This window comes from Vicia villosa, linkage group LG4 (assembly GCF_029867415.1).
Source record: "Vicia villosa cultivar HV-30 ecotype Madison, WI linkage group LG4, Vvil1.0, whole genome shotgun sequence".
Taxonomy (NCBI): domain Eukaryota; kingdom Viridiplantae; phylum Streptophyta; class Magnoliopsida; order Fabales; family Fabaceae; genus Vicia; species Vicia villosa.
The window spans coordinates 118,281,952-118,354,040 of record NC_081183.1 but is presented as its reverse complement, the minus strand read 5'-3'; the positions used below and the strand labels follow the sequence as shown (position 1 = coordinate 118,354,040).

General features: G+C 36.1%; 3 protein-coding genes and 1 non-coding gene across 4 annotated transcripts; 3 read left to right on the top strand and 1 right to left on the bottom strand.

Moving 5' to 3' along the window:
• Positions 1–37,681: 37,681 nt before the first annotated feature.
• On the bottom strand, positions 37,682–37,788 carry LOC131600784 (small nucleolar RNA R71). The gene has a single exon (XR_009283392.1). It is a non-coding gene; the product is annotated as a small nucleolar RNA R71 (small nucleolar RNA).
• Positions 37,789–47,124: 9,336 nt separating this feature from the next.
• On the top strand, positions 47,125–47,787 carry LOC131599541 (defensin-like protein 183). The gene is made up of 2 exons (XM_058871858.1): positions 47,125–47,264; positions 47,408–47,787. Exons 1-2 carry the CDS (start codon positions 47,198–47,200, stop codon positions 47,743–47,745), a joined length of 405 nt encoding a protein of 134 aa, XP_058727841.1. The 5' UTR covers positions 47,125–47,197; the 3' UTR covers positions 47,746–47,787.
• Positions 47,788–59,697: 11,910 nt separating this feature from the next.
• Positions 59,698–61,624, top strand: LOC131597734 (uncharacterized). Its single transcript, XM_058870410.1, has 3 exons — positions 59,698–59,703; positions 60,052–60,107; positions 60,190–61,624. Exons 1-3 carry the CDS (start codon positions 59,698–59,700, stop codon positions 61,622–61,624), a joined length of 1,497 nt encoding a protein of 498 aa, XP_058726393.1.
• Positions 61,625–61,739: 115 nt separating this feature from the next.
• Positions 61,740–62,708, top strand: LOC131599540 (uncharacterized). Its single transcript, XM_058871857.1, has 2 exons — positions 61,740–62,098; positions 62,181–62,708. Exons 1-2 carry the CDS (start codon positions 61,862–61,864, stop codon positions 62,619–62,621), a joined length of 678 nt encoding a protein of 225 aa, XP_058727840.1. The 5' UTR covers positions 61,740–61,861; the 3' UTR covers positions 62,622–62,708.
• Positions 62,709–72,089: the final 9,381 nt, after the last annotated feature.

Here is a 72,089-nt window from a genome sequence, read left to right as displayed (position 1 = left end):
TTGAAAGCTTGTAAAGCCTAACCTGGATGGAGTGGAGGCCTTTGAAGAAGTATGTACAGAGCCTCAACAGTATTTTTGTTGTTTTGTTGATAACAGTTGAATATATATGATAAACAGTTAATGGTTTTTGAAAACAGAAGAAGTGAAGATGGACAAAGGTCACATAGGTATCTGAAGAGTTTCACCGGGAATAATGCCCTTCAAATACCAGAAGAATGTTTTGAAAACAGAAAGAAGATTTTGAAAATACAGTTTTGAAAAACAAGCTAAGAAGAGAAGGTTTTTGGGACTTACACTCTATTAGAGGCCCAGTACTTTACAGTACTGGTTATAAAAACAGTTGGAAAATGATTTAGAATGATACAAGGTTTTGTTGTTTGAAAACCCTAATCATTTGACTTATTCGGAGATTGAAAACAGTTTTGAAAATTGACAAAAGTCAATTAAGGTAAAGATGAAGATCTATGCCTAATTAAAACCTAAACAAATAGGGTTTTATCATAAACCTTATTTACAAAATGATTAGGTTAAAACAAAGTGAATATATATTTAAAGTTTTTTAAGAAAAAAAACACTTAAAACATACTATTTTAAACCTAATAAAATATATGAAATAAATAATATTTTTATGATTTTTTTTTATTGTTCACAAAATAGATATATTAAATGACAAGTGTGTGAAAAATGAAGTGAAAATAAATTAATTTGATAGTTTAAATAATTGGTTAAAGTTGTGAAGAAATTAAATGGGAAAAAGTGGTAAAAAATAGGGTTTTGTCACCAACCAGGTTTGAACCCACGCCCCTTGTATTACCAGCCCAAAACAACACCACTGAGCCAACGCGCGCTTGGTGTCATATGCATGGTTCCATTGCAATTCATATATTACTCAAATGCATAGAAGTGAAAAAAAGAAATAAAATCAAAAAGGTCTGGGGCGAGGGGGATTCGAACCCCAGACCTTGGGCACGCGCAACACACACACACTCTTTACCACTAGGCTATCACGTTTTAGTCGTTAATGAAACAGGTATCAATCAAAATAAAATAAACTTAGACCTGAGTTTGAAAATTGCGCGCCACCACCATCTTCGTCTTCAACCTCAAGCTCTCAAATTTCAAATTTATGAACTTGCTCATTTCTCAACCATTTGCAAAGATGCAAAGACCAAACTTGCTCTAAATTCACTCACGATTCTAAATATGTAACTATCATAAATTTATATCAACTATATCTAACTAATTTACCAGAAATCGTGAAGAACCCTAAAACTTAAAAATCAAATTAAATGGCTATGCTGAAAGATAAATGAATGATGATAGAGGGTTTTCAATCCTCTGATGATGCTGAACAAGATAGAATCGAGCTATTTCTTAAAGAATGCTTAAATTAAAGAGGTGGAGTTCAGAAACTTACCTCTGAAAATGGAGGTCGTGAGGATGATAGAGAGCAACTGGGCTTGTATGAATGATCCCAAAAGCTTCCTTGTGACTCAGTGATGCTAACTGAATGCTTTTAGTAACCTCAATCTTCCTGAATTACTCTATGGACCTCCCTCGATTTCAGCTTCAAGTGAACATGGAGGGTGATGATTCTTGAGTTACAGATGAGCTGCAGCCATCTGAACAGCTTCACTACCTCCTAAGGAACGTGCCTGGATGCTTGGCTTGATTGGAAACCTTCTGAATTGCACTATGGACCTCCAACTGCAACTGCTCCAAAGTGAGAGCAACAATGGTGTTCCTCCACTTACAGAAGTGATCCAAGTGCTTGGATCACCTCAAATGACCTCCCTTGAGATGTTAGAATGCTTACTTTCCAAAGATAAGCTCTGGTTTGAAGAAATCGATTCTTCTTGCCAAAGAACATTGAAAAACAATAAGCATGAGAAGAGAAAGAGAAAGCAAGGAATATGGTTGCTTTGGTGTGTTTTTCTACTGAAGTATGCTCTCCTATTTATAGGCAAATGACTCAGTACTGATTGAGAGAGTGAGCTTGCTTAGTGAAGCAAGTTTGGTTTCTTAGCCATGAAGAAATTTCAAAGAATATCCTAGTGTGATCATTGCATTTTCGAGCCAACTCCCCTATCCATTGATTCTATCTGATCTTAGGGGACATTTCAGATGCAAAGTGAGCTCTAATTGGTTGGTGAGAAGATTCCTTGGGTGATTCATCAATTTGCCATAAATTCCTAAATGTAATCATTACATAATCACATGTTCTTGTTTTTAGAATCTTCTTCAATTATCATGGCATGGTGAAAATGAATGCATGGCATGTTTTAAGATGTGTTATGGGTCGTGTAGCATCCATATATGAGGTCATGTGCACAAAATTTCAAAGTTCAAAAATGAGGCATGACCTATAATTTCACTTCATGAGGCCAACTTTGAACAAGCATAACTCTTAGCTCAAAATGAATTTGGAGAAGGTTGAAAACAATTTGGAAAGCCCTAAACATCTACTTCAAATCATTAGTTTGGAGTTTCTTCAAAATCCTTTGGCAAATTTGTGAAAAATGAGGCCAAAGTTGGAAGAAAACTAGGTTAAAACACTTAGAAAAATTTCTAAGTGTTTATGACCTAAAACTCCAAAACTTCTAAAACTCTTAAATGATTGATCTTTTGAAAAAAGTTCCTTTGTAAGATGTTGTTTTATTTTGCAAGATCTACAACTTTCATGTTGGAAGTTTTTTGAGTTGTGTAGGTGAAATTTTGAGTTCTCACCATGCCTTAAAAAACCCTAATTCCCGACTTTTTGCTCCTTGATGAATTTCTTTGAATTTCTTTGGTCAAATGACTTTACCATCCATATATTGATGATATTGATCCTTGAAAGTCATTTTTTGACCAAAGATCTCAAAATTCAATGGTGATCCTATACAGTTGACTTTTTCCAGATAAGGTGAGATTTTCGACTTTTGTGTAGAATCAAGATCTTTTCCTCAAATGAATGATGTAAATGGATTATATTGAGGTAGTAGAGATTCTTGAATCATGTCTTGAGTTTTGGATTCATGCCCTGATTAAAAGTCAACTATCCTGGTGAATTAGGTCAAAAACCCTAATTGTCGACCAGATGAAAATAATGACTGTAGACTTTGAAATGAGGTGTGATGTCCAGTGGATCTTGTCATATGAGTTATTTGAAGATGATTGATGTCTTTGAATGATCCCCTAGGGCTTTTTATGGTTTCCCAAAGGTGATCCCTGATTTTAGTCCTTGATAAGGCTCCAAACCCTGGTCTGTTGATATGAGTAATTCTGTACTTAGATGACTGGGTGTCTAATCAATCATAGGTGAAATAATGAAGCTCTTGAGTCTCATGATTGTGTTAGAGACTAATCCTCCTATTGATTGATCCTTTGCCTGAGTTTTCCTGTCTTTGAGCACCCTCGATTAAATGCCAGATGAAGAAGTGACTGCTCTGGGTACTTACTCTGACTTGATGAAAATCCTGAAGATATGTCATCTCAGGGGGGGTCAAAAATTAGGGTATGACAGATGCCCCTATTTAAGTTTCTTTTATATGGAGGGAGAGAGATTGATATCTCGATCTCTCCTGCGTAAAAGAGACTTAAATATCGAGGAATGCCCGAATTTTGGGCGCTCCTGAGATGTTGTAATTGACATAATCTTTGCATGACTTTGATCCTGTTGTCGCACTCGGCGGGGATGAGGAGACAAACTTCTGCAAAAATACTTGATGTGGATTCTGGCGAATGGATGGCAGTGTAAATTGCGCAATCCATCTTCTTTAACTAAGTGTTGATACTTAGAAAAAGGTAAACAACCTCCCCCTTGTTTCGGATGTCCATATCTCGAAACTGGTCTTAGTTGTATTTGGACAATATCTCAGATAAAGAGAAATTCTCCAAAGATTTGTTTCCTCATCAAACTTCTCATCAGCACTTGGAGATGAGATACCATTTGATGGTAATAAAGAAACTTCAAAGATTTGTTTCCTCATCAAACTTCTTACCAGCACTTAGAGGTAAGATACCATTTGACGGTAAATAAAGAAACTTCAAGGGTTGTTTCCTCATCAAACTTCTCACCAGCACTTGGAGATGAGATACCATTTGATGGTAGCAAAGAAACTTCAAAGGTTTGTTTCCTCATCAAACTTCTCATTAGCACTTGGAGATGAGATACCATTTGACGGTAAATAAAGAAACTTCAAGGGTTGTTTCCTCATCAAACTTCTCATCAGCACTTGGAGATGAGATACCATTTGACGGTAATAAAGAAACTTCACCATCTTCCCTTTTGACTTGGCATCTTTGAAAGATTGTCATATGGGCCCGCGCTCTTTTGAGGGGCTAATGACTTTGTTTGAAGGCGGACGAACTGTTTTCGGGGTGAAAACTGCCATTCGTCGACTGGTGCCTGGGGAATCAACAAACTGTTTTCCTAAGAGGAAAACTACCATTTATCGACTCTGTGGGGAACTAAGCATCCCAGAAACAGACAAACCGTTTGAAGAAACTGCCGTTTGTCGATCTCTTGAGTATTTAACAAACAAACTGTCTTTCCTTGGGGAACGACTACCATTTATTGACTCCGCTGGGGATCATGAACTATCTTCTGGACGAAGACTACCATTCACTGATTCTGCTGGGGGGAATCATTTGTCAATCTTGCTGGGAGATTCTGAATTACTTTCAAAAAGGGGCATTTCCGGATCTTGCTGGGAAAATACCAAATTTGTAGGGAATTCCAAAATGCGAAGCAGACTGTCTTATCTGAAGAAGACTGTCGAGTGTCGCTCTACAGGAGAATCTCGGCTGAGGATTTCCAAAAGTGAACAAACTATCTCTTTGAGGGAGACTACCATCTATTGACTTGCTTGGGGAGATCCTTGTGTATGAACTGTTGTCTCGAAGGAAAAAGTTTCTCCGGAACTTGCAGGGGAAACTCGAGTTCATGCCTCAATGACTTAGGCATTCACAGGATCGAAGCCTGATTCGACTATGCAATTATGATGTAATGTATGCATGAATATTATGACAATGATAAAATGTAAAGTGAATGTGAATGGAATTGTCGCGGATGTAAAATCCTATAATACGACTGAAATTCTTGTGGATCAGAAGATGTCCTCTTCTTGGAGTTCGAACTCTGTTGGGAATATCTGGTTATCAGTTGTCCGCTGTCCGAAGTAAGTAATATGAATTGAAGTAAAGATTCGTCATCGGGAGATGTTCGCAAAGCGACCTCATGGGGAAATCTTGGTTCCCGGAGTCTCAACCGTTCTCGGAGCAATTGTTTGCATTCTTCCTATTGTTTGTAAACCTTAGAAAGAAATTTCACCTTTATTTTTGCAAGTAAATTCATTTTTATTTTATGAAAACATTTGTTTCAAGAAATTGACTGTTTAAACTTAAAACGCATTCCAAGAAACTGAATAAGACTAGATTGCAAAGGAAAAGCACAAGGCTCAAATTATTATATATGGAATGGTAATCAGCCAAATGCTTGATTCCATGGAGTATTTACAAAGTTGGAAATTGGTAATTTTCGGGAAAAGGGCTACGATGAAACGTGACGACCGTTATCTTTCCCTTCCACTCCGAGTTGCGCTGTATTCGTGCTTCGTAGAAGATGACCTACTGCTGATGAATACTCCGCTATGGATTTTTGGATGATCAAGTTTGTCCTGAACACAGTTACTTGCCATATATCCCTAACTTTTGCGTAAACTACCCCTTTCGGGTTTTAAGTTTACCGGGATTGATTATTTATTTTTTTTGTCTCTAACTTTTGCCTGAAATCGCCCTTTCGAGTTTTCGATTCACCGAGACGCTCTTTTTTGCCTAAGTCGCTCTTTGCGAGTTTTCAACTTAGCGAGCTGTTCTTTTAATTATTTAGGCGAAGTATTTCTTGACTGCGTCGACGTTCACAGGACGAGTGAATTCTTCTCCATCCATATTCGTGAGTATTAAGGCTCCTCAAGGTACCCATAAGCGTTGACAGCTCCGTCAAAGATTAAGCCCCACTGGGATCCTATCTCAGGTCCTTCATCCGGTAGTGGCTCGTCACAATCTTTCATCTTGAGGTACATGACGTCCTCGTCCGAAAAGTCAAAACTGGTTGATTCATGACTATTGAGTGGGTGGTGAGCCAGGTGCTCAGCTAGAATGCTTCCTTTCATGGCTTTCTGTGCGTGATACTCAATGTCGTATTCTGATAACAACATCTGCCAACGGGCAATTCTCCCGGTTAAGGCAGGCTTCTCAAAGATGTACTTGATTGGATCCATATGAGATATCAAACAAGTAGTATGTCGAATAATGTACTGGCGGAGACGCTTGGCAGCCCAGGCCAAAGCACAACACGTCTTCTCGAGCATGGAATAGCGGGATTCACAGTCAGTGAATTTCTTGCTCAGGTAGTAGATGGCATGCTCTTTTCTCTTTGTCTCGTCTTGCTGTCCAAGGACACAACCCATGGAGTCTTCTAAGATGGTTAAGTACATTATCAAAGGTCTTCCTTCCACTGGAGGAGACAAGATGGGTGGTTCGAGCAAATATTCCTTAATGCTGTCGAACGCTTGAAGTTTGAAAATAGGAGCGCAAGTTGCAGTCATGAGATATATGAATCTCGAGATGTAATTCAGACGTCCAAGAAATCCTCTAACTTGTTTCTCGGTTCTGGGTGAAGGCATTTCTTGAATTGCCTTGACTTTGTCTGGATCTACTTCAATTCCTCGTTTGCTGACAATGAAACCAAGGAGTTTTCCTGAATAGACACCAAAGGTGCACTTGTTGGGGTTCAGGCGAAGCTGAAACTTCCGTAAGCGTTGAAATAACTTTGTCAGATTCTGTATGTGATCTTCTTCATTTTCTGATTTGGCAATCATGTCGTCCACATAGACTTCCACTTCCTTATGCATCATGTCGTGGAAAAGCGTAGTCATGGCCCTTTGATAAGTTGCCCCTACGTTCTTTAGTCCAAAAGGCATAACACGGTAGCAGAACGTGCCCCAGGGGGTGATGAAAGCTGTTTTTTCCATGTCTTCAGGTGCCATTTTGATTTGGTTGTATCCTGAAAATCCGTCCATGAATGAGAAAACTTTGGATTTTGCTGTACTGTCTACCAACATATCAATATGTGGTAAAGGAAAATCATCCTTAGGGCTAGCCTTGTTCAGATCTCTGTAGTCGACGCACATGCGGACTTTTCCGTCTTTCTTAGGAACGGGAACAATGTTAGCTAACCACTGAGGGTATTCTGAAGTGACGAGGAAACCTGCATTGATCTGCTTTTGAACTTCCTCTTTGATTTTCATGGCCATCTCCGGATGAGTTCTTCTTAATTTTTGCTTGACCGGAGGGCATTCTGCTTTTAATGGCAAGTGATGCTCCACTATACTGGTATCCAACCCTGGCATATCTTGATAAGACCAAGGGAAGACATCTGAGAATTCTCTGAGCAGTTGTATCAAACTTTCTCTGATCTCTGAACTGAGCGAAGCTCCAATCTTAACCTCTTTTCTGTTTCCATCGGAACCAAGGTTAATGATCTCTAGAGGCTCATTGTATGGCTGAATGGCCTCTTCCTTTTGTTGAAGTAACCGTGAAATTTCCTTTGATATTTCTTCGTCTTCTTCTTCCTCTGCCTCGAATACAGGAAACTCAAAGCTTGAAGAAGTCATACGGTCGCACGTTTCAACGGGGTATTTTATGATTAATCTGCATATGTGTGATAAGTTTTATTTAGACAACGAGGGAAGACTCGGTGTATGCAGTTAATGGAATATTTGATGTTTTTTAAGGGTGTTTTTTAGGATTACCAATTTCCGAAAAAAGAAAAGGGAAAACTAAACGAAGGAACAGAATGACATTTTTATTTATTGACAGTCATTTCTTGAAACAAAGACCCTATAAAACAAAACTCTATTGCTTTGGGCGAAGCAAAGAGGGACATTTTCCTAAGAAATAGTAAAATGCAAAGCCCTATGAAACATCTCTTCACCCTGGGCTATGGTGAGAGGACAAAATAACGGTGAAAGTTCCTACTTAGGAGTGCGAACAACAGTTGAAACTTCAACAGCTGTCCAGTAGTGGCGAACCCCATTGTGCACTAAGTAATCTGGAACCTTAGGCTTAAGCTGGCCTGTGGTAGGTCTTGATTTACCAACCACTGTCTTTGCAACACTCAGACGATCTTCTTCTACTTCAGCAGACTGAGCGGCGTGAGCATACCCATTTCCGAGTGGAGTATGTCGGTTTTTCTTTTGAGGAAACTTCCAATCTTCTGAATGGAGAGACTCGTTGTCGGAGACACTTTCGAGATCGTCCTCTTCTGTATTTTGGTCTTGCTCTTCTCCCAAGATGGCATTGACTAGATATGTGAACTCTAGATCCGTAGCCTCAGAAGGTGACTTGGGGATATAATCCTCAATGATGATTTCACCAGTAGATGATGATGAATAGCAAGGGTTATACATCTCTTTTGGCTGAGAGAGGTACTCAAAATCAATGTTCCATCCAGTTGGAACAATATCTTCAAGAGAGATTCTTAAACTTTCAGGAGCGGAGTATTTCACCATGTAGTCGAATTTTCCGCTTGGTTCTCCTAATGTATCCCAAGTTTCTTCGGGGATAGGAGGAACTTCTTCTGATGAACCATGACTTCTGGTGGTGAAGCTGTTAGTAACTTCATCCCTGCTTGGTTGAGTCTTACTTTCAGATCCCTTAGTCGGATAACAGCAAGGTGAATCAGACTCTGGTAGGGAGATGTATCCTGCTTTGTTAAGATAGGATAACCATTCCTCTTCATCGGTGTTTTCCGTACCGATGGTATTGACTGTTTGTTGAACAGGTTGAAAAAAACCTCCACTGCAGAAAGTTTCTTGAATTGGGAGAACTACCTCAATCCCTGGGATAGCTTTTGATGATGTCGGAAAAAATCCAATTCCTGTTCTGTTCTTGTTGTTGGTAGGAATATTAATGTGCCCCCAACCACTGGTAGTACCATCCTTTACAACTTGGATTGCATCTTTGTATGAAGAGATAGACGCTGCTTTCTCCTTTCCTTTTTTCTTATCCAAGGAAAGTGCTTGGAATTTAGTTCCAACAACTTCTTTTGGTTCTATGTCGGAGAATGATGACAGGTTGCTGACGATCAGAGCTCGTTCTCCACATACGGTTACCAATTTGTCATTTCTTATGAACTTCAGTTTCTGATGAAGTGTTGAAGTAATTGCCCCAGCCTCATGAATCCATGGGCGACCTAGCAAACAACTGTATTGTGCTGGAATGTCCATAACCTGGAAAGTGATTTTGAACGTCTGAGGTCCAATAGTTATGGGAAGATCTACTTCTTCGAAAACTGACTTTCTTGATCCATCAAATGCTTTGACGATGACATGACTTTTTCTTAGAGGGTAATCTTCGAAAGATAATCTTGATAATGTTGATTTAGGCATGACGTTGAGAGAGGATCCATTGTCTATTAGGACTCCTGTGAGTGTATTACCCATGCAGCCAACTGAGATGTGAAGTGGAAGATTGTGGTCCACTCCTTCTTCAGGAAGATCTTCGTCACAGAAACTTAGGTTAGTTCCGGCGGAGATGTTGGCAACGATGTTGTCGAATTGGCTTATTGTAATGCCAGGTTCTACGAAAGCTTGTTCCAAAACTTTCTGTAGAGCTTCCCTATGAGCTTCAGAACTCAATAGCAGGGAAAGAACAGAAATCCTAGATGGAGTATGTAGTAATTGGTCTACAATGTTGTATTCACTCCTCTGGATTAACTTCAAGATCTCATCATTTTCTTTCGCTTGAACAGCATTGGTCGGATGATTGTCTTGCCTATGTGGTACTTCCTCCGAAGGTTTCTCCACATTTTCTGTTGTTCTGTTGAAGACTCGTCCACTTCTGGTGACTCGACTAACATCAGCAATGTTGACAACAGACAGTAATGGTGTTTCCTTACCATTTTCAATGTACGTAGCATTGTACTTGTATGGTATAGCCTTGCTGGACTCATACGGTACAGGACCTGGTAAGTAGATGACTAATGGAGCAATTGCTGTCTTCCTGCTATCATACTTAACTTGCATAGGTTCAACTTGATTAATTTGAGGAGATACGGTAAAGACTTCATCATCTTCTCTGTTGGCAAGAACAGTAATGGTATTGTCATCCATCAGCTTTTGAATGTCGTTGCGAACACGCAAACATCCTCGTGAATTTCTTCGACAGATTTCGCATCTACTGTAAGCGTGGAAATCTGTTCCAAAGTAGGCAAGTCCATTTAAAGTTTTGTGGAACCTGACTACCGATCCTTCAAGATCTTCAACTTTGTAGATTTTGTATTCTCCTGGACATCCTTGAACCATGTTGATGTCATGCTCATTTCTGACTCGGATATGTTGAATCCATCCCAAGTCCATTTGTTCTTGTAATGCAGCTTGAACTATGGCACATCCTTGAGTATTCCTTGGACAAATTTCACATGTGAAGTAGTTGTGAGGTGGTACATGACCGTATCCAGCTTGTTTAGCGTGCATCCTGACAAGATTTTCCCCTATCTGACGAATGTCGTAGATTTGAATGACATTGGGGTGTTGATCTACCAGATTTACTGAAGCTTCTTTATGCTGCGGCAAAGGATTCGCTTGGACGTTTGGATTAGTATCTTTGAAGGATAGCATTCCGCTTTTCACTAATCGTTGGACGTCAATCTTGAAAGGGAAACAATTCTCAATATTGTGACCTGGTGCCCCCTGATGATAGGGACAAGATTGGTCAGCCTTATACCATGGTGAGGAACTGTTTGTAGGATTTGGAGGACTCCTTGTCTGAATGAGTCCTTTTGTCAGTAATGTTGGAAACAATTCCGCATACGGCATTGGTACGGGGTCAAAGGCAGGATACCTTGGAGCCCGATTGTTGTAATTTGGAGGTCGAACCTGCTGCTGAGGTTGCTGCGACCTTTGTTGAATTTGTTGTTGCGAAACCCGAGGTTGATAAGCTGGCGCTGAGTTAACAACCGGAGTTATTGTTGCAACTTGAGGTTGGAATTTCTTCTTGATTTTATGCAAGACATTGCTGACATCTTGATCCTTTTTCTTCTGGAAAGAACTTCCATACTTCCTTGGACCAACAGAAGATTCTGGTTCTTTGTTCAAGCGTCCTTCTCGAACTGCTTCTTCTAAACGCACACCCATGTTTACCATCTCGGTAAAGTCACTTGGTGCACTTGCAACCATTCGTCCGTAGTAAAATGGACTTAAAGTTTTGAGATAGATTTTTGTCATTTCTTTCTCTTCAAGTGGTGGACAAATTTGAGCAGCAACTTCACGCCATCTCTGAGCGTATTCCTTGAAGCTTTCTCTATCCTTTTGAGTCATGGCCCGGAGTTGATCTCTGTCGGGAGCCATATCCAGATTGTACTTATACTGTTTGACGAAGGCCTCTCCGAGGTCTCGAAAAGTACGAATCTCTGAACTGTCCAAGTTCATGTACCATTTGAGTGCAGCACCAGTCAGGCTGTCTTGAAAATAATGAATGAGCAATTGTTGATTATCAGTCTGAGTTGACATTCTTCGAGCGTACATCACAAGATGACTTTGTGGGCATGAATTCCCTTTATACTTCTCGAATTCTGGTACTTTGAATTTGTGAGGAATCTTAACATTTGGAACCAGACAGAGGTCTGCAGCATTCTTTCCAAATAGATCTTGTCCTCGGAGAGTCTTGAGTTCCTTCTGCATTTGCAGAAACTGTTCTTGGAACTCGTCCAATCTTTCATACACGCCAGCATCCTCACTTGGGGCGTGATGATATACTTGTCCGCCCTGCGGGGGAAAAGTATGCATAATCGGTCGTGGAGAAGCCATGACAGCAGATCTTGGAATCTCAGCATTCTGTTGTGTGAAACCCATTGCCGTTGCTCTTGGAACTTCAATTTCCAGAGGTTTGTAACCCTCCGGTGGACGCATATCCATGGTGACTTTTGGAGCTTCAGAAGCTGGAGGTATGTACCCTTCTGGAGTAAAGTTATACGGCATGCCCCAAGGTCGATCAGGCGGCATGGTATACTGAGGAACACGAGTAGAAACAATCTCGGAAACCACAGTCCTTTGTGGTTCTTCTGGCGTTGATCGATTCTGCGCAACTACCAGGGCTTCTACCATACTATTGAGTCTTTCAACAGTACCTTTGAGAGTATTAATCTCTTCTCTGAGTTCTTCATTCTCTTGCTCAAAGTCTTCCATTCTTTTCTTGCGACTTGAACGAGTGTTGTATGGATGAGACAGCTTGAAAGTCTTGGTTCACCTCCTTCTCCTCCTCTCTTTCTGGAGAAAGGAAAGTAACTCTTAGATCCGCGACAATTCTCGTGTCAGTGCGTACGACTAAAGCGATGTATGATATGCAATTAAGTTATTATTTTTCAAGGAAACACCATAATTCCGTTATGAAACATCAAACTTTTATTAATTAAGCGAAAACGCCGTTTTTACACACTTTGAAAAGGGAAATACAGAGAAACTGAGAGAAAGGACTCTAAAACTTTGATGATGAGCCGACTTCACGTTCTAACATTTTCTTCTGTTTCTTGAGCTGAGCGTTCTCTGACGTGAGCTGATCGATGATCCAGGAAGCAGGAGGGATATGATGAGAAAGTGATGATTGTGTCACTTGTCGATCGAGTACTTCAAGTAACTCATCCTTCCTTCTTAGGATGTTCTGAATCTCAACATTTTCCATGTTGACAATTCGATACTTGTTCCTCCAAGCATTCCTTTCATGGCATACCTTGTTTAATGCCGCTTGTAGTTTTTCAACATCGGTGGAGAAAAGGTAAATTGGTTCCCTTAGGGGAATAGGTTCTTGATGCTGATATGGCATCCTGAGCTTGAATGCTCTGACGCGTACCCATTGAAGGTAAGGATCCAGGGAGATGCAAAGATGTTTTCCTAACAATCTTCTCCTTTTGCTGTGAACAAGACGCCAGGCTTGGACAATTTCCTTCTTCAGCATGTTGCCATGATCGTCGATGTTCTTGAAGAACAGACCCTCCAATTGAATGTTACTTGGTATATTTTTCATGGGATAGCCGTATTGACGACGGGCTAAAGCTGGATTGTAACTGATCCCTCCCTTAGTTCCAATAAGGGGTATGTTGGGAAAACTTCCGCAACTGAAGATGATTTTGGTTTCGTCGTTGTCAGGACTACACCACTCAATGTCTGTATGAGTGAGAGACATGATTTTCAGTGACCAGTAAAGGCCATCCCTCATGTTCCAGAAAGTGCTAGACTTTGGCAGGTGCAAAACGAACCATTCGTATAACAACGGTACGCAGCATGTGATTAATCCTCCTCGCTGTAGGTTTCTTGAATGCACAGAGTGATAAGCATCCGCACGCAAGGTTGGAACTGGATTTCCAATTAAGAAGATCTTAATTGCATTGATGTCGACGAAATCGTTAATGTTAGGAAACAAAAACAATCCGTAGATAAGCAAAGCCAAGACTTCCTCAAATGCGCTCATATCTTGGATGCTGACGAAGTACCGAGCTTGATCAAACAGGAATTTGGAGGGCAATCCTTGAATTCCTCCTCTACTCACCATATGAGTTCTGATGTCGACTACGTTCAAAGGAGTAGTTGCAGCAATGATAATGTCGTCAGGATTCTTTTCCAAACCGGAGTACGGATCTTGCGCGTACACGGGTATTCCAATCAGACGAGAGTACTCCTCTAACGTAGGCACGAGCTGATAATCTGGAAAGGTGAAGCAGTGATACGTTGGATCGTAAAACTGTACCAAGGTGGGAAGGATCCCATCCACCATGTTGGTATTGAGCAAAGGCAGAAGTTTTCCATACTTCTCCTTGAAAGCCTGGGGGTTGACCACCAGTTTTCCGAGCTTTCCCAGTTCCTCGACCTGGGGAATCTTGAAGGTGTATTTCCTAGCTCTCTTTCTCCCATAATCCATGTTATAGATCCTTAAGTCCTTTCTCCGTTTCTCTCTTTCTATGAAGTTCAAAACGTTCGTTATTTAGTTTCCTTGAAAAACGACTCGAAAAAGACTCTTTTTGTTTTTAGTTGTTTATTAATGAATGATGCATGAATGCATGAATGCACACACAAGAGTTTTAAACAAACATGGCGTTGAAGGGTATAGTGGTCATGAAGTCCAAACGCAATCCCCGCCCCAATGGTAAACTAAGGTTAAGGATTTTTGTACCTGTAGAACGGGTTCTAGGGGTCTCAGAGTTTTTGCTCAACCTTAAAGATACGTTGATTGGTATCTATAAGAGAGTTTTCTCCGAGTGTAGTATCTGCGTGACAATTACTTCCGTAATCACCGCTCTACGTCCTAAAAAAGGCTTTAAGTGGGGTTAATGTGTTTATAGGTCCTCCTGGTACAAATCAGTCTCGGAATGCAGTGGCGCAGTTAATCACAACCAGCCAGGCAAATCCCAAGAGTAGACTTGGAAACCAAGATTAGAGGGCCTTCACCGGGAAGACATCCTCCATCCTATCTTATGTTGCACTCAAATCCGGGTATAGGATTTCTCACCACAAGGGGGAATCAAGCCCTTTCCCGATACAGAATAAACAAAGTAAACAAATATATATGCAACAATCACATGATATGACACAGAGGTTAGGCATGACCTCTCTTGTTTGAGGGGGAATTTGGCATCCCTAATTCCTCATTGGGGCTGGACCAGCAACAGGTCAACCATTGGTTTGGATGAAAAACCAAGGGTTTTAACACTTACATCCCCAGCAGAGTCGCCAATTTTCTGTGGTGTTCGTTTTCTTTACCTCCCCGTTTCACTTGGGAGGACGGCACGCTAAACCCTTCACGCGAAATTTGGAAGGAGGATGCGCCCGTGGTGGGATGAATTTTGTTTCAGTTCTTCCTACGATATCACACGAACTTTCTTATTGGTCCTACGAGTAGGAAAGGGAAAAAAAGATCTCAACTAAACCCTAGGAGTTTGCTAAGTGTGGGGATTTCACCTAGACTAGATATTCTGGAGTCCGGGGGGTCGGTTATACATAGGGAAGTGTTTAAACACCCTACATATCTGTAGTACTCTACAGGAACCTTCTCTGTGTCATTGTGATTGTGTTTGCTGCTAATGATTGGGAAAGTTTCTCCTTTGTGTTAGGAGAGAGAATTGAATTGATTAAAGAAAGACAGACAGATAGACAGACTGACTATTTTTGGTATTTTATTAGCTCGCTGAGATTCCTTGTGAACCTCATGCCTACATATCCCTAGTGGAAGTCAGAGCTTAATGTAGTTCGGGGAACTAACTAGGGAAATTACTTATTTTTGGTGCCTTGCTTAAAGCTCAAGGTTGAAGCTTTGAATTAAATCTCTGTTTACAGTAAAGAGACATGAAATCATTTTTACAGAGAGGTATTAGTACTATTCTACCACAAACATTTAAAGGAGTGACAGAATAACTGAATTCATTTCATTCAAGAGGGGGACCTTACTTGTGTATGTGCAAGTATACCAGTCAAATGCCTCTTAAATGAAATAAAGATGCTCATCCAAATTAGGGAAAGTTACCACATGTCTGGGTTTTACTGCCAGCTCATGCCTTTCAAAATCCTAAATGGGAGACTTGATTAAAATTGAAATTGAAATGTTTGTTTGAATGTGGTAGAGTAGTAAAAATATCTCTCTATAGAGATAAGCTATGTCTATCTACTGTATAAAAGATTTGACTTTAGCTGGCTTGAATGAGGCCCAAGCTTGAAGCTTTTTGATTGATTTTATTGACTTATTGAAATGATAACTCTACTGGGGAGAATTTAAACTAAGGAGTTTTTGGTGTTCTGTACAAAGCCCAGAATTGAGGCTGACTCTAATTGGAGAGTGTTTATTTGATGGATTTTTATTTGATGTTCTGTACAAAGCCCAGAATTGAGGCTGACTCTAATTAGGGAGACTCTATTTGTGTGCCTTGTACAAAGCCCAAGGTTGTGGCTAACTGCTGAGGATAACTGAATTTATGAATGACTCTATTTTGTGTGCCTTGTACCAAGCCCAAGGTTGTGGCTGACTTTAGCTAGGGAAAACACTATTTTCTGCCTTGTACAAAGCCCAAGGTTGTGGCAGACTCTTTGACAAGGGAGTTTCATTGTTTGGTGCCTTGTATGAAGCCCAAGGTTGAGGCTAACTGTTTTTGTTGGTTTTGACTTTATTGAGGAGATTTTATTCATTGAAAGACTGTTTTTCTTTGGAAGCTAACCCTTTCCAGGGATTTTGACTCAGCTGGAGAAAGTATTTGGTAAAAGACTGACTTTATCATGTTTTTGGAGGCTGACCCTTTCCAGGGGTTTTGACTCTTTTGGGGAAATTATCTCCTAGGAGATATGAATCTTTATTTATTTATTAATTGACTTTGGAGGCTAACCCTTTCCAGGGATTTTTATTAACATGAAGGAATGTGTGGAAGCTAACCCTTTCCAGGGAATTTTATTGAAATGATGGCTTGATTTGGAGGCTAACCCTTTCCAGGGATTTTATTCTTTTGGTAAATGGCAGAAAGATTATCTGGTGGAGACTTCTTGTTTAAAGCCCAAGATGAAGGCTGACTCATGCTGAGGAGAAAATAAACATAGATCCTAGACTCTGCTAAGGAAGATTGATGAAGATAAGGGTGACAGAGACTGTCCATGTCTCTCATTCCAAATGGTGTACTCAATGCAAAATTGAGACAAACTTGGCTTGTTAAAAGTCTGGTTTAAATTGGAAGAAAACTCACCAGGGTAGGCTAAAAGGTGACTAAAGACCTGTTCCTATGTTTATAAGAAACCTGATGGGTCCTTGTATACAAGCTCAAGAGGAAGCTGGAAATGCTTTTAAGAAGCCTGTGGGTCCTTGTACAAAGCCCAAGAGGAGGCTAATCGAGGGTCCTTGTTATAGCACAAGAGAAAGCTATGTAGTTTTGAACTTATTTTGGCTCTAAGCAAATGGGTAAGAGGTTTCACCGGGAATAATTCCTCTTTGGGTGGATGTGTCCTATTATTTGGATTCTAAGGTTTTTACCAAGATGTTTCACCGGGAATAATTCATCTTGGGGGTTTGAACTACAGATCTCTAATTAGGAAAGAGCCTTCACCGGGAAGACATTCTCAATCCTAGGTCATATTCCTATAATATATATATAGTTTAACTGTCCTAAGGTTTATACTCAAACGCAGTTCTAAACTAATATATATGCACAGTTTATATTTGACAGTAATTTAAATAAAGACTGTAAATTGAAAGCTTGTAAAGCCTAACCTGGATGGAGTGGAGGCCTTTGAAGAAGTATGTACAGAGCCTCAACAGTATTTTTGTTGTTTTGTTGATAACAGTTGAATATATATGATAAACAGTTAATGGTTTTTGAAAACAGAAGAAGTGAAGATGGACAAAGGTCACATAGGTATCTGAAGAGTTTCACCGGGAATAATGCCCTTCAAATACCAGAAGAATGTTTTGAAAACAGAAAGAAGATTTTGAAAATACAGTTTTGAAAAACAAGCTAAGAAGAGAAGGTTTTTGGGACTTACACTCTATTAGAGGCCCAGTACTTTACAGTACTGGTTATAAAAACAGTTGGAAAATGATTTAGAATGATACAAGGTTTTGTTGTTTGAAAACCCTAATCATTTGACTTATTCGGAGATTGAAAACAGTTTTGAAAATTGACAAAAGTCAATTAAGGTAAAGATGAAGATCTATGCCTAATTAAAACCTAAACAAATAGGGTTTTATCATAAACCTTATTTACAAAATGATTAGGTTAAAACAAAGTGAATATATATTTAAAGTTTTTTAAGAAAAAAAACACTTAAAACATACTATTTTAAACCTAATAAAATATATGAAATAAATAATATTTTTATGATTTTTTTTTATTGTTCACAAAATAGATATATTAAATGACAAGTGTGTGAAAAATGAAGTGAAAATAAATTAATTTGATAGGTTAAATAATTGGTTAAAAATGTGAAGAAATTAAATGGGAAAAAGTGGTAAAAAATAGGGTTTTGTCACCAACCAGGTTTGAACCCACGCCCCTTGTATTACCAGCCCAAAACAACACCACTGAGCCAACGCGCGCTTGGTGTCATATGCATGGTTCCATTGCAATTCATATATTACTCAAATGCATAGAAGTGAAAAAAAGAAATAAAATCAAAAAGGTCTGGGGCGAGGGGGATTCGAACCCCAGACCTTGGGCACGCGCAACACACACACACTCTTTACCACTAGGCTATCACGTTTTAGTCGTTAATGAAACAGGTATCAATCAAAATAAAATAAACTTAGACCTGAGTTTGAAAATTGCGCGCCACCACCATCTTCGTCTTCAACCTCAAGCTCTCAAATTTCAAATTTATGAACTTGCTCATTTCTCAACCATTTGCAAAGATGCAAAGACCAAACTTGCTCTAAATTCACTCACGATTCTAAATATGTAACTATCATAAATTTATATCAACTATATCTAACTAATTTACCAGAAATCGTGAAGAACCCTAAAACTTAAAAATCAAATTAAATGGCTATGCTGAAAGATAAATGAATGATGATAGAGGGTTTTCAATCCTCTGATGATGCTGAACAAGATAGAATCGAGCTATTTCTTAAAGAATGCTTAAATTAAAGAGGTGGAGTTCAGAAACTTACCTCTGAAAATGGAGGTCGTGAGGATGATAGAGAGCAACTGGGCTTGTATGAATGATCCCAAAAGCTTCCTTGTGACTCAGTGATGCTAACTGAATGCTTTTAGTAACCTCAATCTTCCTGAATTACTCTATGGACCTCCCTCGATTTCAGCTTCAAGTGAACATGGAGGGTGATGATTCTTGAGTTACAGATGAGCTGCAGCCATCTGAACAGCTTCACTACCTCCTAAGGAACGTGCCTGGATGCTTGGCTTGATTGGAAACCTTCTGAATTGCACTATGGACCTCCAACTGCAACTGCTCCAAAGTGAGAGCAACAATGGTGTTCCTCCACTTACAGAAGTGATCCAGGTGCTTGGATCACCTCAAATGACCTCCCTTGAGATGTTAGAATGCTTACTTTCCAAAGATAAGCTCTGGTTTGAAGAAATCGATTCTTCTTGCCAAAGAACTTTGAAAAACAATAAGCATGAGAAGAGAAAGAGAAAGCAAGGAATATGGTTGCTTTGGTGTGTTTTTCTACTGAAGTATGCTCTCCTATTTATAGGCAAATGACTCAGTACTGATTAAGAGAGTGAGCTTGCTTAGTGAAGCAAGTTTGGTTTCTTAGCCATGAAGAAATTTCAAAGAATATCAAAGTGTGATCATTGCATTTTCGAGCCAACTCCCCTATCCACTGATTCTATCTGATATTAGGGGACATTTCAGATGCAAAGTGAGCTCTAATTGGTTGGTGAGAAGATTCCTTGGGTGATTCATCAATTTGCCATAAATTCCTAAATGTAATCATTACATAATCACATGTTCTTGTTTTTAGAATCTTCTTCAATTATCATGGCATGGTGAAAATGAATGCATGGCATGTTTTCAGATGTGTTATGGGTCGTGTAGCATCCATATATGAGGTCATGTGCACAAAATTTCAAAGTTCAAAAATGAGGCATGACCTATAATTTCACTTCATGAGGCCAACTTTGAACAAGCATAACTCTTAGCTCAAAATGAATTTGGAGAAGGTTGAACACAATTTGGAAAGCCCTAAACATCTACTTCAAATCATTAGTTTGGAGTTTCTTCAAAATCCTTTGGCAAATTTGTGAAAAATGAGGCCAAAGTTGGAAGAAAACTAGGTTAAAACACTTAGAAAAATTTCTAAGTGTTTATGACCTAAAACTCCAAAACTTCTAAAACTCTTAAATGATTGATCTTTTGAAAAAAGTTCCTTTGTAAGATGTTGTTTTATTTTGCAAGATCTACAACTTTCATGTTGGAAGTTTTTTGAGTTGTGTAGGTGAAATTTTGAGTTCTCACCATGCCTTAAAAAACCCTAATTCCCGACTTTTTGCTCCTTGATGAATTTCTTTGAATTTCTTTGGTCAAATGACTTTACCATCCATATATTGATGATATTGATCCTTGAAAGTCATTTTTTGACCAAAGATCTCAAAAGTCAATGGTGATCCTATACAGTTGACTTTTTCCAGATAAGGTGAGATTTTCGACTTTTGTGTAGAATCAAGATCTTTTCCTCAAATGAATGATGTAAATGGATTATATTGAGGTAGTAGAGATTCTTGAATCATGTCTTGAGTTTTGGATTCATGCCCTGATTAAAAGTCAACTATCCTGGTGAATTAGGTCAAAAACCCTAATTGTCGACCAGATGAAAATAATGACTGTAGACTTTGAAATGAGGTGTGATGTCCAGTGGATCTTGTCATATGAGTTATTTGAAGATGATTGATGTCTTTGAATGATCCCCTAGGGCTTTTTATGGTTTCCCAAAGGTGATCCCTGATTTTAGTCCTTGATAAGGCTCCAAACCCTGGTCTGTTGATATGAGTAATTCTGTACTTAGATGACTGGGTGTCTAATCAATCATAGGTGAAATAATGAAGCTCTTGAGTCTCATGATTGTGTTAGAGACTAATCCTCCTATTGATTGATCCTTTGCCTGAGTTTTCCTGTCTTTGAGCACCCTCGATTAAATGCCAGATGAAGAAGTGACTGCATTGGGTACTTACTCTGACTTGATGAAAATCCTGAAGATATGTCATCTCAGGGGGGGTCAAAAATTAGGGTATGACACACGTGAAACCTTCTGACTTTGGCTCGCGCCTCGCCAATCCGTGCCGAGCCGCAATGGCTTCGTAAAAGAGGAAAATTGTTATAAATAGAAGCCCTAATCCTCATAAGTGAGAGATCTTTGGTGAGCAAAATTGAGATAGCAATCTTATTCCAGAGCAAACAACAACTTCCGACGGAGAATTCAACATCAATTGAAGACATTCCCTTGATGAAGATGAATCCTTCCATGAAACTTTGTGTGTTCTTCATGGCTATGGAGATCTAAACCCCATTGTGTTGAGTTTAAGGTAGTAGTTAACCTATGAAGATGCAATTACTTTGATTAATTCCTGTGAACAATTGTTTAAGTTTTATTATTAATAAAGAACCTTGCTTTTATTTTATATCATTGTTAAACTATCAATCGAGAGATAGGGTTTATACTTTTGCCCTAGGTTCTTATATTGACTTGTTGATTAATACTCAGAGATGCGATTTTGAAGAAGTTTTCATAAATCATCGTGGTTAATTCCCTTTATCTTTATAGTTATTCTGAGAGATCGAATATCATACTGGTAGAGGTGGTTCTAGATTGATCATTAGACATAGTATCAGTTTTGAGGATGAATGAAGATAATAAATTAGATAATGTTCACTTGTGGATTAATTGATTATTGCATATGAATAGGTTGATGAACCCTAGAACTCAACATATTCATTCACCATTGTTATTCGTCTTTAAGCTTTTAGTTATTCAATTATTATTCAGTTATTTGCAATTGAAGATCAAGACAATCAAACTCAATACTTTTCACTAACTCATTATAAATTAACTATAGAACGGCAGTAATATTAACTCAATCTTTGTGGATACGATATTAGAAAATATTTACCCAAAATACTTTCAACAGTTTGCAAGCATCGGCGGTAAAGCGATACGATATGCCACTTCTCCCACTCTTTCAGAAAGTTGGAATGGTCCAATAAAACGCGGAGTCAACTTCTTTGACTTCAATGCCAGACCAATACCCGTCATAGGAGTAACTCTCATAAACACATGATCTCCCTCTTGAAACTCAAGTGTTTTCCTCCTCTTGTCATGATAACTCTTCTGACGACTCTGAGAAGCTTTCATCTTCTCTTGAATCATCTTAATCTTCTCCATAGTCTGTTGTATAATTTCTGGTCCAATCACAGCACTCTCACCAGATTCGTACCAACACAATGGCGTCCTACATCTCCTACCAAACAAAGCCTCAAACAGAGCCATACCAATACTCGAATGATAACTGTTGTTGTAGGTAAACTCAATCAAAGGCAGATAACTATACCAAGTACCTCTTTTTTCCAACACACAAGCACGCAACAAATCCTCTAACGACTGAATCGTCCTCTCAATCTGTCCATCTGTCTGCGGAAGATAAGCAGAACTCAATCTCAGCTTAGTACCCAAAGCTTTCTGCAAACCTTCCCAGAACTTAGACGTAAACCTCGGATCTCTATTTGACACGATACTTGAAGGAATACCATGCAGACTAACTATCTTCTCAATATATAGCTGAGCCAGCTTCTCCATCGGTTAATCCATTCTTACTAGTATAAAATGTGCAGACTTCGTCAACCTGTCCACCACGACCCAGATAGCTTCACAATTCTTGACAGTTCTCGGCAAACCAGAAACAAAATCCATTGATATGCTATCCCACTTCCACTCAGGAATAAACATCGGTTGCATAAACCCAGATGGTTTTTGATGCTCAATTTTTGACTTCTGACACGTCAAACAAGAATATACAAACTCAACAATTTCTTTCTTCATTCCAGGCCACCAAAACAACTTTTTCAAATCATGATACATCTTGGTAGCACCAGGATGAATACTTAAACCACTATGGTGTCCTTCTTCCAAAATACGCTTCCGGAGTTCAATAATATTAGGAACACAAACTTGGTCACCAAACCTTAGTATACCATTCTCGTCAACTTTGAATTCCCCACTCTTGCCTTGATTGATCAAAGTCAACTTTTCAATCAATTCAACATCAGCTTTCTGGCCCTCTCTGATCTCCTCAAGAATGCCACTAATCAGCTTTAGCATACCCAATTTAACACTAGTAGGAGTACCTTCACACACCAAACTCAAGTCTCTAAATTGTTCAATCAAATCCAATTCCTTCACCATTAGCATAGACATATGTAAAGTTTTCCTACTCAATGCATCAGCAACAACGTTTGCCTTACCCGGATGGTAATTCAAACCAAAATCATAATCTTTAAGGAATTCTAACCACCTTCTCTGCCTCATATTCAGCTCTTTCTGATCAAAGAGATACTTCAGACTCTTATGATCACTGAACACTTCAAATCTCGAACCATACAAATAATGCCGCCACAACTTCAAAATAAAAACCACCGCTGCCAACTCTAAATCATGAGTCAAATAATTCCTTTCATGCACTTTGAGTTGTCTCGACGCATAAGCGACCACTTGTTGATTCTGCATCAATACGCCACCTAAACCCATCAACGAAGCATCACAATAAACCACAAACGATTTTGTCGAATTCGGAAAAATCAAGATAGGAGCACTAGTCAACCTCTTCTTCAGCTCTTGGAATCCTTCTTCACACTTTGCATCCCAAATAAAAGCTTGTCCCTTCCTGGTTAATTTAGTTAACGGCAATGCTAACTTCGAAAATCCTTCAATGAACTTTCTGCAGTAACCTGCTAGACCAAGAAAACTACGAATTTCTAACACTGACTTTGGAGCTTCCCATTGAGATACAGCTTCTATCTTTGTAGGATCGACCGCAATACCACTCCTAGAAATCACATGACCAAGAAAACTGACTTCCTCTAACCAGAATTCACACTTCGACAGTTTGGCAAAAAGTTGCTTCTCTTTTAACAGCTCTAACACAGTCCTGAGATGTTCCGCATGTTCTTCCTCATTCTTAGAATATATCATAATATTATCTATAAACACCACCACGAACTTATCGAGATAAGGATGAAAGATCCTATTCATATATTCCATAAAAACACCAGGTGCATTAGTAACTCCAAACGGCATTACAGGATACTCGTAATGTCCATACCTTGTTCCAAAAGCAGTCTTCTGAATATCGTCATCTTTCACACGAATTTGGTAATACCCAGACCTCATATCAATCTTACTAAACACACGCGCTCCAACCAACTAATCCATCAAATCATCATTCCTCAACAATGGATATCGATTCTTGATAGTAACTTTGTTCAATTGTCTGTAATCCACACACAGCCTCATCGAACCCTCTTTCTTCTTCACTAACAATACAGGCGCACCCCACGGAGAAACACTAGAACGAATGAATTTCTTCTCAAGCAATTCTTCCAACAGCTTCTTCAGTTCAGCCAACTCAGACGGCGACATACGATACGGTGCCATCGACACTAGACTAGTTCTCGGAACCAAATCAATAGAAAACCCCACTTCTCTTTCCGGTGGTAATTCATTCACATCCTCCGGAAAAACTTCTGGAAACTCACATACCACTGGTAGCTCGCTACTCGCCACTTTTTCCTTTAAATTTATCAATGCGAACAACATAAACACTGTTGCACCATCCCCGATAGCTTCATTCACCTGTCTAGCTGTCATTTCCAGATTATCATAACTAACCTCTGAAGGAATGAAAAACACATAGAAAGGGGGGGTTTGAATAAGTGTATCTTGAAAAACTCTTAAGATAAAAACAATTTGCACAATGATTTTTATCCTGGTTCGTTGTTAACGAAACTACTCCAGTCCACCCGTTAGAGTGATTTACGTCACTTGAGGATTTAATCCACTAATCAACCTTGATTATAATGGTTTTCCACTTAGATACCTTCTAAGTCTTCTAGAGTATACTGATCACAACTTGATCACTCTAGGAACATAATGCTTAGATACCTTCTAAGACTTCCTAGAGAATCCGATCACAACTTGATCTTCTCTTGTTACCTTTACAAGTTAATGTAAAAAATTTCTTATAAGAGTATTACAATGCTTCTTAATAAGCTATAATCACAATTGTGATAATTCTCTTAAGTTCTAATCTTAAATCTCACTAAGATATTACAGTGAAGTGAGGTTGAAGATGAAGTTTGAGAGCTTTTGAATTTGACAGCGTTTTTGTATTTTGTGCAAAGAGTTTGTGTGTAGCTTCTCATCAGAACTTCTATTTATAGGCGTTTTGAGAAGATGACCGTTGGGAGCATTTAATGCGCTGCGTGATCCGTACAGCGTTGCATTTAATGTTTCACTCTTTTGTCAACTACCTCGAGCCTTGCTTTTCCTGCTTTTACCGACTTTGCCTTTAATAGCTTCTAACGTTCCTTTTGTCAGTCAGCGTAGCCTGTCATCTTGTACTTGCTTCTGATCAGATCTTTGTAGATACAACGTTTGAATATCAGAGTCTTTCAGCTTGGTGCAGAGCATCTTCTTTTCTTCTGACCTTGAAGTGCTTCTAGCGTGATACCATAAGAACATCAGTGCTTCTGCTTCTGATATCAAGTTCTTCTGATGCTTCATAGACCATGTTCTGATTCTGCTTGACCATCTTCTGATGTCTTGCCAGTCCATGTTCTCATGTTGCATACTTGAACCTTCTAAGTCAGTGCTTCTTGCGCTGAATTGTGCATACTCTTTATATATTTCCTGAAATGGAAAATGCATAGGATTAGAGTACCACATTGTCTTATACAAAATTCATATATAATGTTATCATCAAAACTAAGAATATTGATCAGAACAATTCTTGTTCTAACAATCTCCCCCTTTTTGATGATGACAAAAACATATATAATTGATATGAATTTGCAATCAGAATATCAGATGACCAAAGACAATTACACAGTTATAGCATAAGCATATAAACATAGTGTGTGAATATGTCTCCCCCTGAGCTTAACAATCTCCCCCTGAAATATATACCAGAAGAACTTTAAATAAAAGACTTCCCTGAGTATTTTCCATTTCAGTCGAGACGTTCACATTTGCCTAGAACTTCAGAACATTCAGATCTTCTGCTTCTTGCTTCCATAGGACAGCTTCAGAGCTTTGAATTTCTCCTTGAATCCTAGCATTCTTGATTATATTAGAACATTCTTGAATGTATTAGAGCATCATCAGAGCATATTTACATCCTGAAATGTTTCAAAACAAACTAGACACAACCAGTCAGAGCATGTATGAATCAGAACATAAGATAGATAAGAATGTGTTAGAGTGTACTCTGCCACGAGAATATCATAACATTCTTTCTTCTTGCTTCTTATCTTGAAGCTTCACAACACTAAGATTGCTTCAATTTCCAAAAGCATGTTTCTTTACAGAATTGCTTTTCCCCATGTATTTGCTTCTAATGTTGAGCTTTTTCAGAATATCTTCAATCCTGCAAAAATTCTCAAAGACATAGAACTTGCAAATAATGTTAGGAATGTTGAGACTTAATCCCAGCAACTAATATAGTAAACCAAATCAATTATCCCGTTTCTCCCCCTTTTGTCATAACATCAAAAAGCATAAAAGATTCAGATGAAAAACAAATATGTGAGAAGATAGAATTTCATTGATTCATCAAAAGATATATCAGAAGATACAACAAAAAGAAGAAAGAAGCAGATGCAAGAAACAAGAAACAACTAAGACCAAAAGACTACGACTAGCCTAGCTTAGAAACTATCTTGGCTAGAAGGCTTTGAATCTCAGAAGTGCTTTCTGTCTGCGTCTTCATGAATGATCTAAACTCATTGTGAGTTTCTTCATGCTTGTCCAAACGAGAAGCAAGATCAGCTTGATTCTGTTGAAGGGCCTTCATAGCGTTCATCAGAACTGAAGGTTCACCAGAAGAAGCTTCACAGCCATCACTCAGAGGCGTAGCATGCTCAACAGCAGCATCAATCATTCGAGCATCAACTTGAATTTCATCATCAGCTTCTAACATAGAAGCATCTTCATCATACACCGGAGCAGGGATGTCAGAATCTCCATTCTCAAGAGCTTGAAGAATCTCAACCAGATTCTTTGGAGGAGTAGGAGCAGCAACTTCTGATGGATATTCAACTTCAGGAATAACCATATTAGGAGCCTTCTCAGAAGGATTCTCCCTTAGCCAGTTGAACAACCACTGGAAATCTCCAGTAAGAACAGGATACTGAGGCTTCCACTAAACCATTGTGAGGCAAGGTTCATCTTCCAACTCATCTACAAACTTCTTCTCTTCAATAGATCTCCAATCTCTGATAGGATGATAGTACCTACCATCATCAACTTCCAGAAGATAACCAGAAGAACTAGATGCTTCAGCCACACATCTTCTCTAGATGTTCATAGCATCAAACTGAAACTCCCTCCGGAAGAGTCTCCATAATCTCCGAGTAGCAGCTTGATCTAGCTTGGAGTCATAAGCAGCTCTCAGGGTTTCCATCCTTTTTCTGAACGAAAGCTTAAACAACTCAAAGTCGACATCAATAGGTGGTTCAGGAGGATTGAAGGTGAATCTGTAGTCAGGGTACAGAAGGAAGTAGGGGTAGGATTTTCTTGAGAACAAGGCAGGGGGTGAAGAAGGTGGAGAATCTGTGGAGGAGGTGGAAGTGGATGGAGTATCAAAAGGATTGGGGGAACAGATATTTAGAGGTAGAGGGTTCAGAATTTGGTCAGAAGGAGGTGGTTGGAAACTGTTTGAAATGGTGAGGGAATTTTGGGGTTCAGAAGGAGGAGGCTTAACCTGAGATGAACATGCAGCAGCTTATGCACGTATAGCTTTCCTGATACGCTCAAGACGGAATTCAGGAGTTTGTACCTTGAGAGGATCATAAGGAAGCTTCTGCTTCTTAGCTTGTTTAGCTTCTTCTTCTGAAGCTTTTATCTTCAGTCTCTTTTCTTTCTTCTTTTGTTCTTTCTTCTTTAACTCATCTAGAGATGGAAGAGTTCTACCTCTGATCCATGCAGGATCAACAGAAGATTGAGCTTTGACACATGCCTTCAAGTACCGCTTGACAGACTTGTGAAGCTCTTCTTTGAACACCTGAGAGAAGCTCTCAACAGGGATTCTTCTAGTCAGAATATCTGGAAATATTCTTGGAGCAGAAGTTACTTTCTCAATCAGAAGCATCCTTTGTAAGTCAAAGGCATTCAGAACATGTCCTTGAATAATAGTTAAGAACTTGGGCGAACCAACAACTCTTAGAACATCCATCAAATCACTCTCTACCATAATATCTGAGATCATTCTAGCAAGAGGAATAGTATTTTTCTTGAAATTTGGATACTTCTAGTGTTCTTCATCTCTAGATTCTTCAATATTTGACTTCAAATGTTGAAATAGAATGTTGGAGAGATTAACTGGAGTACCATTCCCAATGCAGTAAAGTGCATACTTCTGATCTTGATTCACACATGTAGAGGCAAGAGAACGTTTTCTATGATAAAGAGTTCCCAAAATAACCTCAGCCCAAACTCTGTAGATTGGCTTCAACGAGGTAGTTTGGTTTGGTGAAGATTTGAAGGCAGACAATTCCCCATCAACTTTTTCCCAAGAAACTCTACCAGGGAGAGCACATGTGATTCCTTCTGAATCATCAAGATTGTAAAGCTTCCTAATCATTTTCTCAGTCACGACAACTTCATGCCCTAGAACAAAGGAGATGATAGCAGTTGGAGTAACTGTAGCATGCGTCCAGAAATCCATCACCAAGAGAGGATAAACTGGTCCAACCAATCTTTCAAAATAGCTTGACCAATCCTGAGCCTGCATAGCATCTTTGATATTGAAACCATGTTCAGACAGACTTTCAAAATCCACCATTGTTTCACACAAGACTTCTAGCTCGTCATACGGAATGGAACAGGTCTTCAGAGAACTAAAACCATATTTGTGTTAAACAAGATGTGCTGAAGACATTTTTTGTTGAGTATTTGATGATGAAAGCATGAGAAAACTCTGAGATTCGGTTTAGGAAACTAGGGTTTATGCAAGAACGAAAGAAAGGGATGAACGAAAGAGATGATGAATGAGGAGAGAGAATGTAAAGAGTTTAAATGATATGTAGAAGAGATAATATAGTTGTGGATTTGAAATGAAATGCAATGAATTTATGGAAATGAATAGTTACAAAATCAAAATAATCAATTGCATTTAATGAGGTATGACGTTAGGTGAGAGAGCGTGAAATTTGAAATGATTTGCACAGTTACCTAGGGTTGCGTCTCATCAACTACACGCATGTTGATCCAAGTAGACTGAACACGTGTACAACTTTTGGAATAGCTAGTGACAGCTGTTTTTGCTTTAAAAGAGATTTTGAATCAACTTAGATAATGAAACGTTAGTAATAACAGAATCAAAACTTCTAATTGATCAATATCAGAACTTCTTGTAAGAAGATAAAACAAAATCATTTCAGAACTACTTCATACGTCAGAATTTCACATCTTCTCATTCTGGGCATAAACCCATACGGATATTCTTCAGAATGAACTTAAACCTATCTTCCGCAAGGGGTTTTGTAAAGATATCAGCCCATTGATGGTCTGTATCCCACGAAGTTCAAAGAAAGAACACCCTTCTTAACATAGTCCCTTATGAAATGATGTTTAATCTCAATATGTTTAGCTTTGGAATGTAAGATTGGATTCTTAGATAAACAGATAGCAGAAGTATTATCATAGAAGATAGGAATGTTACTCTCATATATCTGGTAATCTTCTAACTAACTCTTCATCCAGAGCATCTGTGTACTACATCCAGCAGCAGCAACATATTCGGCTTCTGTAGTAGAGAGGGCAGTGGTAGCTTGCTTCTTGCTATACCAGGAGATCAGATGGCTTCCAGAAATTGACAACTTCCAGAAGTACTTTTTCTTTCAATTCTATCTCCAGCGTAATCAGCATCACAATAGCCTACTAAGTTGTATTCTTCAGATCTTCTGTAGACTAAACCAACATTAGTAGTACCTTTCAGATACCTCAGAATTCTCTTAACAGCTCTTAAGTGAGATTCTCTAGGATCTGATTGGAATCTTGCACACAGACAAACACTGAATAAAATATCAGGTCTAGAAGCAGTAAGATATAGAAGAGATCCAATCATACCTCTGAACATCTTCTGATCTACCTTCTTAATTACCTCATCCTTACCTAAGATACACGTAGGATGCATAGGAGTCTTTGCTTCTTTGCTTTCAGAAAGATTAAACTTCTTCAGAAGTTCTTTCACGTACTTGGTTTGATGAACATAGGTTCTTTCAGATGTTTGATTAATCTGAATCCCAAGAAAGTACTTGAGTTCTCCCATCATGCTCATTTCAAACACAGCCTGCATAGACTTAGCAAACTCCTTCCCAAGTGTAGCATTAGTTGTTCCAAAGATAATATCATCAACATAAATTTGACAAATTAAAATATCCTTTTTAAAGGTTTTACAAAAGAGAGTAGTATCCATTTTTCCTCTAGTGAAACCATTATCCATAAGGAAAGAACTTAATCTTTCATACCAAGCTCTAGGAGCTTGCTTCAATCCTTATAATGACTTCTTTAGTTTAAAAACATGTTCTGGAGACTTAGAGTCCTCAAAACCAGGAGGTTGGTGGACATAGACTTCTTCATCTATATAACCATTTAAGAAGGCACTCTTAACATCCATCTGATATAAAGTGATGTTATATTGAGTTGCAAAAGAAATTAACAGACGAATAGATTCTAACCTGGCCACTGGTGCAAAGGTTTCTGTATAGTCAATACCTTCTTGCTGACTATAGCCCTGAGCAACCAGTCTGGCTTTGTTTCTTACAACTTCTCCCTTTTCATTTAGCTTGTTTCTGAAGACCCACTTCGCACCAATGATGTTAAATCCTTTTGGTCTCGGTACCAGATCCCAAACATCATTCCTTGTAAACTGATTTAGTTCTTCTTGCATGGCAATTATCCAGTCTGCATCTTCTAGAGCTTGATCAACAGAAGTTGGCTCGATCAAAGAAACAAGACCTAATTGACATTCTGCATTGTTCTTTAGGAATGTTCTTGTTCTGATAGGATCTTCCTTCTTTCCAAGAATCACATCTTCTGAATAAGCAGAGGTGAGTCTAGAGGATCTTTTGACTATTGGCTCTTCAGAAATTCTGAGATTCTCTAGAGAAGCAGCAACTTGATCTTCTGATCCTTTGCTTCTGAGATCTTCAGCTTCTGAAACTTTGCTTCTTGGTTCTTCAGCTTCTGAAATTGAGATATCTATATCTGCAAAATTCTCAAACTGCTTTAGCTTTTCAAGACCAAGCTTATCATCAAATCTGATATTAATTGATTCTTCAACAATCAATGTTTCTGTATTGTATACTCTGTAACCTTTAGAGCATTCAGAATATCCAAGAAGGAAACACTTCTGTGCTTTAGAATCAAACTTACTCAGATGATCCTTAGTATTCAGAATATAACAAATACATCCAAATGGATGGAAATACGAAATGTTGGGCTTTCTATTCTTCCACAATTCATAAGGAGTCTTATTAAGAATAGGTCTGATAGAGATTCTATTTTGAATATAACATGCAGTGTTTATTGCTTCTTCCCATAATTGCTTAGCCATATTGGTTTCATTGATCATGGTTCTGGCCATTTCTTATAGAGTCCTATTCTTTCGCTCTACAACTCCATTTTGCTGTGGAGTTCTAGGGCAAGAGAAATCATGGGCAATACCATTTTCTTTGAAGTAAATCTCAAAGAATCTGCTCTCAAATTCGCCACCATGATCACTTCTGACCTTTATGATTTTACACTCTTTCTCAGATTGAATATGAGTGCAAAATTCAAAGAACACTGAATGAGACTCATCCTTGTGTTTTAAGAACTTTACCCATGTCCAACGGCTATAATCATCAATGATGACTAATCCATATTTCTTCCCTCTGACAGATGTTGTTTTGACTGGGCCAAACAGATCAATGTGCAGAAGTTCTAGCGGCCTCGAGGTAGAAACAACATTCTTAGACTTGAATGCAGGTTTGGAAAACATTCCCTTCTGACATGCTTCGCAAAGAGCATCTGATTTATATTTCAGATTAGGGAGTCCCTTTACGAGATTTAGTTTTTTAATTTGAGAAATCTTTCTCAAACTAGCATGGCCTAATCTTCTGTTCTAGACCCATTGCTCTTCGTAAACAGACATAAGACAAGTTACCTTCTAATTCTTAAGATCTTGAAGATCAATCTTGTAAATGTTGTTCTTTCTTTTGCCTGTAAATAGGATTGAGCCATCCTTCTGACTTATAGCCTTGCAAGACTTTTGATTGAAGATTATGTCATAACCGTTGTCACTTAATTGACTTATGGACAACAAGTTATGAGCTAATCCATCTACCAGAAGAACATTAGTTATAGAAGGAGAGTTACTAGTACTTATGGTTCCTGAGCCAATTATTTTTCCCTTCTGATCTCCTCCAAACTTAACTTCTCCAGCAGATTTAAGCACCAGGTCTTGGAACATAGACCTTCTTCCCGTCATGTGTCGAGAGCATCCAGAGTCCAGGTACCATGACATGCTTTCCTTTGTCTTCTTTGCAGCCAAGGATATCTACAACGGGAATAATCTTTTCCTTAGGTACCCACATTTTCTTGGGTCCTTTCTTGTTAGTTCTCCTCAAGTTCTGATTGAACTTGGGTTTAGCATGTTAAACAACAGGAGGAACAACATGATAATTCTTATTCTGAGTTACATGATATTTCCTAGGTTGTGTCACATGCTTCTTAGTGTGTGTAATGTGAAAGCTTTTAGCATGTGATGTGAGCCTAATATCATGAGAATGGCCATACTGGAACTGATCATACAATGGCTTGTATGTGATTTTCATATCATCAACAGGTTCAAGTTTATATGGGATATCACCCGCATAGCCTACGCCAACTCTTTTGTTTTCGCTAACACCATATATCATAGAGGCAAGTTGATTTCTACAATACCTCTAGATAAGAACTTCCTAAAACTCGAGTCATATTCTTTCAGAATATTGTTCAGACCAGGAGTAGGTTTTTCTGAGCTAGAAGAAGATCCAACACTTTTGGATAGATTTGAAACTTTTTCTTTTAGTTCAGAATTCTCTAACTCTAGCTTCTTAGTTTCAGATACAAACAACTTTTTCAACTTTTTGTATTTGATACTAATCTGAGCCTTGAGTTCTAGCATCTCAGTTAGACTGGAAACTAACTATTCTCTAGACAGTTCAGAAAATACCTCTTCAGAATCTGATTCTGATGTAGATTCTGATCCATCATCAACTATGGCCATCAGCGCAGTGTTTGCCTGCTCGCCTTCAGAGTCTGATTCTGATTCTTATGAATCTAAATCATCCCAAGTTGCCATAAGACCCTTCTTATGAAACTTCTTTTTGGGCTTCTCCTTCCGAAGCTTTGGACATTCGCTCTTGTAGTGTCCAGGCTCATTGCATTCAAAGCATGTGACCTTCTTCTTGTCATATCTTCTGCTTCTAGAAGATTCTCTTTTTTTAAGCTTCTTAGAACTTCTGAAGTTCTTGAACTTCCTTTGTTTGCTCTTCCAGAGTTGGCTTACCCTTCTAGAGATCATGGAAAGTTCATCATCATCTTCTGATTCTGATTCTTCAGAATCTTCTTGTTCAGCCTGAAATGCGTTAGTATATTTTTTATAATTAGATTTTAACACAATAGACTTACCTTTCTTCTGAGGTTCATTAGCGTCAAGCTCAATCTCATGACTCCTCAGAGAACGGATCAGTTCTTCAAGCGAAACTTCATTCAGATTCTTTGCAATCTTGAATGCAGTAACCATCGGGCCCCATCTTCTAGGCAAGCTTCTGATGATTTTCTTGACGTGATCAGCTTTGGTGTATCCCTTGTCAAGAACTCTCAATCCAGCAGTTAGCATTTGAAATCTTGAGAACATTGTCTCAATGTTTTCATCATCCTCCATTCTGATGGCTTCATATTTCTGGATCAAGGCAAGAGCTTTAGTCTCCTTGACTTGGGCGATTCCTTCATGAGTCATTTTCAATGATTCATATATATCATAGGCAGTTTCCCTGTTAGATATCTTCTCATATTTAGCATGAGAGATAGCATTCAGTAAAACAGTCATAGACTTATGATGATTCTTAAATTGCTTTCTTTGATCATCATTCATTTCTTGTCTTGTCAGCTTTTCACCACTAGCTTTCACAGGATGTTTGTAACCATCCACCAGAAGATCCCATAAGCCACCATCTAATCCAAGAAAGTAACTTTCAAGTTTATCTTACCAATATTCAAAGTTTTCACCATCGAATATTGGTGGTCTAGTGTAACCATTATTGCCGTTACCATTGTATTGCTCAGCAGAGCCAGATGTAGATGTAGGTGGAGGAGTTTCAACCATCTTGACTTAGCGTTTTTCTCTTCCTGAATCTTTTCTAACACGGTTAAGTGCTTGCACCTTAGAACCGGCGCTCTGATGCCAATTGAAGGATAGAAAAACACTTAGAAATGGGGGGTTTGAATACGTGTATCTTTAAAAACTCTTAAGATAAAAACAATTTGCACAATGATTTTTATCCTGGTTCGTTGTTAACGAAACTACTCCAGTCCACCCGTTAGAGTGATTTACCTCACTTGAGGATTTAATCCACTAATCAACCTTGATTACAATGGTTTTCCACTTAGATACCTTCTAAGTCTTCTAGAGTCCACTGATCACAACTTGATCACTCTAGGAACACAATTCTTAGATACCTTCTAAGACTTCCTAGAGAATCCGATCACAACTTGATCTTCTCTTGTTACCTTTACAAGTTAATGTAAAAGAAACTCTTATAAGAGTATTACAATGCTTCTTAATAAGCTATAATCACAACTGTGATAATTCTCTTAAGTTCTAAGCTTAAATTTCACTAAGATATTACAGTGAAGTGAAGTTGAAGATGAAGTTTGAGAGCTTTTGAATTTGATAGCGTTTCTGTATTTTGTGCAAAGAGAAATGGTCTAAGGGTACATAAGGAAGTCAGTGACATTCTAACCTAACCCTAAACAAGTATTGACAGAAAATATACTAAGTTACCTTAGAGAAATATTCAAAAAGAAACATATTTTTGTTGATTTTTCATATATTAAAAGACTTGTTTATGATTAATTTTTAAATGATGATAAAATAATTATTTTTTGGGATTCTTAATCATGGTATTAACATACACTAATTAAATAAAACACACAAAAAAGAAGGGATTAAAAAGACTAATTTTCCTATTTTTGGTGATTTTCAAAGTTTTATTAAAGAAATGAGTGATAAAAAGAAATGGGGTGTGGCCACAAGGGCATGAACTCACGCCCTATAGATCACCACACAAAATAACCACCAACTGGACTATGCACGCGTAGTGACAAAGAAATCATCCCAGTTTAATATAACACAAACCAAGTTGTAAAACTTTGAAAAATAAAAGAAATAAAAAGTCTGGGACGAGGGGGATTCGAACCCCGGACTTATGGCATGAGAGGACTAAAGGCGCATTGGTGACTGATAACACGATTTTATATCGTATATTTAGCTTGAAATTCATCGATATTTATAGCATTTTCCGTTTATTATATTGATTTATTATGATATTACGCGTGTATTTGCTTTGTTTCAGGTTTTACACTCTTATTATGACTAATTGTGAAAAAGAGAAGAAATGGAGCTAAAACGACCCATATCTATGCCTAAAAGACGAAAAATAGGTGCTGAAGTAAAAAGGGAGTGCAAATAAGGCCCAAGTGTGCTGAAAGAGACCCAAAGACCCAATGAAGCAATCCAGCCCACGAAGGAAAGCAGCCCAATCCACACAAGTAAGCGGAGACGCACGTCTCCAACGTCTCTATGCCACATCAGCAAAAGGGAGACGCACGTCTCCATTTCCCTAAAGTTTCTCCACTTGAGACGCACGTCTCAAGTCACGCGCCCAGTCTTCCTGAAGAATCGGAGACGCACGTCTCCAAGCCAGTCTGAAGAACTTCCTCTTTTCATGCAACGTCACTGCAAAGCATCCCCTATAAATAGAAGCAGTCACTTCAGTCCAAAGGGTCCGATTTCCTGCTAACGAAGTGCTGCCGAAATTGTACCGCGAATCATATTTTTCATTCTGCTTTCATTCAAACACTTATTTTCTCACAACGATTTCTACACCGGAAATTGTTGTGAACTTTTTATAAATCTAGCCTTACGTTAGATTTATCGTTTTTATTTCCTTGTTTTATTTTCTGTCCGTTTAAATTCCGAAGAACGATCCAGCCAACCTGTGGTGGAGGTTCGACACTTGAAGATTTACTTGCCATTTATTTAATTCAGGTTTAATATTTACCGCCTTATTTATATGTTTATTTGCATGATATATTGTATGCCTATTAACATGCCTATTATTATAAACCGAATCTATTTATGCATGCTTAACCATATTAATATGTCTGGCTAAATTACTAAGGTGTCGGTATGTAGAGTAAGTTAACCGAGGGATCCGAAATAAATTGGCTTAATTATGTTTTATTAAATATCACTTATTTTTGGTTTATATGTCTAATTTAATTAGTAAGTCTTAAAACCAATAGAGCGAAAGTTTGAGGGGTTAAAACGGTCAAAGGTTAAAATCAATAGAGCGAAAGTTTGAGATCTTTAACCAGATAGTAGACATAGGACATTAGTTTTAAGGATGGCGAAAGCGTATTAAAACTAATTGGGACTTATTTATTTTCAAAAATTGTTTTTACACCCGAGCGGGATGGCGAAAGCGTACGTTAGGGATATTAGCTTGTTCCGAGTCAATAGAGCGAAAGTTTGAGATTAGGAGATTTAAATAGATAACAACTTCATAAAATAGGCATTTTATTAATTACGTTGTTTCCAAAAAGCTCTTCTAAAATCTAATGGGATGGCGAAAGCGTACATTAGGATTAGGATAGTAATTTGAATCAACAGAGCGAAAGTTTGAGACGAGGATTTTTAATCAATTGAATTAGTAAAGATTTTTAATTAAATTATGCAAAAGCCAATGGACCTTCGGATTCCCTTAAGTTAAACGAAATACATACTGATACCTGTCTTTTATTATATTCTTTATTTCTCACTATCACTCTCCCTTAGAAACAATCAAAATTTTAGTAGCCCTAGCTTTACATAGTAACCTTAGGTAACGGTAGATCGATTCATAGTCCCTGTGGATTCGATATCTTTTAAAACTACACGACACGACTGTGCACTTGCAGTCATCAGATTTATAGACACGTAAAGTCGCGATCAAGTTTTTGGCGCCGTTGCCGGGGATTATTTAAGTCGATATCGTAACTCACTGTTACACCGTAGAGACTAGGACAATTCTTCCCTTTCTTTCTGAACGATTGTATGCCAAATACTCGTTCACAAGGAGGAGATTTAATACAACGAATTAACGAGATCGAACGTTTCATTAACGTCAAACGTCGAGCTCGCAATTTTCCCGAAGTAGCACCAATTCCTATTAATCAGGAATTGACTTTTACTGATCCAATCAATCAAATCACCCCGAAGTTAGAGATGGCTGCTATTCGTCCTCTTAGAGACTATGTCGCTCCTTCGTGCGCTGAACCGCACTCAAGTATCGCACCTCCTGCGATTGAGGCAAACAATTTCGAACTGAAACCTTCGTTGGTCCAAGCTGTTCAACAGAATCAATTCTCTGGAAGCCCTGTAGACGACCCTAACCTTCATTTATCTGTGTTCGTGCAATACGCCGACACTGTCAAAGCTAACAACGTTAGTCCCGAAGCTATTCGATTACGTCTCTTTCCTTTCTCCTTGAGAGATAGAGCTAGAGCGTGGCTTCAATCCCTGCCTTCTAATTCCATAACCACATGGGACGAATTGAAGAGAGTATTCTTAGCGAGATACTTTCCGCCTAGCAAAACTGCTATGCTTAGAGGTCAAATCAACGGATTTACCCAGAAAGATAACGAATCACTCTTCGAAGCTTGGGAACGTTACAAGGACATGCTTAGAATATGCCCTCATCATGGACTCGAACCATGGCTGATCATCCATACTTTCTATGGTGGTCTCTTATATAACACTAAAATGACTATAGATGCCGCTGCTGGCGGAGCATTAATGGACAAACCCCATGATGAAGCATACAAACTCATAGAGAACATGGCACAAAACCATTACCAATGGGGTGGAGAACGAGCTGCTCTAGAGAAAACCCAAACCAAAGGAGGAATGTACGAAGTAAGTGGTATAGACCGCGTTAACGCTAAAGTAGACGCTTTAACTCAAAAGATCGAGAACTTAACCATCACTCCTTCAGCCACCGCTGCTGCTATAATACCTAACTGTGAGATCTGTGGATTGACTGGACATGTAGTTGCCGAATGTCAACTCTTGACTGGAGTCCCGTCTGATCAAGTAAACTATGCTCAAGGAAACCCTTATTCTAACACGTACAACCCTGGATGGAAAAACCACCCGAACTTTTCTTATAAGAACAACAATGCGTTGTACGCACCTGGACAAGCACCTGCTGTACCACCTGGCTACCAAAAAGCGCCTGTAGCTGCTCAAAATACCCCTAGGAAGTCGAATCTAGAAATCATGATGGAAAACTTTATAGCTTCCCAACAACAAACCAATAAAGACTTCCTGAACCAAAACATCCACAACAGCGAGCAACTAAAACAACTATCGAACAAAGTAGATGCTTTAGCTACTCATAACAAAATGCTAGAAACTCAAATCTCACAAGTAGCCCAACAACAAGCACCTACTGCTGCCCCTGCTGGCACGTTTCCTGCTCAACCACAACCTAATCCTAAAGGACATGCGAACACAATAACACTACGAAGTGGAACGAATTACGATGGACCCATTGATCCTAGAACTCAAAACGTACCCATGTCACAATAAGAGCCAAAGGAAACCCAAAAGACATCAACTGATGACCAAACTGCTAAGACTAAAGAGAACAATAACGAAGTGGAACCTGAAAAAGAGAAACCTTATGTTCCACCACCACCCTATAAGCCACCAATTCCTTATCCTCAGAGATTAGCTAAATCAAAAACCGAAGCGCAATTTAAAAGATTTGTAGAACTTCTGAAACAATTAAACATAACCATACCATTCACAGAAGCCATAACTGAAATGCCTTCGTACACTAAATTCTTAAAAGAAATCTTATCAAACAAAAAGAAGCTCGAGGATAACGAAACCGTAACGCTTACCGCTGAATGTAGCGCTATCATCCAAAATAACATGCCTCCAAAACTGAAAGACCCTGGTAGTTTCTCTATACCCTGCGTAATAGGTAAAACCATTATAGAGAAGGCCTTGTGCGATTTAGGAGCTAGTGTTAGTTTGATGCCTCTTTCAACCTGTAAGAAACTAAATCTAGGTGAGCTTAAAGCAACGAGAATGTCTCTTCAACTAGCTGACATTTCAGTAAAATACCCTGTAGGAATGTTAGAAAATATCCCTGTTCGTGTAGGTCAATTCTACATCCCAACTGACTTCATCATAATGGATATCCAAGAAGATTCTAACATCCCGATCATATTAGGAAGACCGTTCTTAGCAACCGCTGGTGCAATTATAGATGTAAAGCGAGGAAAGCTTACTTTCGAAGTAGGAGAAGAGAAAATAGAATTTATCCTTTCCCAATTCCTAAAAGCACCTTCTATAATTGACACATGTTGTTCTGCTGACATAATCGACGAGTGTGTCAAAGAAATAAAATCCGAACCAAATAAGGAAACTGAGATCCTAAGAATTCCTATGCCGCCAATTCTTGAAGATGACAACTGGCGTGAGGAATATCAAGATGACCACCTGAGTGAATGCTTAGCTTTAACTCCCGATCCTATACCTGGACCTAAGAAACCTGCTATAGAGCTGAAAACACTTCCTACCGATCTTAGATACGAATTTCTAGATGAAGAACTAAACCGACCAGTTATAGTGAACGCCAACTTAGGACGAACCGAGACTGAAAAATTACTTAATGTCCTAAGAAAATACCCAACCGCTTTAGGATATAACATATCAGATTTGAAAGGAATAAGTCCTTCCCTCTGTATGCACCGCATTATGCTCGAAGACGATAGTAAAACCTCTAGGGAACATCAAAAGCGGATAAATCCTATTATGAGCGATGTGGTTAAAAAGGAAATCCAAAAGCTGCTAGAAGCCGGAATAATATATCCTATATCCGATAGTAAATGGGTTAGCCCTGTTCACGTCGTACCAAAGAAAGGAGGAGTTACTGTAATCACTAACGCTAAAGGCGAATCTGTAGCACAACGTACCCAAACTGGATGGAGAATGTGCATTGACTATAGGAAGCTAAACAAAGCTACCCGAAAAGACCATTTCCCTTTACCTTTCATAGATCAAATGCTCAAACGCCTAGCTAAACACTCGCATTTCTGTTATCTGGACGGATACTCCGGATTTTTCCAAATTCCTATCCACCCTGACGACCAAGAGAAGACTACGTTTACCTGTCCTTATGGTACATTCGCTTATAGACGAATGCCTTTTGGACTATGCAATGCACCCGCGACCTTCCAAAGATGCATGATGGCAATATTTGCCGACTTCCTAGATGGAATAATGGAGGTATTTATGGACGACTTCTCTGTCTGTGGAGAAAGTTTCGAAACATGTTTAGAGAACCTTGAACTGGTACTTAAACGATGCGTAAGCGTTAACCTAGTCCTTAATTGGGAAAAATGCCATTTCATGGTTCGACAAGGAATTGTACTTGGACACATCGTATCCGATAGAGGGATCGAAGTGGATAAAGCTAAAATCGAAATTATCGAAAACCTTCAACCTCCCAAAACCGTTAGAGAAATAAGAAGTTTTCTGGGACACGCTGGTTTTTACCGACGTTTCATTAAGGATTTCTCTAAAATTACAAAACCCTTAACTGAACTACTAATGAAAGACGCCGAATTCATTTTTACCGATAAATGCACTGAAGCATTTCATACGCTTAAACGAGCATTAATCTCTGCGCCAATTATGCAACCTCCCGACTGGAATGAGCCTTTCGAAATAATGTGTGACGCGAGTGATTATGCTGTAGGAGCCGTTCTAGGGCAAAGAAAAGATAAGAAACTACATGTCATATACTATGCGAGTAGAACCCTAGACGAAGCTCAAATGAATTATGCCACGATAGAAAAAGAATTATTAGCTGTCGTATTTGCACTAGACAAGTTCCGTTCTTACCTGGTAGGAGCCAAAATAATCATATACACTGACCATGCCGCCATTAGGTACCTCCTAACCAAAAAGGACGCCAAACCAAGACTTTTGAGATGGATCTTGTTACTACAAGAGTTCGACCTGGAAATTAAAGATAAAAAGGGTACTGAAAATGTCGTAGCAGATCACCTCTCTCGACTAGAAAATCTAAAACCCGAACAAGTACCAATTGACGATGATTTCCCTTATGAAAGACTCATCGCTCAATTAGAAGCAAATGAATTTGAACCATACCATCCAAACGCTGAAACCAACAACTTAGCTGAAATAGCTTTAGCCCGCTCTGACACACCTTGGTATGCAGATTTCGTAAACTGCCTAGCTGCTGGTGTGCTTCCTCCTGATCTAAGTTACAAACAGAAGAAGAAATTCTTCCATGACCTAAAACATTACTATTGGGACGAACCACTCCTGTTCAAAAGAGGCCCCGATGGAATCTTTAGACGTTGTGTACCCGAGGAAGAAATAGGAAGCATAATAACACACTGCCATTCTGCACCGTGTGGAGGACACCATAGCACATCTAGAACCTGCGCCAAAATCCTTCAATCTGGACTTTTCTGGCCCAACCTGTGGAAAGACGTTTATTTTGCTGTAATAAACTGTGATAGATGCCAACGAACCGGAAACATTTCGAGACGTGATGAAATGCCTCAAAAAGGCATTCTTGAAGTAGAAATATTTGACGTCTGGGGAATAGACTTTATGGGTCCGTTTCCGTCGTCGTTTGGAAATCAATATATACTCGTAGCTGTCGATTACGTTTCGAAATGGATAGAAGCTATTGCTTCTCCTACAAACGATACGCGAGTAGTTATCAAACTCTTCAAAAACGTCATCTTTCCTAGGTTCGGTGTGCCAAGATTGGTAATTAGCGATGGTGGTTCCCATTTCATTTCAAGAATACTTGAGAAACTCCTTCGAAAATATGGAGTAAATCATCGAATAGCTACACCATACCATCCACAAACAAGCGGACAAGTAGAAGTATCCAACCGCGAAATAAAACAAATATTGGAGAAAACTGTTGCTATATCTAGGAAAGATTGGTCAACCAAGCTAAATGAAGCTTTATGGGCTTATAGAACAGCTTTCAAAACTCCAATAGGAACTACCCCATTCAAACTCGTTTATGGAAAATCATGCCACCTACCGGTAGAGTTAGAACATAAAGCCTATTGGGCCATTAAGAACTTAAACCTAAACTACATTGCCGCTGGTGAGAAACGACTTCTAGACATAAACGAATTGGAAGAACTTAGACAAGACGCTTACGAAAACGCCAAAATCTATAAAGAGAGAACGAAAAAATGGCACGACAAGCGTATATCTAGGAAAAATTTTAGCATAGGCGATAAACTACTTTTATTTAATTCGAGACTAAAATTATTTCCTGGTAAGTTACGATCTAGATGGTCCGGTCCTTTCGAAATAACTAACATATTTCCGAGTGGAGCGATTGAAATCAAAGGAGAAACCGTCAAACCTTTTGTCGTAAATGGGCAACGTCTTAAGTATTACCATCATCTCGAACACGATGAAAACATCGAAGTTTTTAAACTTGACGAGCTGCCCGCTCTTTCGAAAAAATAGTTTTCTATTTTTAAAATCGTCGAGCTTACGACATAAAACAAAGCGCTTGGTGGGAGACAACCCACATTTATTTATTCTTTTATTTTACTTTATTTTTATTTTTAACCTTTTAATTTTCATTTAAATAATCTATTCTATTTTTAATTATTTTAATTTTAATCATTTTTACTTTTTTTTTCATACATCTTATAATAATTATTATAATTATAACTGCTATCTTAATTCAAGAAAATATTTCCTTTTATAATTATATTTATTATTATAACTTTTTATTTAATTTTATTTTAAATAAACACTAGCCTAGTTCTAACTTAATCTTAATATTTTCAACTTCTAGGTTTTTCTTAACTACTAACTAAGATGCAAGAAGTCGATAATATGGAAGTTGTGTTCCGTGGTAGAGGACAAGAAGCAAGATTTGATAAACTGGCTGAAAGACAAATGGATTTGACTTGCTACCCTCACCAATCGACTATGGTACGACTTGGTATCGAAGAAAGCGTTTTGCACCTGCTAAACCAAGTTGGTTGGACTGGTTCTCACCTGTTCCGCAAGTTCAGTACCTACCGGAAGCTCACTCTGGAATTCTTGAGCTCCCTGACCTATCTTCCTAACTGTGGACAAGGACTGAGAAAAGGAGTCATTCTCTTTAGACTCTTTGGTATGGAATTTAATTTTTGCATCCGAGATTTTGCTGAAATGCTAGAGCTACCTCATGGATCAGATGCATACACCAAAGTAGCTGAAGACAGTCTTGCTTACTGGGAGTTGGAAAGATACTGGGGCAAGATCACTGGAAACGACAACCCTGAAGAGAACGAATTCCAATCTGAGAACATCCATAACCCCGCTTTCAGATACTTCCATAAGATCATTGCTCACTACATCTTTGGAAAACCTGATAATATCACTGAAGTTTCTAGAGAAGAGTTATTCATCATGTTCTGCTCCTCTCAGAATCGCCCGGTCAATGCCATCGCATTCATGCTAACAAACTTCGAGCGCATCATGCAAGACGAAGTTTCACCTATTAGGATCGGCGGATTTGTCACTATGATTGCTAATGCCATAGGAATGAGAGTACCTTTGCTTAGATTAACACCTCTTGGTTCCCACAATTCTATGGACATTCATTTCTGCTTTAACCGAGGTATCATCGGTAACCTTGGACCTGATCAATTTGATTTACTCATTGATAACAAAGTATTGGATCAGTTCACTTTACCGAGTCCAAGGACGAGTGTGCACAACCCTGCTAACTGGCTTTACTATGGTCAGATCCCTGAGAGAGAACCCTCACCTGAAACCCCTCAAGCTTATGAACATTTTGATGAGGAAATGCACATATCAGAATCTGAGCCTGACACTCCTCCTGGATACTATGACCCTAATCCTGAAGATGAACCCATTCCTGATTATGAACCTCTTTTTGAAGATGAACCTATACCTGAGTATGAGCCTGAAACTCCCTCTGAAGATTCTGTTGATGATTACACTGTTGATATGACTGATGTCGAGCTCGAGCAACAACAACCCGCTGCATCCACCGCATTAGTAAATCAAAGAATGCCTAATCTGAACACGCACGAGCAAGCCATCACTGCACTGCAACAAAATTTTTTGTCACGAATTTTGGTCCCTCCCGTTAGATTACTCTAACAGAGACTTACGTGGCACGCCACGTCAGTAAAAGTCGCATTAAAGAAAAAGTGACAGATTGGGGGGGGGGGGGGGGGGGGGGGGGGGGGGGGGTTTAACCCCCTTTAAATAACTTAAAAAAACTAGTTTATATTCTGTTTACACTCCTTTAAATAACTTAAAAAAACTAGTTTATATTCTGTTTACAATTTTATATTTAAACTTTTAAAATTAATTTTTGAATTTTATAAAAAATTGAAAATAAAAATAAATAGTATAATTTTTATTAATATGATGCTGTGTAACAGGAAAAAAATTGAAAATGCCAACTCATTTTTAAAATAAATATTAGGAGTATCTCTTTTATTAAATTTAAACCGTCACATTTTCTTTTAATAACTTTTATCCTCTATCCTAAAACCTTCACTCATCAGTACTTTCTGTAGTACAAATGCTAACTATGAAAATACACTTAAATGAAAAAATTATTATAATATTAAAGATAATCCATACTAAAACAAAACGAAAAATTATGAAGTACTGTAATCAATAGTGTCATTTTTTATTGTTTTCTCTTTTCCAATTTATTGCAACATATATTTTTTGTGTTAAACAAAATAATTAAATTTATAATAAAAAAATAATATAATTAGAGTCTTTATCAAATTGAATTGTAGTACAACGCAAATATCTTTGGTAGCAGTTTAAGAATGGAATTTAGAGCAAACCAAATATTGAGAAGAAATAAGGAAGATATGTGTTAAAATGTATAAAGGTTCTCATTGATATTATAATAAAATCTAATGATATATTTTCAGAATTTATTTTTCTAAAAAAATAGTTTTTTAGGAAAAAGAATCAAAAAAAATTTTAATTTTTAGAAAAAAATTATTTTTCAGATTTTTTTACCAAAATTTGTATTTTAATTTTCATGAGAAAATTTATTTTTGAGATTTTTTTTCAAAAAAACATTTATTTTAATTTTTAAAATAGAAATTCATAAAAAGTTAGTTTTTTTATTTTTAGAATATTTTATTCTTTTTATGAGAAACTAACTTATATAAATAAACCAATTTTTATAAGAAAACTAGTTCTGTACCGGTTTTAAACTGAATTTGAATTTTTTAAATTAAATTGTCCAGCCCATTAATCATTAAAGTGAGTTGTGAGAACGATTTACCTACCAACTATTTGATAAATTGTTTGTGAGAAATTATTGTTTTTTTATTTAAAGGGGTTTAAAACCTCCACAATCTGCCTCTTTTTCTTTAATTCTACCCTTGTCTGACGTGGCGAGACATGTGGCATGACACGTAAGTCTCCGTTAGAGAAATCTAACGGAAGGGACCAAAATTTGTGACGAAAAATTTTATGAGAATCAAAATTCGACGAAATTTTTTGTAAAGACTAAAAGTGAAAAGTGTCATATTTATAGGGACTATAAAAACTTATTTAACACTATAAAATTTATAAATTTACATAATTATTTTTTAGTGATGGTAAATTAATAGTTTACAAGTTGAGAGGTATATGTAGAGTGTTAAATTATTTTCTCGAAAAGTTTATGAAAAAATCATAATAAAATTCAATAAATTTATAAGTGTAACTTGTCCATACTAAAAATAAAAAAATAATTCTGCCAAATTTCTATATTATATATTTTTTGAAACTACGCTTATTAAAAAAATAAATGGTGAAATAAGTTATAAAAATAATTTTACAGCAGCATGAAATATATATAACATTATCACGGTGGGTGTTGTTTAAAACCTAACTTTTCTCAGTAAACAATGCTCAGTAAACAATTGCATCATGGGTTCAATTACTATTTACTAAAGGACAAAATTTATGTACAATTTTTTAAGTGTGATTCTTACTATTTCTCAATAAAAATATGACAAATATACGTAAATATGATTTAGTGAGTGAAAATAAGAGTAAGAGGAAATTATACACTTGTTATATTTTTATTAGAAAATAGTAAGAACCATATCTAAAGAATTGTACCTAAGTTTTGCCCTTTACTAAATTATAAATAACCAGCTCAGTAAACAATGCAAGGCGAGTGGACACTATGAGACAAAGGGTGCAAAGATCAAAATTGAGGGGCGTGCAGTTAGGGGTGGCAAAACGGGCCGCCCGCTCTGCTACGTCCCGCCTTATATCTGTCAAAGAGCGAGCGGGAAGGGCAAGTCTGCCAAGGAAAATAAACATAAAAATCATGTTCGTCCCGTCAAGGTGGCAGGTAGGCGGGCGGAGGACTTGCCCGGCTATTTTTTTATTTTCCTTTCATTTTTTTATAGATTAATAGTCTTTTTATCTTTCAATTGATTTTTTCACTTCTTTTTTATAAAGCATCTTTTAAATAAATTTTACCTTAAAAATTATTGCATATATTTACAAATAAATGTATAAAATAAAATCATAAAGAATTTGAATTAATAGAATTAATTAAAAAGGACGGACTTAAGGCGAGACAAACTTAGCAAATAGGTGAGACGGACTTTAGCGGGCGGCGAGCTTAGGCTGACGGTGAATTTTGGCAGGGAGGGCTTTGATGGGCAGCGGACCCAAAATCTTAACCCGACCCGCCATTTTTAGACGGGTGCGCGGGCCGGCTCAGCAAACCACCGCCTGTTTTGTCACCTCTAGTTTCTTTTCTCTTATTTATTTTTTAAAAGAAATAAATACGATATTTCCCCATCATTAAAATTAAAATACATTTCTAGATTTGTCCTTCTTATAAAGGAAATTTATCACAATTCGTCATCATTTTAATGTTTTCATTCACTGGATGATGATTTAACATTTAAAGTTTTTTTTTTCATTCCTACCTCCTTATTAACCTATAAATTAGAAGTTTTTCATTGATTGATAAAAAAACATTTTGCAATAACAATCCAAAGAAACCAGACAAATAAATTTTCTCTAATGGCTAACCGCATCTCAAACATAAACTCTCTGAACATCTTTGTTATCTTGGTTTCTTTCATCGCGTGTAAGTTTTTCCATCATTGATATATTATTATCTCTATCAGTTTGAAGGTTCTCATAATTTTAGGTATTTGTTTATGCAGTCATATTTTTATTGGAAAAAATTAGAAAAAATTCTAACTAATTTTTTGTTTCATTATTTCATAGTGCAATCAACACAAGTAGGAGCTACTTGTTCAAAAATTGTGGGGAGATGTGCAGTACAAAACTGCGCTGCAACTTGTAGAAACTTTCCAGGTACTGATGGTGGCTTCTATTCATGTGGATACTTTGACTTGTGCACTTGTTTTTTCGATAAGGCACCTCCTAAAGAGGATGGAGAAGAACGACCTTGCAATACGGGGCTACAACTTTGCGATGATACGTGTGATTCAAATTGCTGCAAATCAAAGTGTACTGAAATATACAAAAATTATGTTAATCCTACTGGGGATTGTGTTCGAGCGTTTCAGAATACTCATTGCATTTGTTACTATGATGAGTGAATTGCTACTTATTGATTGAAATGAATTTGGTATTAAAAATTTGTGTGGATTATTACAATATTGAATTGCTCCTTATCAATTGAATAAATATTGTAATAAAATGTGTTGATTACTATACATTGAATTGCTTTTCAAATTCAGTCCTAATACCTGCATGAACAAAAAGTTACCAATCGTTAGTTGGTCCAGTGATGATTGGCGCTGGACTTGGTAGGGAGAACCACGGTTCGATCCCCCGCAACTGCGATCGGGAGGGGGCTTGACCCACTTGATGCCAGAGCTGTTCCCCCGAACCGGACTAAACTGGTGGTTATAAACCAAAAAAAAAAAGTTTATTTATTTTTTATTACTTTAATAAATTCAGTTTCTTCTTTTTTCTTATTTTTAATAATAAATATTTAACATATAGTAAAAATTAAAAAAATTATTTTTTTCCTTTTATTTTAATATATTTCTATAAGAATAAAAATTAAAAAAGATTATCGGGTATTAATGTTGTATCTGTTTGTATAATTTTATTAATTTATTTAAAATAGATATTTTTTTAAATCACAAATCAGGGAAAGTTAAATGCTTTTTTTTTTTTTAGATAAAGTTCTTAAATATTGAATTTCTTTTGGATTTAGCCCCTAAAACTAAAATTCACAGGAAAATTTAAAGGTTTCCAGCGAATTTTCCTTCAGATTTTCCTGCGGATTTTAACTTTAAGGACTAAACCCAAAAAGATTTTAACATTGAGGGATCATTCCCAAGAAAAAAAATACAGGGACGAAAATCAAAAACACGCTAACTTACATGGACCAACTGACTATTTAAGCCATATATATATATATATATATATATATATATATATATATATATATATATATATATATATATATATATATATCCTACTTTTATTTCATACTTAATCTTCAAATAAACAATTATGAAAATCTTAAATATCAATCAATTTATTTTTCAAAAATTGTGTTTTAAATATCTTAAATGATTATTATGTTAAAAGTAATACATTAAAAAAATAACTAAATTTTTTTCTCTCCATTTTTTTATTAAAATTGTATAGTCAGAATATAAATTGTTATGAGATTAACTAAAACAATATAGAGATGAATGAGAGAAACAAATGAGAGAAAATAATCTTGTATTATTATCTTCAAGAAGTTACATTTACATTGCAATGTGGTCCTTATTTATAGGACATTAGGAAGTTGAGAAACCATAGCACTTAATAGAAAATAGGAAGATGAAAAGATGGAAATATGAAAAGATGGAAAGATGGACATTCACTTTGTATTTATTCATAACACTCCCCTTGGATGTCCATTGAGAATATGCCTCGTTAAAACCTTACTAGAAAAAACTCAACAGAAAAAAATTTATTGAAGGAAAAAAGATGACAATATTCTTTGAATGTGAACTGTCTTGTTAAAAACCGTTTCAGAAAAACCTAGTGGGAAAAAACCATGGTGAAGGGAAAAAGAGTGCAAAATTTTTTTATTTCTCCTTCTCATGCATACATTTATATGTGAGACGATATTCTTGATAGTAGTTACTTAAATGTCTTCTTCGAGTTGAATTCATATAATGCTAATAGTTATGTAGGATTTTATGCAATTGTTGTCATAATTTGTTTCATAGATCTCCATGAAATGGTTGTACCATCACATGTAAAAAATAACTTGTTTCTAATCTACCATTGTGACGATCTGACAAGTAACTTGCATCTCTAAGATAGTGAAGTATATGTTTAACATCGTTCCAATGTCTTCGTGTAGGGGAATAATTATATCTTGCTAATAGATTAACCGCAAATGTTATATCAAGACTTGTATAATTAGCAAGGTGCATTAAAGCTTCAATTGCACTGAGATATGGTACTTCGGGACCAAGCAATTTTTCATCTTTTTCTCGAGGTGTGAAAAGAGATTTCTCCACATATAATGATCTAACAACCATATTGGAGTAGGCAACATGTTACATTTGTCAATATAGAAGCATTTCAACACTTTTCTATATAGTCTTCTTAATGTACAAATATTCCTTTGTTCAAATGCTCAATTTGCAAACCTAGACATATTTTGTCTTTTTTAGATCTTCATCTCAAACTCTTTATTTAAGCAATTTATTGTTTTTGGAAGCTCTTTAGGATTCCTATAATATTTATGTCACCCACATAGACAATTATTATTGCAAATCCTTTTCCACATCATTTTATAAAATTACAAGGACAAATTGAGTTATTTGTATATCCATGCTTTAGTAAATATTCACTGAGATGATTATACAACATGCGTCCAGATTGTTTCAATCCATAGAGAAATTTGTTCAATTTTATAGAGTAGTTTTCTCAAAATCAAAAATTATGTGCCTATGGTATATTGAACCCTTCAGGAAGTTTCATGTAAATGTCACTAGTGAACCATATAAATAATATGTCATAACATTCATCATGTTCAAATTAAGCCCTTCATGTGCTACAAGGCTAATTACATATCAAAAATGAATTGAATCAACTACAGGTGGATATGTTTTATCAAAATCAATCTTAGGTCTTTGTGAAAATCATTGAGCAATAAATCAAGCTTTATACCATTCTTATTTTATTTTTTCTTCATAAAAACTCATTTACATCCAATTGGTTTCACACCTTGAGGTATTCGAACTATAGGTCCAAAATTGAGTCACTTATAAAATGAGTTTAATTCTTCTTCAATTGAATATATTCAGGCCAATTTTCACTTAGTCTACAATCTTTAATAGACTTTGACTCATGATCCTCGTTATCATTGATCACTTTTAGCTCTTTATTGTATACAAAGACATTGTCAATATTAACTATATTTGGTTATCTCAATTTCGGTTCCATTCCATTTCATCCATGACATAATTTATCAAGATCTCTTTATTTCATATTTCAAGTACTTGATTTGTTCTTATGAAACTGAAAATTAAATTAGGTCAAAGTGCTCTTAGAATTTTCATATCCTCACTTGGGTCATCTTTAACTCTAGTTTCTTTTCTTGGTAAAGGACTTTTAACATTGGAACCGACTTTCCTACCATGCTTCATGCACAATTTCAATTGATTTGCAATATTAGATTATCCAATAGGAGAATCCATTTCAATTGTAGTATTAGCAGCTATAATTGGTTGTATAAAATTTGCAAATAAATAATATTTCAAACTTCTAGTTCATATTGGTTTGTAGGAGGATCAAGATATAAAGTGTTTCATTGAACTTCTTGTTCATGATTTCAGCTGCTTATTTTCTCCCCCTAATATTGGAAAAATTAATTTATTAAGTGATAATCAACCAATTGGGCCATAATCAGGTATTTCATTATTTGCTTAAATTTTATCCTCAAGATTGGGATTCATATCAATTATATTTTTTTCAATATTCTTTCGTGAATCAATTTAATATATTATATTATAGCAATTGAAATATACACAACACATCCAAAGATTCACTTAGATGAGAAGTATTAGAATAAATTATAAGTTAAGGGAGAATTAAGATATAGGATATTGTTGGTTGGATGCGAATAAAAATTTTAATGTACTTGATTGCATGTTCCCGAAGCATAATATATAATTTATAATCTCATAAATATCAATCATACAACTAATTTTAGACGTCTAAAAAATGGATCTTCAAGTCCTTTTTTCCTCTCATATGAACATATGCTACAAGATGTTCAATATCAATTTTTAATAATATATGTGATACTTATCAAGAAATTTCTGGAAAGAAAAAATTCAGAAAATGAGATCGTTGTCTAAGAAAACAATTTCACAAACTCTTGGTTATGAGTAGACAATAAATATTTTCCATTATATTTTTATCGATGCAACTATTAATGTTATTGTCATACCCCAAAATTTGCCCATACTATTTCTCTTATACAAATTCAAATCAATACATGAAGCTCCTAGACATATTCTCCTATACAAAGGCTCTGAACTAGGGTTTGGTTCATTCAAAGGAAAAACAGTAAAACAATGGCTCCAAGGTATCTCATATGGCTCAATATATCTCACATCATCTCCATGACAAGTATCAAGTCTCATCTCAAAGAATTGGTCACTCAATTGTTCAGAAAGTCAACAGTCAACTAGGTTAACCTAAAAGTCAACTATGGTCAAAGTAAAGTCAAAACTCCTGATTTTTTGTCAAGATCCTCATATTGAAGTATCATTCACCATTTGATCAAGAATTGATCATGGTTCATCAAGGAAAGATCAAAAATCGATAATTCAAAAAGTTTCTAAATTAGGGTTTTGTATAGGAAAAGTCAACTGAACTTTGACCAGCCATAACTCTCACATGGAACATCAGAAATTTCCCAACCAAAGCTCCTTTTGAAGGAAATTTGATTCTCTACAAAATTGTCTCTCACATGCCAAGTCCAAAAATGCTTCATTTGAGAGATATGGACTAAAACATTATAGGTCCTTTTCAAAAGTCAACAAGAAGACACTTTTTTCAAAAGGACATATAAGGAGAATGAAAAAGAATTTTGATATGAGATCAAAGACATTGGTTAGAGGACTCTCTAAGTTTTCTAAAAAGTCTTAGAACACCTCCATACCTCAAAAAATGCGAGAGATAGGCCTTATTAAAGTTGGGTCATTTTGGAGGGAAAAATGTGAAGAAACTTGGAATTTTTTGCAAATGGGCCCAAATTATTTTGCTTCAATCTTGGTCCCCAAGTTTCAAAAGGCCCAAAATCTCTTTCCCACGAAATTTTGACTTTTATTTGATTTTATATGAAATTTTTGATCATTTAAATATGATAATTAATTTATATAAATCATAAAAAAACAAAATATTCAATTAAAGATCCGATTCCAATCAAATCCAATCAATTATTGAACAAATAGACAATCAAATTTCGTACACTCTTAATTTGGAATGATTGAATCAAATATTGGCTTGAATTAGAAATATATTTTTCAAAATATTTTCCAAAATTTCCAAGATCACAAATATTGGATTCAATGAGATTCTTTCTTGTTTGAGTGACCTAATTTGTACTACTATAAGTAGGGAACCCATTCAGAGCATTAGGGGAGGGATTCTGCAGTGAAGAACACCAAATCCGAGCTCTAACAACCAAGAAAAATTCAAACATCAACTCCAAGTTATAGCTCAATTCAGGTCAAGAGAAGCATTCCAATCAATCCCTAGGCGTTTTCCGGACAAGAACATACCCGTACAAACACTCAGAACTCCCAGAATCGCCCCCATTCATTCACGGTTTGAGACATTTTTTTTGTTTTCGATTTCGCGATTTCATGCATCATATATGGATTTAAAGTGCATATTATGGTTTGTTTTGGTGTTTAGAATGTTTCTGTGTTATCAATTCGCTTGTTACATGCTTATATCGTGGATTGCCATTCGCGACTATTAGGGTTTCAAATTGGGGCTTTTGATTCTAGGAAAAATTAAGGCTAATCGTAGTTATCAGTGAAATCACCGTATCTGGACGATCATAATGGTATAATCGCGAAAGATTTTTGTTGCGTTTTGGATGTTGTTTGCGTTCGCAGGTGTAAAAGGGCATGAACCTATTATAGCGCTTTAGAAAAATGCACTGTAAAATCGTTTCTGCAGGTTCTCAAGGAAGGAGATGGAGACGTGGCGTGCTGGCTTTGGTCCGATTTGAAAGCAAGAGGCGCGCGTTTTTTTCTTTTACGTTTTGATCTGGTGCGACACGTACTCGCGCGTATACGATGCACCTCACAAACCAGGCATCTGATCATCATCATCCTCAATCCCACACTCATAAAGATGCAGGCGCATCATACTACCACGCGCGCGTCCACACAGGATAAAAGTTAAGTATTTTCTAATTTTTTTTATTTTTTATTGCACAACCATTTATTTTATTTATAATATACCTATATATATTGTTTTAAATCATTTTTTTCCTTATTAATAATAAACTAAATATAATTTGTTATAAAAAACTTTTTATATAAATAATATATTTATTTATTTATTTATTTACTAATTATATATACCTTTTCTTTATATTATATATTACTTGTATTAACTTTATTTTCTTAGTCATATATTTATATTTAGTTTAATTTATTTTAAATACATATTTATTTAATTATATATTTATTTCATTTTCTTATCTTAATTTGTATTTAATTACTTAAATGTTTTCAAAATTCATATATATATTATTTAATTCACAAAAATTCCTAAAAAATATATTTCACACTCGGTTTTATTTTTTATCACGATTAAATTAATTAGGTCGCGAGACCAATAATTAATTCAAGTTATTTCTATTTTCTTATTTAAATTCGTACCCTAATCAGGGTTTACAGAGATCGTTCCCTACACTGAAAAATCTTCTTCTTCTGTGCCTTTTCAGGATTGTCTTTTCAAGCGCCTTCTGACTACACGCCTCGCACTCTACGAAGCTAAGTTCAATACTTAAGGCTCGAGGCGAGCCCTTGCCCATCAACCTTCCAATCGAAGCTAAGTATTCAATTTAATTTAAAGTCTTTTTTGTTTTCCTTTTGATTTTAGGGTTTGCCCTTATATTTCTGAACTGTGCATACACTCACTCCATCTCTTTCCTGCCTTTGCCATTTTCAGGGTTACCCCGAGGCTTCCCCCGCCTGCCAACCATATCAGATCAAATGCAAAGCTAAGTTGCTTCTTATTTATTTATTTAAATTCTTTATCTTTTTGTTTTTTAGGGTTAACTGTGTTTGCCTCTGAACCGATAATGCACTCACCCCCTCTGTTTATTCTTCCTTTTCCAATTTTCAGGGTTCGTCGAATGCCAAAGCTACGCGTATCGGTAACCCTAAACCCTAACTCTAATATTTTCTGTTTTAATTGTTTAATTATATCCCGCTGGTTTCAATTCCCCTCTCCTCCGCTGGTTACAATTTCCCTTCCCCATATTTGTTATGTTGCTGCGTGGTTAGTAATCCTAGGGAGTGCAAGCCTTGTTAACTGAATTAGAATCACCTAATTATAAGATAATATAATTGAATATGATCACGTGATTGGTGCACACACGCACACTTTTGGGTAACCTCTCTGTTGCCTTGTTGCCTGTTGCCTTGTATTTTGTGCAGAATAGCCAGTCCCTCGAATACGAGGATACCTCAGCCATGTTGCCTCGATTAAAGGTCATGGTCCCTAATGATGCTGCCTTCGATACACTAACATGACCTCGACCCTCGGAAGTTGCCTACGGAAAAGGCTGAGGTATCTTCTGGTTGCCTACGAAAGGCTATTCTGATCCTTCCCCTTAGACTACCTGCCTCTCTATGGCATGGGTCAGTCTTTGAGTGAATGATAATTCGATGACCCTTCTACCTCCAAACGAAAGGCTCCCTGCCCTCTTATGGCAAGGACTGACCCTTTCATTCTGAAAGGCTAAAAAGAGACCTATCATCTGAGTTTAAGGTAATTGCCCCTAATTGCCTTGCCATGCTCTATTTTCTATATTCTTTCTCAAAATTCTTCAAAAAACTGGCTACGCTCATTTTACGAGCTAAAGTCCATTTTTTCCTCTTTCATCTACATTTTCTGAAAACGAGCAAGCAAAGCAATTAAGAGCCCATGGAAAACCATGGATGCAAATGGTGCCTTACACCTTCCCTTTGCATAAATTACCCCCCGAACTTAGATTTCTTTAAAAGGTTTTTTTCTGTTTCTTTTAGCCTTTCTGAATTTGTTTGGATAAAATAAAAGTCGGTGGCGACTCATGCTTAACCGCGACATTTCGATAAAAAGTCAGTTCACCGTATTACAGTCATGAAAAACTAAATATCTCTAATTTTTATTCTCCTTTAAAAACATACAAGAATTTTCTATATTGAAGAAACTTCTGGTTCTTCAATACTAATTATTCGCATCATATTATATTCGAGATGACCCAGTTGGTTTTACCAACGACACATTTAAGAGTAATTTGTAAACTCTTAGTTTACAATGACATGTTCTTCAATTGTACTAAAATAAGTGTAGTACAAGCCCGAGGGAAAAGACGGTAGCTTTTCTACTATACATTTTATGTCCAAATTCATTTGTGTAATACAAAGATATTCAATACCTCCAATATAATTCATGTGAATTATCTATGATGAAAATGTTTGACAAGACATAAAGAGAACACACAAAAAGAAAATATAAAGGACTAAAATTCATTCGAATCTCGGCTCTATCAAAATATGAGCTTACTTTCGTGTGCCTTTAAGATGGACTAACAAATGTCATCCATACACTATACTTGTAAAAAGAAAAGAATAGTATAATCAAGATTTATATAAGAAATCTAAGCACTATTATAACAACTTTAAAATATGTAGCAACTTTAGACTATTGATATATTCTTGGGTTAACTATGTTTTTGGTCCCTATAAATATTTCAAATTTCATTTTTAGTCCCTATTAAAAAATGACATATTTAAGTCCCTATAAAAATTTTATGCACGCAGTTTTATTCCCTTATGTTTTTTAAAATTTTGAAAACTGTTTAATTACCCTTAAAATTTTAAATTTTTTAATAATTTTTTTCATGCGTGTTTAGAATATTATAAAATATTTCTTTACCAAATTATAGAATTTTTTATGATGAGGAGAATTAAATATGAATTTTTTAAATTTCAAAAGATAATAATAAAAGTAATGCAAATTTCGACTTAGATATCAAATTTTTAGTTTTTTTTTCAAAGAACTTTTCATAACGTTCTAAACATGTCAGTAAAATATTCATTCAAAAATATATATCGGTTTACCATTAGAGAATAAAACTACTTGCATGATACTTTTATGGGGACCAAAATATGCCGTTTTTTAATAGGGACTAAAAATGAAATTTGAGATATTTATAGGGACCAAAAACATACATAACCCTATATTCTTTAATAGACTGCAACATACTTTTTTACTATTAAAATTTATTAACAGGTTACAACATAGTTTATGCAACAAAAAAGAATGAAGTTAGTTATATAAACCAAGTCACTGACTAATTTCCTCCTCTAGAATAATGTTTCAATTCTCTTGTTAAAATATCAATATTTAGAAATAATATGAATATAGAAATTGTATCATCAATGGAACGGTAGAGTCTCATGCTAATAACGTGTTATGAAATTAACTAAAACAATATAGAGATGATGGAGAGAAGAATGAGAGAAAGTGATCTTGTATTATTATCTTCAAGAAGTTACATTTACATTGTAATGTAGTCTTTAATTAAAAGACATTGGGAAGGTGAGAAATCATAACACTTAATTGGAAATAGGAAGATGAAAGATGGAAATATGAATAGGTGGACATCCATTTTGTATTTATTCATAAATCCTATAATCATAAAATATAATAAAGCAAAAAGATTTCTTTGACAACTTTGTCACGTGTCAACTTTTTAGAGCTCAAGCTATTTATGTAAAAGCTATTTTTAGAAAACTTTCCATAATTAACAATATTTATAATATTATTTCATTCTTTATTTTTATTATTTATTTACATTTACTCTAATTAATGATAAAGTATCAATTTTGTATTGACAGACGATTTAATTTGCAATTTCTTATTGGGCCATGCGAAAAATTTTGTTCACATTCAATTCTTCTTGGGCTTTTGTAATCACCTACTTATGTGTCCATTCAACTCCAATAGTACATGCATCACCAATGAAAATTCCAACCGGCACACTACAAAACACTTCCGCGATAAATCAATGAGAAGATTTCATCCCTTCTGCTTCCAACCCCGATTCCTCAAAAATCAATTATTTCTCTTTTCCAACACCTGATTCATGTCATCATCAATCTTTTTGGATGCATCTAGAAGTCGGTCCACTTATACTCTCATCAATGATTTCTCTTTTCCAGGTAATTATTTGACTCTTTTTTTGATTTGTTGGTTTGTGCGCAATCATGATGAATTCTTATATATATAAATAGGTCAACCTCATCTCCAATTTAATACAATTTTTGATTTTCTCCTCAATTTTATATTCACGGTTTCTCCTTCTAAATTATGTGATTCTTCGTAATTACGTTTGGAAACACAACTTTTTCTCCCAGGAGATAACTTTTTTTTATATCGTTTTTGTGCTGAAAAATATTGTCTTTTCGGTTTAATTTGAAATGAGTTTTTCTTAATTTGTGTTGTTATATTTATTTTTTGATTGTTTTGTTGTGAAAAATATCATCATTAGGGTTTTATTTGAAATGGGTTTTGCTTGCTCTTGCTCTTTTAACATAGAAAGAGAAACCAATCTAATCCATTAAAATCAACAAAATCAAAATTTAATAGTCGTGATTTGTTGTTCTCATTTCTCATAATAACCAAGTGTTCTCACTTGAGTCGTCCCCTATATGGGGACGACTCAAGTGAGAACACTTGGTTATTATGAGAAATGAGAATAATGAATCACGACCATTAAATTTTGATTTTTTTGATTTTAATGGATTAGATTGGTTTCTCTTTCTATGTTGATTTAAAATAAATACTAAGTATCATAGAAAGAGAAACCAATTCAGTCCATTAAAATCAACAAAATCAAAATTTAATAGTCGTGATTTGTTGTTCTCATTTCTCATAATAACCAAGTGTTCTCACTTGAGTCGTCCCCTATATGGGGACGACTCAAGTGAGAACACTTGGTTATTATGAGAAATGAGAATAATGAATCACGACCATTAAATTTTTATTTTTTTGATTTTAATGGATTAGATTGGTTTCTCTTTCTATGTTGATTTAAAATAAATACTAAGTATCATAGAAAGAGAAACCAATTCAGTCCATTAAAATCAACAAAATCAAAATTTAATAGTCGTGATTTGTTGTTCTCATTTCTCATAATAACCAAGTGTTCTCACTTGAGTCGTCCCCTATATATATATATATATATATATATATATATATATATATATATATATATATATATATATATATATATATATATATATATATATATATATATATATATATATATATGTAATTTTTATATTGATTGTATCCATGGTTGTCAAACTCGCGGGTAGACTCGTAAACTCGTACGATTTTACGAGTCTGGGAAGCAAAAACGAGTAGACTCGCGTATAGGATCATTTTTTGATAGACTCGAGTAGACTCTGGTAGACTCGCACAAACTCGTATAGACTCGCGAGTCTATTGCGAGTTTACAAGTCTATAAATTTTTTTTTAAAATTTTATTTTGTTTTTAAAAAAACTCAAAAAAATCCCAAATTTCCTAATAAGTTTTATTTTTTTAAAAAAAGAAACCCTTATTTCTTTTTGGCTGTAGGTGAATTATAATATCTCTCTCCTAATTCCTTGTTTTAGCTAAGTTTCTTCACCCCTACGGCGACGGCGGCGTGCCTTTGTTTCGTCTCTTGCTTTATTCGTGTTTGATGTCGTAAATCAATCCTTGTGTAAGTATTTTCTTATATCTTTCATTTAGATGTTTCTCTTGCGTAAAGGTGAAGTTCCAATCTCCATCTACCAATTTCAAAATGTTTTTGTCTCTTTTGAAATTATATATTGTTAAGTATTGACGGAATTGGGATTTACGATGACAAAATGCAACGCTCTCACTTTTGAAACAATGGAAAATTGCTGTAATTTTATGATTAATTGCTAGTGATGATAAATGTAAGGAAACTGAATAACGATAACTTATGCATGATTTCACTTTAGTTCTCTTCTAGAGTTTACGGTTAACTTCTATTTTTTTTCTTCAAATTTTCAAGATATTGATTTTGATTTGGTGGTTATCTTCTAAAATCTAAACTCCTAATTAGAAGCATCCTTTGAAGTTGTATAGTCATTTACCTATATAGTTTTGTAACTGTCAACCAATTTACTAGCTTTATCATTGGTTTTATATTGATAATCCTTCCTCTTTATATCCCAATATAATTGAAAGTAATTTATACTAATGTACAGCAATGTCGGTTTGTTGTGTTTATTTTTTGTTATGTACATTTATACTATTTGTTTATTGTTTGGTCAAATGCTTCTTGAAAAATCCATTGCACTTGTTAGTTGTTATTGATTTTTTATGTTACTGCTATTTGTCATTGGGCTTCTAATTATTCAAGTTTCTTGGGGTTCATTTTAATCATAATAAATGATAAATGTAAAAAGCTAGGGTGAGCTTTTCAATGCTTTAATCCAAAAGCTTTTTATAACTACACAACTGTGAGTTAATCCAAAATGAGTTAATCCAAAAGTGAGTTCAAACTGTCGGTTAACTCATTTTTTCAAGTGTATAACATTACTCATTTTTCAATACTTTTTAGGAGGAAGGCATCACTTTTCACTCCTACTTTTTACAACATTACTTTTGGATTATACTGTTGCAACATTAAAATTTGTCCAAAGTGAATTTTGATTGAGAATAATTTGAAACATATCAGTAAAAAACACTTAATATTAAGGTTTTCTAAAACAACAACTCCGGTTGCTGCTCCCACTCCTAGAGCCAAAGGCACTAGAAAAAATGCTGCTGGAAGTCGGGCTGATATTGGATGGCAACATGGGACTGATGTTCTTGGAAATGGTAAAAAGATTAAATGCAAATACTGCTCCAAGATTATTAGTGGAGGAATATTCAGATTCAAACGTCATCTAGCCGGTAATAGAGATGATGCTGGACCTTGTGCTTCTGTGCCCGATGATGTTAGATATTTATTTTTGAAGATTGTTGCTGAATCTGATGAATTGGCTTCTAAAAAAAGACAACTATTAGACATTGAGAGAGATGTTTGTGTGGTGGAAAATCATGAGATAGAAATTGCTACATCTCAAAAGAAAGGGAAATTTATTGTTGGTTCTTCTACTGGGGTACAAAAAACAATTAATCAAATGGTGAAAAAGGACTTGAAAGAAAAAGTTGATGAACAGGTAGCAAGGTTTTTTTATACTAGTGCAATTCCTTTTAATTGTATTAAAAATGAAGAGTTTGCAAAAATGTGTGAGATGATTGGGAAGTATGGAATTGGTTATAAACCTCCTTCCTATCATCATATAAGAGAACCACTTTTGGATAAAGCTGTGAAGGATATTGATGTTATGCTTGAGGATTATAAAAAGGAGTGGAAAAAAACTGGTTGTTCAATTATGTCTGATGGATGGACTGATAAGAAAAGACGGTCGATTTGCAATTTTTTAGTGAATAGTCCAAAGGGGACGATTTTCCTATATTCATTAGACACTTCTGATATTTCAAAAACTACTGACAAAGTTTTTAAGATGTTGGATGATGTTGTTAACCTTGTTGGAGAGGAGAATGTGGTTCAAGTTGTTACTGACAACGCTGCAAATTACAAAGCAGCGGGTGAAATGTTGATGCAAACACGGAAGAATTTGTATTGGACTCCATGTGCTGCTCATTGTATTGATTTGATCTTGGAGGATTTTGAGAAAAAGTTGAAAGTTCATCAAGTTACTATAAAAAAAGGAAGAAAAATCACCACACATATATATGGCAGAACAATGCTCATAAGTATGTTGAAGAAACATACTAAAGGAAGGGATTTGATCAGACCTGGTATTACGAGATTTGCCACAACTTATTTGACACTTTCTTATTTGAATGATAATAAAGGAGCTTTGATGAGTTTGTTCACCTCTGAAGATTGGAATTCAAGCAAGTTTGCATCTACAAAAGAGGGGAAAGATGTGGCATTTATGGCTTTAGATAGTCGTTTTTGGGGAAACACGGTCACATGCTTGAAAACAGTTTCTCCTCTCATAGAGGTCCTCAGATTGGTGGATTCAGAAGAAAAGCCATCCATGGGTTTCTTATATGCAGAGATGGATTCAGCTAAAGAGAAGATAAAAAACAATTTCAACAATGTTAAAAAAAGGTAAACATTCTTAATTTTAATTCTTTCAATGTTTTAATTGATTTATTGTTTCTAATATAATATGTTTGGTATTTGTAGATATGCACCTATTTTGAAAATCATTGATGAACGTTGGGATAACCAACTTCATAGGCCCTTACATGCCACAGCATATTATCTTAATCCTCATTTCCACTATGAAGATGATTTTAAAGATGAGGATGCCGAAGTAAAAAATGGGTTGTTTAGTTGTTTAAATAGGATGGTAAATGATGTTAATGAGCGCAACAAAATTCTTAAGCAAATGTCTGACTTTCATTATGCTAGGAGCATGTTTGGTTGTGAAGCTGCAAAGAACTCTAGAAAGGATATGTTACCTGCTGAATGGTGGGATTTCTATGGAGATATGACCCCAGAATTAAAGAGGTTTGCAATTCGTGTTTTAAGCTTAACTTGCAGCTCCTCTGGTTGTGAACGAAATTGGAGTTCATTTGAAATGGTAATGAATTATATTTGTTTGTTTATAGACTTTATTTTTATTTCTTTATAAGCATTGAGTTGAAGTATTATTTACTTTGTAGGTTCATACAAAGAGAAGAAATAGGTTGCATCAAAAAAAGATGAATAACTTGGTTTATGTCATGTACAATCTGAAGTTGAAAAGTAGAAAAGGAAAAGCAAAAGGTGTTGTTCTTTCATTTGAAGATATTCATTCAGACGATGAATGGATAACTGAAGATCCTAATGAAGAAAATGTGCAAACAGAAGTTAATGTTGATCAAGATGATGTTATTGTTAACAATGTTGCAGAAGATGATATTTTTGTTTCTAATATTGTGCAAAGTGGTGGTGGTGGAAATGTTGAATTAGGTGGAAGTGGAACTCCAAGCAATCCAAATTTAGTTAATGATGAAGAAGGTGTTTCATCTGGGGCAGAGTTTGATGATAATACTCAAGAAACCGATGAAGATGATGGTGATGATATTGGTGGTTGTGATTTCACTGGAGCTTTAGATGTTTAAATTCATTAGAATATCTGTTTTATTTTTTTTTTGCTTTAGGTAGTATACAATTCAGAAGAAATTAGTACTTTAAGTCTTTAATTACATAATTTTCTAATTTGTTTATTTTATTATCAAGTTTTTTTGTTAAGAAATTTTGTGTGGAGTATGAAATTTAAATTTTGACGTTAATTGGTGTTCTATTATATAAATTTGAGCCACATATGAGACATTTACTAGTTTAAAAATATATGTAAGTGTCATGTATGTGTCACTTACAGGTTTCTGAAAGTTATTTTTAATTTTCCATAGAATCGTACGAGTTTGCGAGTCGAGTTTGCGAGTCGAGTCTATGAACCCTTTACGAGTCTGAGTAGACTCTCGAGTTTAACAACCTTGATTGTATCTCTAATTTATGGTGATGTCTAAAGTGAGAGATCTTCTAAATCTCTCACCGGTGAAACCCACAGTAATTATCATTAGATTTAATTGATGGTCAAGATTTAATAATTTTAAAAAAGAGAACATATGCTCATTTTTACAGCTAATTATTTTGTACCTCTTTCTCATTTGTGAGTTGTATCTTTATCACTAGAATTAAGTTTTTTTTACAGAGATACTCAATTTCAACATAATTTTAATTTAAATTTATGAAACATCACATCCTCCTAAATTTAGAGATACCCCTTTTTTAACCTAATTTTAATTCAACTTTTAAGCAATCTCATAAATTTTGAACATCTCTTTTCAAGTTTAACTTTTCCAATCATACGGTTCAACTCTCAACCATCTTTTGTTTTCTTGTCGCAATATCACGACAAAAAGAAAAATAAATCTTTGTAAAAATATGAATCATCCAAACCTCCACTACGCCAAATTTGTGTTTTAGCAGCGCATCTACGAAAGCGCTTTTAGGAAAAGCGCTGTTATAGGTTTCGCTAAAAACAAAATTAAAAAACAAGTGAAAAAAGCGCTGATAAATAGGGGGTATGAAAGCGCTTTTAGAAAGCGCTGCTATAGGGGGAATTTGCAAGTCTTACTCTCAAATCCTTACCAAATGGGCAATGTCACTTATTTGAAATGAAAAGTCAATTGAAGGTATATGAAGCATAGACAAATATTTTACTATTTATTAAAATATAAATAATTTAAGAGTAAACTATTATATTTAAAAATAGACTTTAAATCGAATATTTATAAAATTCAAGATGTCAATGTAAATGACCTCAAGATTTTTATAAAAATCTAATTTTAAAATAATTTTGAATATTTGAAAATGGTTGGAAAATTTTGGGGTACGACAGTCAAATTGTTTAGTGTGGATAGAAATGGATTTTTTAGAGCCATTAATTTTCTTATATTATATTATAGGGTTAATAGTAATTTTCCCCCCTGTAATGTTAGCGAATTTTGCTTTCCCGCCCTCTCTACCTTTTTGCAACAATTTTTTCAAAAAACCGTTGCCAAAACTTGCCTTTGGCAACGGTGTGTGTGTGGGGGGGGGGGGGGGGGGGGTTAACCGAAACACACTCATATTACAGGGGCTAAACTACGATTAACCCTATATTATATTATAGATAAACATTCCTAATTTTTTCCACTTTGATTCTTGATTGGCCTTTGTTCATTTGGACCATTTTTATTGGTTAAGGGATTTCTCATTACATCCATATATTTCTTTCAAACTCTATGAATTTATAAAATTGTTTCTTTTCCTTATCCAGATAGTAAAATTTGAGCAACCCTATATATCCAATTTCGAGATTTTCTAGTCATTAAGGTTAAATTTTCAAACAAATGGCTCTCTTTTGCTTACTCAAATAAAACATATCAAAGATCTCCTTTCTAAGGTAAACATAGTTAATGCAAATGGAGTACACTCTCCTATGAATAGTCAATGCACGCCTAACAGGCTTGGATTTGATGTTATGCTAGATTCCATCTTCTATAAATATGTGGTTGGAGCTTTAGTATGTCATACCAACAAAACTTGATATTTCTTTTTGTGTCAATAAAGCATGTCAATTTATGTGTAGTCCTTTATATAGCCATTAGAGCATAATCAAAAGAATCTTAAGGTATTTGAGTGACACATCCACATGTGGTCTATTGACGTATCCTGAAAATCCAAATCAAAAGTAATCCTTGATGGCCTATAATTATTACGATTGACCAAATAATCTGGGTGATACATGCCGCTACCGTGAAAATCAACAGAGTCGCCACAAACATTTTTATCCTAAGAGGAAGGGAATGCCAGCAAACCATAAAACAAGGTGCAATGGTCTCACGACCAGAGAAGAGGGTGTCATACCCTAATTTTTGACCCCCCTGAGATGACATATCTTCAGGATTTTCATCAGGTCAAAGCAAGTACCCAGAGCAGTCACTTCTTCATTTAGCATTTAATCAAGGATGTTCAAAGACAAGAAAACTCAGGCAAAGGATCAATCAATAGAAGGATTGGTCTCTAACACAATCATAGGACTCAAAAGCTTCACTTTTATATTCACCTATGATTGATTAGACACTCAGTCATTTGAGTACAGGTTTACTCAAGTCACCAGACTAGGGTTTTTTGAGCCTATCAAGGACTGAAATCAGGGATCACCTTTGGGAAACCCTAAAAAGCTCCAGGACATCTATTAAAGACTTCAATCATCTTCAAATGATCCATACAATAAGATCCACTGGACATCACACCTCAATTCAAGATCCACAGTCACCAATTTCATCTGGTCGACAATTAGGGTTTTTAACCTAATTCATCTGGATAATTGACTTTTAATCAGGGCATGGATCCAAAACTCAAGACATGATTCAAGAACCTCTACTACCTCAATATAACCCATTTACATCACTCATTTGAGGAGAAGATCTTAATTCCACACAAAAGTCCAAAATCTCACTTTATCTGGAAAAAGTCAACTGTATGGGATCACCTTTGACTTTTAAGATTTTTGGTTAAAACATGACTTTCAAAGATCAATATCATCAATATATGGATATTAAAGTTATTTGACCAAAGAAATTCAAGAAGAATTATCAAGGAGCAAAAAATCGGGAATTAGGGTTTTTGAGGGCATTGTGGGAACTCAAAATTTCACCTACACAACTCAAAAAACTTCCAACATGAAAGTTGTAGATCTTGCAAAATAAAACAACATCTTACATAGGAACTTTTTTCAAAAGATCAACCATTTAAGAGTTTTGGAATTTTGAAGCTTTAGGTTACAAAAACTTAGAATTTTTTCTAAGTGTTTTTAACCTAGTTTTCATTCAACTTTGGGCTCATTTTTCACAATTTTCCCAAATGTTTCTGAAGAAACCATAAACTAATGATTTGAAGTAGATGTTTAGGGCTTTCCAAATTGTGCTCAACCTTCTCCAAATTCATTTTGAGCTAGGAGTTATGCTTGTTCAAAGTTGGCCTCATGAAGTGAAATTATAGGTCATGCCTCATTTTGGAACTTTGAAATTTTGTGCACATGACCTCACTTATGGATGCTACACGACCCATAACACATCTGAAAACATGCCATGCATTCATTTTCACCATAGCATAAGAATTGAGGAAGATTCCCAAAACAAGAACATGTGATTATGTAATGATTACATTTGGGAATTTATGGCAAATTGATGAATCACCCAAGGAATCTTCTCACCAACCAATTAGAGCTCATTTCTGTCTCAGAATTGTCCCCTAAGATCAAGAAAAATCTAGGGCTAGGGGATTGATCAAATGGAATCAAAATTCTCATCATTGCATTTTGGATATTTTTGAAATTCCTTCATAGCCAAGAAACCAAATCAACCTCACTAAGCAAGCTCTCTCCTCTGCAACTATACTGAACCATTTGCCTATAAATAGGAGAGCATACCTCAGTAGAAAATCACACGAAAGCAACAGAATTCTTGCTTTCTCTTTTCTTTCTTCATACTTAGTTTTTTCAAAGGTCCTTTGGCAAGAAGACTCGGATTCTTCAAACCAAAGCTCTCTCTTTGAAAGTAAGTATTCAAACACATTGAGGGAGGCATTTAGATGTGATCCAAACCTCTGGAACACTTCTGGGCATGGAGAATCATCATCTTCACCTCTAATTTGGAGCACTTGCAGTTGGAGGACCACAGAACAATTCAGGAGGTTCCAAGCAAGGTTAAGCATCCAGGCACATTCCTTAAAGTATAGTGAAGCTATTCAGATGGTCGCAGCTCATCTGTAACTGCAGATTCATCATCCTCCATGTTCACTTGAAGCTCAAATCGAGGGAGTCGAGTAGAGCAATTCAGAAGGTTTGAGGCCACAACAAGCATCCAGTTAGCATCACTGAGTCCCAAGGAAGCTTTTAGGATCATTCATACAAACCCAGGTGCTCTCTAACATCCTCACGATCTTCATTTTCAGAGGTAAGTTTCTCAACTCCACCTCTTTAATTCATGTACATTTTTGGATAAAACTCAACACCATTCTATTCAGCATCATAAGAGGATTAAAAACCCTCTACCATCAGTCATTTATGCTTCAGTATAGCCATTTAATTTAATTTTCAAATTTTAGGGTTCTTCACGTATTTTAGATAATTCAGTAGATGTAGTTAACATAAATTCATATTAGTTACATATCTGGAATCGTGAGTGAATTTAGAGCAAGTTTGGTCTTTACACCTTTGCGAATGGTTGAGAGTTGAGAGAGTTCAGAAATTCAAAATTTGAGAGCTTGAGGAAGAAGATGACAATGGTGGTGGCGCGCAAATTTCAAATCCCTGGGCAGAGTTTATTTTATATTTAATGATATGCGTTTCATAAACGAATGAATAACTTGCCCCAGTGGCCACACATGCGCTTTTAGTCTCCTCATGCCCAAGGTCTGGGGTTCGAATCCCCCTCGCCTCAGACCTTTTGATTTTATTTTCTTTTTTGCTTCTATACACTTGAACACTATATGAATTGCATTGAAGCCAGCTTACTATCACCACACGCGCGTTGGCTCAGTGGTGTTTGTTTTGGGTGTGTGACCTAGAGGGCGTGTGTTCAAACCTTGGAGGAGACAAAACCATTTTTTTACCACTAATCCCCTTCATTTTTTCTCACAATTTCACACAATTAATTCACCTATCAAATTAAATCATTTTCACTTCATTTTTCACACACTTGTTATTTAATATACCTATTTCATGAATAATCAAAAAAATCATAAAAATATTATTTATTTCATATATTTTAATCAGGTTTAAAATAGTATGTTTTAAGTGTTTTCTTAAATACTTTAAATATATATTTTCATTTTGTTTTAATCTAATTATCTTGTAAATAATTTTATTATAAAACCCTAATTATTTAGGTCTTATTTTGGTATAGAATTTATCTTTACCTTAACTAAGCTGACTTTTGTCAATTTTCAAAACTATATTTACAAAATCTTCTTTCTGATTTCAAAACATTCTTCTGGTATTTGAAGGGCATTATTCCCGGTGAAACTCTTCAGATACCTATGTGACCTATGTCCATCTTCACTTCTTCTGTTTTCAAAAACCATTAACTGTTTATCATATATATTCAACTGTTATCCATCAATTACTGGTAATGCTTTGTACATACTTCTTCAAAGGCCTCCACTCCATCCAGGTTAGGCTTTACAAGCTTTCAATTTACAGTCTTTGTTTAAATTACTGTCAAATATATAACTGTGCATATATATTTGTTTAGAACTACGTTTGAGTGTAAACCCTAGGACAGTTAAACTATATATATATTATAGGAATATGACCTAGGATTGAGAATGTCTTCCCGGTGAAGGCTCTTTCCTAATTAGAAATCTGTAGTTCAAACCCCCAAGATGAATTATTCCCGGTGAAACATCTTGGCAAAAACCTTAGAATCCAAAAATATAGGACACATCCACCCAAAGAGGAATTATTCCCGGTGAAACCTCTTACCCATTTGCTTAGAGCCAAAATAAGTTCAAAACCACATAGCTTTCTCTTGTGCTATAACAAGGACCCTCGATGACCCTCGATTAGCCTCCTCTTAGGCTTTGTACAAGGACCCCCAGGCTTCTTAAAAGCATTTCCAGCTTCCTCTTGAGCTTGTATACAAGGACCCATCAGGTTCTTATAAACATAGGAACAGGTCTTTAGTCACCTTTTAACATACCCTGGTGAGTTTCTTCCAATTTAAACCAGACTTTAAACAAGCTAAGTTTGTCTCAATTTTACATTGAGTACACCTTTTGGAATGAGAGACATGGACAGTCTCTGTCACCCTTATCTTCATCAATTTTCCTTAGCAGAGTCTAGGATCCATGTTTGCTTATCCTCAGCAAGAGTCAGCCTTCATCTTGGGCTTTAAACAAGAAGTCTCCACTAGATAATCTTTCTGCCAATCATTTTAACAACAAAACCCCTGGAAAGGGTTAGCCTCCACACATTCTTTCATTTTAATAAAAACCCCTGGAAAGGGTTAGCCTCCAAATCATTCTTTCATTTTCAACAAAACCCCTGGAAAGGTTTAGCCTCCAAAATCACTTCTTCAAAAACCAAAGATTCATTTCTCTTAGGAGATAATTTCCCCAAAAGAGTCAAAACCCCTGGAAAGGGTCAGCCTCCAAAAACATGACAAAAATCAGTCTTTTTAACAGACAATTTCTCCAGCTGAGTCAAAATCCCTGGAAAGGGTTAGCTTCCAAAAAAAATCAGTCTTTTAATAAATAAATCCTTCAGTAGAGTCAAAACCCAACAAAAAATAGTTAGCCTCAACCTTGGGCTTCATACAAGGCACCAAAACAATAAAACTCCCTTGTTAATAGTCAGCCTCAACCTTGGGCATTGTGCAAGGCAGATAATAGAGTCTCCCCAGTGAGTCCTTCATTGTTCAGTAGCCACAACCTTGGGCTTTGTACAAGGCAGATAAACCATATGTCATGTGTGTCAAAGATTCCTAACATCTAGGATCTTTTCCTATAGAGTCATCCATACTCAGTTTATTTAAGAGTCCGCCACAACCTTGGGCTTCATACAAGGCAGAAAATAATATTTCCCCTAGTTAGAGTCAGCCTCAATTCTGGGCTTTGTATAGAACACCAAATAAAACCCATCAAAATAGATTTTCCCTAAGTAGAGTCAACCTCAATTCTGGGCTTTGTACATGTCATACCCTAATTTTTGACCCCCCTGAGATGGCATGTCTTCAGGATTTTTCATCAGGTCAAGACAAGTACTCAGAGCAGTCATTTCTCCATCTGGTACCTAATCGAGGATGCTCAAAGACAAGAAAGCTCAGGCAAAGGATCAATCAATACAAAGACTAGTCTCTAATACAATCATGGGGCTCAAAAACTTCACTTTTCTCATCTATGATTGATTAGACATCCAGTCATATGAGTACAGGTTTACTCAGGTCACCAGATTAGGGTTTTGAGCCTGTCAAGGACTGAAATCAGGGATCACATTTGGGAAACCCTAAAAAACCTCAGAGGGTCATTCAAAGACATCAATCATCTTCAAATAATTCATATTACAAGGTCTACTGGACATCACACTTCAATTCAAAGTCTACAGTCATTACTTTCACATGGTCGACAAATTAGGGTTTTGACCTAATTCACCAAGATAGTTGACTTCTGATCAGGGCATGAATCCAAAACTCAAGACATGATTTAAGGATCTCTACTACCTCCATATAATCCATTTATATCATCCATTTGGGGAGAAGATCTTGTTTCTACACAAAAGCCCAAAAAGTCACTTTGTCAGGAAAAAGTCAACTGTGAAGGATCATCATTGACTTTTAAGGTTTTTTGTCAAAAAATGACTTTCAAAGATCAATATATGGATGTCAAAGTCATTTGGCCAAAGAAATTCAAAGAAATTCATCAAGGAGCGAAAAGTCGGGAATTAGGGTTTTTGAAGGCATGGTGAGATCTCAAAATTTCACCTACACAACTCAAAAAACTTCCAACATGAAAGTTGTAGATCTTGCAAAATAAAACAACATCTTACAAAGGAACTTTTTTCAAAAGATCAACCATTTATGAGGTTTTGGAGATTTTGAAGTTTAGGTCATAAACACTTAGAAATTTTTCTAAGTGTTTTAACCTAGTTTTCTTCCAACTTTGGCTTCATTTTTCACAAATTTCCCAAAGGATTCTGAAGAAGACATAAACTAATGAATTGAAGTAGATGTTTAGGGCTTTCCAAATTGTGTTCAACCTTCTCCAAATTCAATTTGAGCTAAGAGTTATGCTTGTTCAAAGTTGGCCTCATGAAGTAAAATTATAGGTCATGTGCAAATTGGACTTTGCAAATTTTGTGCAAATAACCTCTCTTATGGATGCTACACGACCCATAACACATCTGAAACCATGCCATACATCCATTTTCATCATTGCATAAGGATTAGAGAAGATTCCAAAAACAAATGCATGTGATTATGTAATGATTGCATTTTTTGAATTTATGACAAATTGGTGATTCATCAAAGGAATCTTCTCCCAACCAATTGGAGCTCATTTCTGCAGCAATTTGGTCCCCTAAGATCAAGCAAAACCGATGGCTAGGGAGTGGTATCAAAGAGCTCATCATTGCACTTGGGATATTCTTTGAATTTCTTCATGGCTAAGAAACCAAACTCTCCCATTAAGCAAGCTCACACTCTCACTCAGTACTGAACCAATTGCCTATAAATAGAGGCCTCATTCTCATTCAAAAAACACACCAAAGCAACCATATTCCTTGCTTTCTCTTTCTCTCCTCTTGTTCATTGTTTTTCAAAGTTCTTTGGCAAGAAGAATCGATTTCTTCAAACCAGAGCTTATCTTTGGGAAGTGAGCATTCTAACATCTCAAGGGAGGTCATTTGAGGTGATCCAAGCACCTGGATCACTTCTGTAAGTGGAGGAACACCATTGTTGCTCTCACTTTGGAGCATTTGCAGTTGGAGGTCCATGGAGTGATTCAGAAGGTTTCAAGCCAAGCCAATCATCCAGACACACTCCTCAGGTCATAGTGAAGCTAACCAGATGGCTGCAGCTCACCTGTAACTCCAAATTCAACAACCTCCATGTTCACTTGAAGCTGAAATCGAGGGAGGTCCATAGAACAATTCAGAAGGATTCAGGCTACAATAAGCATCCAGTTAGCATCATTGAGTCTCAGGGAAGCTATTGAGATCATTCATTCAAGCTCAGTTGCTCTCAATCATCCTCACGACCTTCAGTTTCAGAGGTAAGTTTCTGAACTCCCTCTCTTTAATTTAAGTACTCTTTGTGAAATATCTCGATTCTATCTTGTTCAGCATCATCAGAGGATTGAAAACCCTCTATCATCATCCATTTATCTTTCAGTATAGTCATTTAATTTGATTTTGAAATTTTAGGGTTCTTCACGATTTCTGGTAAATTAGTTAGATGTAGTTAATGTTAGTTCATGTTAGTTACATATTTAGAATCGTGAGTGAAATTGGAGCAAGTTTCGTGTTTACATCATGGCAAATG

Coding starts and splice junctions, on each gene's coding strand:
- LOC131597734 (XM_058870410.1), top strand. Junction 60,108..60,189: donor CATTACTTTTGGATTATACT/GTTGCAACATTA, acceptor CTTAATATTAAG/GTTTTCTAAAACAACAACTC.
- LOC131599540 (XM_058871857.1), top strand. CDS start 61,862: ATGGTAAATGATGTTAATGAGCGCAACAAAATTCTTAAGCAAATGTCT. Junction 62,099..62,180: donor ATTGGAGTTCATTTGAAATG/GTAATGAATTAT, acceptor TTTACTTTGTAG/GTTCATACAAAGAGAAGAAA.
- LOC131599541 (XM_058871858.1), top strand. CDS start 47,198: ATGGCTAACCGCATCTCAAACATAAACTCTCTGAACATCTTTGTTATC. Junction 47,265..47,407: donor CTTGGTTTCTTTCATCGCGT/GTAAGTTTTTCC, acceptor ATTATTTCATAG/TGCAATCAACACAAGTAGGA.